Below are 72,089 nucleotides of genomic sequence, written 5' to 3' on the forward strand. Positions count from 1 at the left end.
TATAAGTTTTAGTTTTATAGGTACTTTTAAATTAAATTAATTTAGTATGCTGGTGATTATTTTATAAAACTTTTCGCTTAATGAGGATCCAGAATCAGCAAAACCAACTTTGCTGTCTTATCGCACAAGTATTATATAGCTATTGTGAATAAGTCAGTAGACTCAGTAGTCATGAAGCAATTCCATAAGCCGAGTTGGCTATGTTCTGCGGTTTTCAAGGCGGGCTACAAATCCCTGGCTTGTACAAGATAAATTATAAGGCTTAAGAGCTTGTTATTAAATTGTAATGCCTGGGACGTATGAGGTATTTTAGTTTTCTTTAGAATTTTGTGTAATTGTTAAACTAATCTCAGTAAAACTTCTTAAGGTTCACACGACTCTAGCCGCCGCCATTCAACCGAAGTTATTTACGCTCCCTTTTTCAACGACATTGTGAAATAACATGAATATCCAAGTAACATTATAGAGTTAGACCAACAAAAGTCTGCAGAGATTCTGACAGCACAAGCAGTGCCAGTGTTATTTATAGGTACGTCACAAATAAAGTTGGTCAAGCAGATCACTCAGTAGAAAAAGGAGGCAAATTTGAAAAATGTAGGCGCGGAAGGGATATAGGCTCATAGAAAATTTTAATTTAGCGCCTTTTTTACTGACAAGATTTGCTTGACCATCTATAGTTACAATTTCATAGAAGTTTGACGTTTAAAATAACACATGCCTGCACTGCGTAAAAAAAAAAAGTTAACATGTAAGTATATTTAGATTTTGTCCTCATCAGCAGTCACAATATAAAGTAAATGATTTAAGGTCTCCTTTTATCCACCATTTTAATGTAGGTGTCATTTTGACTTGTTTTTTATGAGAAAGAGACAAAACGTAAACTAACTAATTGATACTTTTAGGTTTATAAAATTTTATGAATACCTAAGTTTTATGAATAAGGGAGTAAACTGTTTATTTAATTACTATGATGTATTTATTAATTGTCTGCATATATACTTATTTCTCCAGAGTATTTATTTTTTATTTAGAATGTAAGTTTTGTTACTCGGATTTACTTTGCTTCCACAAGGTTTTATGGGAGTATTTATTCAGATGGCTAAATATAAATAGTTTTATCTAAATAGTTGACAATGTCTAGGTATATAAGGGGAGTTACGAGTACTTATATAATCTTAATTTATAAAATTTACTCCTAAATATATTCAAACGTACCTACATAAAACAACCCCGAACAACCAATAATATAGAAGCTTATTATTCAACTTCATCATAAAATAACAAGTAATCTTACCAACTAATAGTCACGATTAGTAATCCCTTATCTCAGAACGCCTACGGCTATTACCTTTAGCTTTAAAGCCTCTAGAAGCCCTACAAAGGGCCAAGGGCCGTCACTCGACCTAAAAAGGCCTTTAGTTTTGATTACTTCCGTCAGATAGGCTACACAATACATTAGACACTACGAATAGTAATTTTAGTCGAATACTGTTTTTGTTTAAAGGACCCCGGACCTAAAGTATGGAAAATGTGGTTTCAGTTAAATATCTTGAGATTTTGATATGTTATAGATTTCAGAGTCCTGAACAAAAGTCTCTAGGGGTGCTACCACTGTTTCCGAGTCCCTTTATAGTTTCGACTGATTTTGTACCAGATAACAAAGTATTTGTACTTTAACAAGGTTCAATTCCCAACTATTTATTTAAACAATTGACATTAGATTGAACCTATATTGCGATAAGCTGGCCATTTAAAGAAAGATAAAATGACAGCAATGTCAACTTCACACGTTTATTCAACTTTAAAGTACTAGTCGAAACTCTGAAAGGGACTCGTAGACAGTAGTATAGCACCCCTAGAGACTTTTGTTCAGGACTCTGAAATCTATAACATATCAAAATCTCAAGATATTTAACTATAACCACATTTTCCATACTTTAGGTCCGGTCCGGGGTCCTTTACCTTAGAGTGAGAATCCATTAGGTACTATTATTATAAATGCAAAAGTAACTCTGTATATCTGTCTCTTGCCTCTTCACGCTTAAACCGCTGAATCAATTTGTGTGAATTTTGGTATGGAGATAATTTAAGTCACGGGAAAGTACATAGGGTAGTTTTAATGTCGGAAATCATCCCTAAAGAGAGTGAAAAGGGGATTGGAATTGAGATAATTAATGAATTGCCCGATAATTGATGTAAGCATTTAAGCTTATGCTGTTGCATGATTGCTATTACACTTTATCCAGGCGCTATACTTACTCTAGCTGCTGTTACTGATTCCACGCCGACAAAGTCGCGGGCAAAAGCTAGTTGACTATAAAAATCTGACCATTCACTAGAATTTACTTTGGTCGTTCACCGTTCAGCAGTAGCGACGCCTTGTAGCGACATAGTCAAGTTGATAAGCCTGTAAGGAAGGCGCTCTTAACACATTCAATACCACTAAGTGCTACGGGTTACGCTCGTAGCGCGTAGCCACGGTTTCGTCGTATGTAGCGCGTAGTCGCTACGAACAGTGTACCCGACAGTCGGGTTCTTGGTGTTGAATGTGTTAATAGTGTGACTAGGTACGTAGACGTATTCACGTAGCACGTAACTCGGTCGGTCGCGAGCTTTCCACTCGAGCTTCGAGCTTTCCAATAGATTGTTGGTCGCAGACAGTACATAGTTCACTATTACTACTTGTTTGTAAAATTTAATGATGGATAAACTAATAAGTAGTTTGATAGTGAAATGAAGATTCAACAGTCGTATATTAGCAGGATAACTAACGTAATTTGCACTGCCTCGTATCAGGCGTAGAGTAAGTAATTACACCTTAGCGATTGCTGCAAAATAATAATTTACTTAAGGCCATGATTATTCCGATCATGCTTCTTTAATTAGGGTTTGTCTCAAAAATACATAAAAATAAAGTAAACAAACACTTCACTTGACGTGGCAAGTAGTTAATTAAGTACTTGTCATGCCAAATTAAGGTGGACGGCGTACATTGCTGCTCGGTAGGATTAAAAAAATTAATTACACCTAATTAATAACCCTATTTAACAAAATGATGACATTATACGATTTGTATGATCAGATACTATAACTGGATACATTATACGCCCGTATGGAATACACACACTGTATTGTTCAATACACTGAAAAAAATAATTAGCCGAACTCATTGAGTAATTGATATAATTAGGTACTCATATAACTCATATGTAAGTAGTCCGCAGGTATTTTGTTATGGTTAAGCAAACATTTCTTTCTAAGTATGGTATGGTAATTTACTGTGTTCTTTTTTAATAAGTACAACATTCATTTACATTTTTGTTATGGAATCTCATAGATTGTTAGGTTTTGCTTAAGTTGCCATATCTGCTATTAATTTCATTATTTTGAACCACAGTCTAATCATGCCAGATCCGCGGATGCGGTAAGTAGGACGTTTCGTCTCATGTAAGGGTGGATAAAGAAAAATATGAACGAGAGTTAAAAATATATATTTCGATAATCCGTAAACTTATACATAATACGATAGCGTTATGATCGTATACTAAGCAAATAAAAATTACTGTTATTACTATACATGTGGGGAGAATATACTTTTAGAAAATTATGGATTAGACAATTCTGAAAAACTAGATATATTCGTTTCTGGATTTTAGTTTTTGATATTAGGTATACTTCTTCATAAATTAATAAAATTAAAAACTTCTTTAAAACTTTTCGGTTACCTAATTAAGTATTCAATTCAATTCAGTATCACATTCATATCAAAGCCTCAAACCTCACTTTAAGTTGCCCCATCTGCTTATTATTTTATTCTCTGCCCAGTCTTGCCTTGCCGTGTTTCGCTGACGCAGTGAATGGGTCGCTTAGCCTCGAGTGTCGAGCGATATAAGCGACATTACCACAGCTGATTACCTACTTTCTTATCGTCACACTTTCGTTGGTTACTTAAGCAATGTGCAAGTTGCAGAACTCGACAAAACAATCTCAAATTTTCTGGAAACATTCATGAGAAAATTCTCATGCTAGGTTTCCACTTAGAAAGTTCGCGTTCAAATTAGGGATTATCACCCAATGCCCTTAACTGCTGGAGACTGTTTCATTAACATTTACGTAACTGATCGGCGTCTATTTCATATGTCAAATGAATCGAAAGTAACTGTAAGGTTTTGCAATAAATGTGCAGAAGAAATACCGAGATAATTTCTTTGAGTACTTTGCCATTTATTATTGCTATTTACGCAACATAAGAGCCACGCAAGAGCTCATAAGAGGAGAAGCCCTTGATTGCTGAGGTCGCCGTCATCGAAATCGATGTGGAGGACTATATATATATTTACGAAAATTATTTTCGGCACTTGCTACGTTGGATAGAGAAACTGAGGACATGCTGTCAAAGTATTTGAAACGCGATACTGAAATATTGATTGCTAACATGAATCTAGTATACAGGATGATTCATGAGACGTGAGCAGGACTAATCCTGCACACTCAGTAACTGATAATTGATCGATCACCGTCGTATTTAGGTGAAACAGCCAGATTATTTCCTATTTTTTAACTTTTTGGTGAGGGCAAATTTAATCCTCTACAATCATGGTCACCCTACAAGACCTAATTAATAAGCATAAAACCTCTTTAATTTTTGATTACGAAGAAAATAAACTGTCAAACTTGAGTGAGATACGAGTTTTCAAAAGTAACCAGACCGCGATGACAGTGGTGACATTCAATTTGACACAGAATATCGGTAGTTTAGTATTCTAATTTTAGGGTGACCACGCATGTCGTAACTAAATTAATAACTTTTTTTTTCAACACGACTAGAAAATTAACGTTAACCTCACTAATACTGATACGAAAGTGTTGCTTATAATCTACGAAATGTGCAGTATTAGTCCTGCTCACGTCTCCTGAATCACCCTGTATAATTGGATCAGGCATGAGAGGTGAGGGGAAATGACCGATCTTATGTATCTTTCAGCAGGAGTAGCAGCGAAAGCGCTATTATTGTTTGTCCTTGTCACAGTCTCACATTTTTTATTCCCCACGGTAAATTTAGTATGGATTATGGTGGGCAACAAATAAATGCGACCAATCATAGTGTCGCATTGCATATGTTTTGTCCCTCACAGTGGCACGCGTATAGCACATCTATAGGATCCTACCATCTAGGTATGATTGCTAATAAGTGACAGACTAAGCAAACGATAAATAGCTAAAATGAAGCTAATTACACGGTTTCACTCACGTGTTTTAGTCACTCGACTCGCGCGACATGTTTCGGAGAGCTAAGGTGCACTGTTAGTGCTTGAGAATGGAGATTCTCGAGCACTAACAGTGCATGAGTGAGTATCGGTAAATTAGCTTAATTTTAGCATGTCTCACAATAGTTGAGATTCGATTAATAGCTAATTTAATTTGATCTATTTAATTACACAAACGGGTCTACCGCGATATAATTTCATTGTTTTTACCTTAAATTCCGACGTTTCAACTGAGTTGCACCAGCTGTGGTCACGGAAAAACTGACGTCCCAGCAAATGTCAACGGAGATATAAATAAAACAACACTAAACTACCCGAAATTAGTTTATAAAAATGTTCAGGGCAGACAAAGAAATTGCAGCTACCCGTCGAACCCGTTATTACCCGTTAATTTGATTTGTGATTAATTTAGTAGCTCTTAAGTTAAATTTCACCTTATATTTCCGACATGATTGTAAAATTGTTATGGAATAAACTATCTCATAGAATAACGACATAACAATACTCCATTATAACAGAAGCTGAGCCTTCTCTTAGCATTTTCCCGCCACGTAGCAATCATTGGACTCGAGCGAGTCAATGGCACTCAGACTGTGAACTTATTGACAGACCAATTTGAACGTACTCTGACATCTGAATGATATGTGAATCATGTTGCATGTGTGTCTCACCCGCACCAATGCATATGCGTACAAGTACAAGCGAAATACACGATATGATTCAAATATCATTCTGTCAGTGTACGTTCGAATTGGCCTGTGAGTCATGTCACACCGTCACATACAATTTAAATCCAATCACAATCGTGATTGCAATGACTTTATGCTGTAATATATTTTTGAAACTACCCTCACATTCGCATTTTTTAAAAACGGTTGATGTGGTTAATACTATTAAAAGACTTAGTACGTTTTGGTTTTAAGTAAGTTACATTTACAGCGATATATTTCACTCAGTGTGACACAATAGGAGTACTTTTATGCAGTACATTAAAATCGCGCGTTGCTTTATTGAGCGCGCTACGGATGTTAAGGTGTAGTAGGTTCAGCTATATCTGCTATATCTGGCCAGATATAGCACTAAACAGACAGGCCTGTTCGGATTTCGAGATAATCACAAGATCTTGAGACGATTTAGAGATCTTCTAGATCTACATTAGATATCGACTAGATGTGACTTGGATATCTAAGTCATAACTTGTCGAAATCGTTCAAGAGGACCTCCAGAATCGCGGAAACGTCAGACATATTTATCTTACAAATATCTTTAAATTATCCGTATCGTAACTTGTTGAAGTCTAGTAGAAATCTAATTCATTTTCCGAATCGAGCCGAGAGACGAGTGGAAGAAGAGGGGGGAGGCCTTTGCCCAGCAGTGGGACACAGTGGGCTCTGAATAATAAGGTTCAGCTAGCACAGTTTTTAAAATATCATAGCGCTTTTTTAGATCACGGTCCAAAAATTTAATTAGCAATCTTGAGATTCTTGAGGTCTTTCTTTATTAACTTCATCGATCCGAAACCTGATTTCGTGACTTTCGTTCAATTGAAAAAAATCACCAACATAGGTCTTAAACGCACCTTAAAAAATTGCAACATTTTTTGCACCATAGCTAAAAATATGAAAATTGCTTCTAAAAATGTGCAATTTTTTTTTCTCGCCGTTTTTTTTTGTCTTACAAGAATAAATATCAAAAATATGATATCCGCGATCCTGGGCACATACAGCCGTCTCACTCACGCTTACGCTCTGTGAGAAAGAGAATAACCTGAACCCACGGAGCCTTAAAGTATGAATACGTTGTGGAGTGTTTTTTATTGCGAGGGAAGTATCGGAAAATGGAATTACCGCCCTTGTACGGGAATAAGTTTTGCCCATAAGCGGGGAAGTGCGACAAATAGCGGTGTTAAAGTCAGTGGCAGGGGTGCCGTAAAGTTTCAGTTCGATTCGGCCATTTATTTTCGATTTCCATCTTTTACGATAAATCCATAAGAAAATCTTCTTTGTATATTTGAGCGTTTCTTTCATTTTTTGCCAGTTTTATATATTATGACCTTTTTTGTCACTTTTGTGTTACTTCTACTCAGAATCACGAGCTCTTTCAACCCTAATGGGATAAAAAAATGTCCCAGAGTTTTTTTCCTATTGTGTTACCATTTCCCCATATAGGTACTTTGTATGGCGGTAAGAAAAGGGAAAGTTTAAAAAATGTATGGAAATTTTAGGACACTTTTTATAAGGATGAAAAGGCATCGCGATCCTGACTAGAAATAACACAAAAGTGACAAAAAAGGTCACAATATATAAAAATGGCAAAAAATAAAAGAAACGCTCATTTACTATAATTTTTTAACACTGACTGTCGTTTCTTAAATGTAATGTTATGTTCATTGTCGTAATCGTGTACCTATCTCAACAATAATAGTCTGTTAATGACATAGTTTACCGGGTATTCAAGTTCAAACAGATTTTCAATGTCTGTTTCAATCGTAATGTTACAACGCGCAGAAAAATTCAATCCCCGTTTTGTATCTGCAATGAAAGCAATAAATAATAATTAAAGAAAATAAATAATAACTAAACAATGAGCAATAACTTCTAAACTAGGTAATAAATCGATCTGAAATGCTTTCTTCATCTTTCTTGGATGTTACCACATCCAAGAAAGTTAATTCAGTAATTCGTTCATCAATTTTATCATTAATTTCATCATCTTAATTTTAGTTGTAATTGCCTTGTTAATTACCTATTTTCATGTTGTTTCTCTCACAGCAAAAATTGTGTTATATGTATGTGGGAACTGTTCTGGCTGGTGTTAAATTCATTCAGAAATTCGTTTCCCTTTACAATAAATAAAAATAAAGGGAAATCAACTTGTACAATGTATGTACAACTTGTCAATTGAAGAGCAATGTTAAGTTAACAATGTCAATATAAGTTCAAAGGTTCCTTCAGTTCCCGAATTCTCGCTTGATCAACCTTTAACCCTTTCAAGTAGAATCCCCGCCATTTTGAGATAACAAAATACATGCTCTTATTTTCCCTTTATGCAAAGTATGTTAAAAGCTATAAATATACTTTATAAGTATAAAATACAACGAGATCATCATTATCTACTAACAACAATACGTAACTGACCACCTTATTTCGTTGCATTAAGGTGTACATTATAATAACATACATCATAATCTCACACACACAAGGACCCCGGGGGTATGTCCTTAAACTACGTCCAAGACCACCGGTGGACGGGCAGCAGCGTCCCTCAAATTCGGTGTACTCGACTGCGATCGCCAACCCGTGTGCCAAGCGTGGCGTTATGGCATTCATAATATTTATAACGAGTTACCGGTTACCAGTACCGTCTTTACCATAAGGGCACACGGGGCCCGTGCCCAGGGCCCCCATCCTCAGGGGGCCCCAAAGGACAGACAGTAACAGTATATTTGATTACCCTATAATAAATAGAAGATCATAGTAGAAAAATGTAAGTTTCGTTCGCTTTCTTTACTTTCCAAAAGGGCCCCAAATTCTTATGTGCCCAAAGGCCTTAGCATAGTTAAAGACGGCCCTCTGATTACTGCATGGCTAGAGTCAATTAAAACCAAAATAAAATTTTGGTTTTACTTAATATGGATTTCCGCAAAGTAACGCCTGATTCTATTCACTATAGCTAGAGTTTTCGGAAAGAGAAGAGTCGTGGAATGTATGGGGCCCAATACATTTCACGACTCTTCTCTTTCCGAGCAGACTACAGTACAGATGTAGTGCATAGAGTCTGGCTAGCCAAAAATTGTTGACAGATATTTCGTTGTTGTATCACTAATTGTCTATGATTTAAAAAAAAGCTAAAAGTCAGTTGTCAATTTATGTCATTCATTCAAATTGTTTGCGGTTTATAAGGGGTTTACTTTAAATAATATTAATAATGTCTATACTGAGTGAGGTTCACAAACTATTATTTAAGCCCGTAAATAATTACGACAATGTGCGAAGTCGTCGTGTAGCGTTGTATAACGAAAAACTGCAATGTTTACAACTCCTAAAGAAATGTAAACAAATTAGGAGGTTGGTGCTCTATAAATATTTTGATACTTAGCATTTAGCATATTTGGCATAGTACTTATGTATTTTTTTTGGTGATGGATTAATATTACGGTATTATCGAGCTAGGTCTTATTTACACTACATTTAATTTTTCGCCTTGTTACAATGGTATATGGTGAGAAAGTGTTAAGATATGTGTTTATCGTTGACTGTACTTTACATAGTGGTAGAAATTATGTGAGCCGACTTTGAGTGCACGTCAACGTATATTTAACTTATATCCTTAGGTACCTTGCGTGTGCATAGAAAATCAAAAATATTTTCTAGTATCAAAACTATAATTCCTACTACACAAAGTGTGACCAGCCGAAGATTTTTTGAATTTCCCGCCAAACATTTGTGTAATATTTCAGTAGCCAGACTCTAATTGTTTTCCATTGTATCGTCTCGGAAACGTTCGCATTTGTCATGCTACTTCAGTCAATGTCAGTACTTTTTGTACCGAGACTGACTGAAATAGCAAGACACGTTCGTAAGTTTCCGTGAAAATACGATGGAAAACAATTATGCACTAAACCTGTACAGGTGTACAGTCTATTTCGAGTATTTATTAGTTCAATGTTCGCAGTATTGTTCTACCGCTTGAGATCTGGCCCCAATTTCACCACGGTGCCAGGTGCGACAATTGTAAAATCACTGTTGCTGACGTCACAGGCATCCATGGGCTACGGTTACTACTTACCATCGGGCGGGCCGTATTCCTGTTTGCCACCATCATTGTTTTATTTAAAAAAACTTTATTATATCGGAAAAAAACAGATATTTCTTTTGCGAAGTTTCTGACAATTGTCAAGATTTAGAAGAATTGTAGGTAATTCTTGACAGGTAATGAGTTATATGTCGGAATTTCGTGACAATTGTAGTGTTTTTGTGACAATTGTCATAAACTTAGCAAGAGAAATATCTGTTTTTTTCCGATATAATAAAGTTTTTTGTAATAAAACAATGATGGTGGCAAACAGGAATACGGCCCGCCCGATGGTAAGCGGTAACCGTAGCCCATGGATGCCTGTGACGTCAGCAACAGTGATGTTTTACAATTGTCGCACCTGTCACCGTGGTGAAATTGGAGCCAGGGTCGTATTTGTAACAACAGTAGGACCTATTACTGGTTGTTTGCGAAACTGTTGACATTATGCTCCAGGGAGCCAAGGATAACAATTTACTGCCGTTCCACGCTGCGTCGAGTGCACCACAATACCGGCTCGACCACGACATTGCGCGACTGGCGGCGGCGGCGGCGGCAACCATAGGTTGGAGCGAGACACAGCGTTCGTTCCCTCCTATGGTTGCCGCTGCCGCCGCCGCTGGTCGCACAAGCGTAACCTAGGTTTTAGAGGAGTAAAGATGTCATTTTCAATGGCAAGGGCGTCTATAAGGGCGTTTTCACATTTTCCGATCCGATATCGGATAATGTGATCCGATATTGGATATGTTGGAACCAAAGAATATAAGTTGGAACTAGTTTACAACAATATACCTATATGCATGGAGTTCCTATATGCACAAGTACAAACTCTGGCTGTTAAGAATAAGTTTTCTAAGACAGATGTCACATTAGTGTATAATGTCATTGGATTCTGATTGTTTGCCTGTGCGGGTACACAATTTATTTTTGAAAACCTAAAAAGTAAGTAAATATAGTATTTCCAAGAGGTATTACAAGAAGCAAAAAATATAAAAGCGCTTTTTTACATTTTTATACAATACATTTCTGTATGTTGTTCAAACGAAAGTGTTAATATAAAAATAAAAGGCCTTGGTGACATAGTTAACAAAACGTATGATCTGCAAAATACCTATATTCATTTAGCTTTGACACACAAATGTAAATGTTTGTTGAAATTATCAACAATATGCCGCAGTATAAAAACATTACAACTTATTTGAGTCACCGTGTAAATAATTAAGGTTCATAATTGGACCAGAGTTGCAGTATATGACTAAAGGACCACTGATTTAAGGTACGTAGGGTTAAGAAGGGAACAGTGGCTCGGTAAAAAAAAGCCGGGTACAGTGGCTCACTCAACCTAATTTCAACACGAGAGAGGCGATATTTGGGCGACTGAGCCACTGTTCGCGCTGAGCCACTGTTTCCGACTTGACCAGAAGTAGTACATAATTATTATCCTTCGTATTTTCACGGAAACGCACGAATGTGTCTTGCTATTTCAGTCAATCTCGGTACAAAAAGTACTGAGTTTGACTGAAGTGGCATGACAAATACGAACGTTTCCGAGACACTACGAAGGAAAACAATTATGCACTATATCTACACTACGAAGGAAAACAATTATGCACTATATCTGTATTTGTTTCTTTTCACTTTGTTGGTGACTCTTCCTATCACAGTATTTCCCGGTGTTTATGTACTTATTCCCAGAAATTTAATGGTCATTTCTTTGATGTATGCCATCCCGGATCAGTCTAACGGGATCCCGGATAAGAGGTTCTTTTCATAACAAAACAAAGCCACGACGGGAATATTGATAGCGTCGGTCAACGACATAGGCCATATGGACTTGTTATTCAATAGTAGTAGTAGTAGCTTTATTCATAAACAATACAAAAGATTGTGTTTGAAATACAAGAACATTTTGAAAATAATATAACAATAATCACATATTTGTTTAGGCTAAATGGGTACTAGAAACACATTTTAGAAACAACATGCATGTTTATTAAGTCAGAAGGTTTAGTTAGGTTAGGGTTTTACATTGTTATCTAAATTATTCTGAAAATATACTTCTGTTTAAAGTTTTGCTCGTTAGTTCCTTCGGTTATATATAAAATAGCTAGATTTTATACTAAAATTACAAGTTTACGTGATTTTTTTGTCTATCGAGCCATCTTTAACCTTTTAAAGTTTTGATTCCCTTACAAATATACTCCCTTATTCATAAAAATTTACGGGCCTAATTTAGTTAAATTATGTTTTATTCCTTTCATACAAATACATAAGTCAAAATGACAGATAAAGACAAACGATAAATAGCTAATTCAGGCTAGTAACGCGTTTATGAATAACGCCAATAATCTTTTCATGTTTTTATTTGTTTTCATGCCATTTGCTCTAGATTAAAATGTTTAAAAAATTCAATATATAAACTACAATGCGATACTTTAGCGATTCGACCACCTGTTGTATTGCCTTTTCTTAATTTTCTGTATTCTCTGTATTGTTTTCTGTATTCAGGTATGCAATAAAGGGTATTTGTATTGTATTGTACAATTTTATGTCAGCTCCCTCTTTTTAACTAAATCTTCGGTCCAATTTCTTCTGATTCTCAAAATTCATTTTGTCGAAGTCCATACGTAAGACGTCTTTGGCCTAACTTGGGCTTTCGTCCACGTTAAAGGATTCCCTTAAATGCTTAAGCGGCCGGGCATTCTGCGGGTTTTAATGGTATTTATTTTTTAGACCGTTTTTGCATTTATGTTTTGGTAAAGGAATTTCAGGATTAGAGAGGATGAGTATCGTACACCGAGACGCAAGAAATGGGTAGATTGAAATATTATGTTAATAAATTATATATTTAACGTATTTAACTGTATTAGTACGATATGAACAAGCGTCTACGCTAAGTTATTAATTGTAATAAACCAACATTGCATTGCTATTGTTATACATATTTTATCAATGAGATTGAAAGTGACAGTGTCCGTTTACCGCTACGCTGTGCTGTAGACGCCATTTGAATGTAAACTTAAGTCAGTAATACTGTGTTCGTTTTAAACAAATATTACAATATTTTCTTAATTAAATACTGAAAGCTGTAAGCCTCCAGCTACTTACAGGCTAACAAGTCTTAATTAATTCTGTTAAATCCAGACATCGTTTCATAAGTTTTTTATTGTATACACTTCTATTAAAGAAACAATAATATTTAAGCGTATACCTATACAAAATAAATAATAGATACCTACCTATAGAATTCATGTACTTGCAGGGTGGAGCGCCCTAAACAGACACGTGTGCTGGTAACTAGTATAGGAGTTCCATACTACGGTAATTCTGGGGCGCTCCAGGGGTTAAATCCAGACATCGTTTCATAAGTTTTTTATTGTATACGCTTCTATTAAAGAAACAATAATATTTAAGCGTATACCTATACAAAATAAATAATAGATACCTACCTATAGAATTCATGTACTTGCAGGTATGAAGGTAGGCAGATATGGTTTTCTCTTTCCCCCATATTTCGGCCTGTCTCGGGGTCCCTTGACGAGTGTATACAACCGGCATAAGAACGGGGGGCTTTGGTAACTCCCTTTTATATCATTTACTAGCTTTTGCCCGCGACTTCGTCTACGTGGAATTAATACCAGCAGTTATAGTAAGTACAGCGCCTGGATAAAATCTCATGGCAATAATTTCGAGCACAAAATATGCTTGATCGCTTACATCATCAGGCAATTCATTCATTTTCTCAATTCCGAGCCCCTTTTCACCCCCTTTAGAGATGACTTCTAACATAAAAACTATCCTACGTCCTTCCCCGGGACTCATACTATCTCTATGCCAAATTTAAACTAAATCCGTTCAGCGTTTTAAGCGTGAAGAGGTAACAAACAGACAGACAGACACACTTTCGCCTTTATAATATTAGTATGGAAGTATGGATTAGTATAGAATAGAATAGAATAGGATAGAATAGAATAGAATAGAATACCATTTATTTCAGTATAAGTACAAAGTTATACAATACATACACAGAAAGAAAGAAAAAAAAATTACATAACTAACTTGTACACTGTAACTACACTGAAAACGGTGAACACTCAGCATAATGCCGGGTCCTACTAAAGTAGTACCTGACGCTGAGTATGGATGGATGTAAAGTATGAAACGGGTCAGTAGTTCAATAAGTAGACATTAATCAAAATATATTAAAGCCGGCTATAATCTCCAGGCTCCGGAACACAGGTCTATATTAATTCGATAAAATTCGGTCGCAGATTAAAATATCGAGCCATTAATTCTTTTCGATCATAGCGGGTTAATGACCCGTGAAACTTGTAAACTCCAGCGGAGCGTGAATGTGCGGTGTGGGGGAGGAGCGACGGTCGCGGAAATCATTTTCAAATGAAAAATGAATAGAAACCAACTAAGCTTGGTTTTCTAAGGCACATTGCGAAAACTACTTTTAACTGAAAATACCAGTTAAAACTAGTTTTGACTGAAAATCCCAGTTTAAACTAGTTTTAACCAGGACGTTTCGGAAAACTAGTTTTAACTAGGGAAAAGGCGTTTTCACTTAAAATGGGGTTTTACGGAAACATACATATTATGAATTATATACATATAAGTGAATTTGTCGGAAACATACATATAAGTGAATTTGTGTCATATATTTTTCAAGTCGGTTATCCCACTCATTTTCTTTCTTTTCTTGTCGTAATAGTCCAAAAAACGCTGGGGAATTTTAGGAGTATATGGGAGAAACATTAATAAATGTAATTTCGAACAAATTAGCGAACCGTTGCAAGTGGTGACTAAATACCTACGTTTTTATATGCATGTTTTAGTTTCATTAACCTTTTGGACGCCAATGACCGATATATCCGCACCGCAGGTTCAACGCCAATGACTGATTAATCGGTTACAGACCACAGAGCAACATAGACCTACGTGCATATGCATAAAGTTCAATTTCAGTTTTGACACTTCGGTGACGTGCCGTCCGGGTGACTGCTTTTGTGTTTGACATGGCGTCGAAAAGGTTAAGACGTTATAGACATTTTGGACTACCATATTCAGATTACCATTAATTTGCGTTTTTATAAGTACGGCAGCTATTATTTGAAATACGCTAGCGCATGGTTACTTGTTCCAAACGTTTTATTTTACGCAGTAGCTTTACCAAACCAAAGTTTCATTACACGGCCGTTACAAGTCTTTGGGTCTGTAAAAGTCCTAAGATGTGGTTATTGGTTCTCGTTTAGACCTAGCGGCTAATGAATGCTCCATTTAATATTAAGTCATCTGAGAACTTAGACTTGTGTTGAACGATATTAAATAAATGTTCTCCTATGAAATTAATATGAGAAACGAAGACGGTGATGTCACAATTCATTCCTCTCCTTATTAGAATAGGTAGGTACTTATTATAACTAAAAGCCCAAAAATATGGTTTGATTTTGTTTCTAGTATGCAAGTATGCAATTTATTTATATTATCGCGATAGCATTGTGCAAAATTGCAAGCATAGTTTATTAAATTATTTATTAAATTTCTATCGCTGAGTATCTGTAACTGGCTTTGTATTATTACCTAAGACTGTATAAATGTTTTTGTAGCTGTTGGTACTCCTTAAATAAATAAATATTAGATTACATGAATAATAAGAGGTTGTGGTTTCGCTAAGAATGAATTCAATAAACAAAAGCCTATTTATTAACATTAAATTTTTCGTTTTCGTGTCGTTTCGTAATTTTTATGTGTAAATAGCTTGTTGTTTCTAAATATCCTGTGTATCTTCCTGTGTGCCAAAGTTTTTCGCGTTTATCCATCACGGGCAGCCCGATCTATTACACTAATCAATGTGTAAACAGGCCCCAATGTGAAGACCAGCCACACTTATCCGCATAGAACTTATGAGTTTACAAAAGCCTGTAAGTATACTAAGGTACCCGTTCTCATTAAATTGACAAGACATACAACTCATAGCCACAACGTCTATATTATTTAACCTTAATACCTACTGTTAACCTTTAAACTGTTTTGATAACATAATACAAATTTATATACAAAAGCTAATATTTCACGATACTGTTTATTTTGCTTCCGCCAAATTTGATGAAACTACCTCAGAATAAACAAACAGTTACTAGTTTAATATAACGTTAGTTAAGACCGTATAATAACACCCGCCGGCGACAGAAACTGCTAAACAAATTTTAATCCTTTACAAATATTAACCCTAACAGTAAAACAACATCCAGTATTTTAAGTCAACCTGCAAAACACGGAGGCCGCGGGAATAATGGACGGACTAATCCATAAGATAAAGGAAACGTCACTTTTTACTAACAGACAATAGACATAGGTACAATGTATTATCTCGCTGTCGCGTAGATAAGTGCGTTCATAATATTACTGTATTGACCGCGGACAGGACACATGCGATCGGCGAATCAGTTATTCAGAAATTGTGCTCAACCGGTGCTCAAATGTTACTTAATCTTGGACTAGTTAATGCTGTGACCACTTATTTTCTTGTTATGTTTCCTTGGATATTTGTTTGTCTTTTAGTTTTTACCAGGCTTCGGCATTGTTCGTCTAAATGAATTTATGTATTATGTTATTTTTTGGCTTATTATTAACCGGCCAACTAAAATAATCAACAGGAACTTTCATTGGGCATATAATAATATAATTTGGCTGTGCATTAATATTTTAGCGCCAAAAAAAATATATTAGCCTCAAATATAAGCATCATATTATTAAAAGAACTGGCAGCAAAATCAAGACACCCAAATAATTTATAGGGAACTTGAAGTGATAAGTTGGCGTCTAAAATAATAAGTTGGCAACTAATATTGAAAAGCGATTATAAAATTTGGTTGTCATCTAGTTGTTCAAATCTAAGTAATCATATTGAGCATATCGTTTCAGGTAGTATTTTAATAAGAAAGCAGTTAAATTTAATGAATATTGGTCACTATTTACACGAAACACGTCAAATTAATTTACCAATAGGTACGCAATGGTCAGTATACTTATAGTCGAAATTCCTAATCATGAAACACCTAATGGCCATTATACCAATAGATCTTTCAATTTTTAATTACTAATTTCAATAGTTACCACTGTGTTCTGCCAGAGTCAAAAGATAGGTGCGACGACGAGCGAAGCGAGGAGGATCGTGTTAGGTTGACCGTGTAGTGACCAAACAAAATATTTTAAAAGAACTTCATGTTTGAAAGCAGTTTTCTTTTTAAAATGTGCTTCATAAATGGTCTCCAATATAATAATTCTGTTGCCAAATAAATACTTGGTACCTCTCTTAAAATAATGAAAAGCTGTAACGGCATTAAAATACAACTCATATTGATATATTTTAAGGCTCAGTTTTTGTTGCCAATCTATTAATTTTAGGACCCATATCTATTTTTTTAAAGTACCCAAATTCGATTAATTACATATTTAATTACACAAACGGGTCTACCGCGATATAATTTCATTGTATTTACCTTTAATTCCGACGTTTCAGCTGAGTTGCACCAGCTGTGGTCACGGAAAGACTGACGTCCCAACAAATGTCAACAGAGATATTAATAAAACACCACTAAACTACCCGAAATTAGTTTATAAAAATGTTTGGGGTAGACAAAGAAATTGCAGCTACCCGTTAAAGTTTAATGTTTATTGTCCACGGCACGACACGCAACACTCACAGTATCCGTACACTGGTCCGAAGATATATCCGCTGGTTTCCACATTTGACTGGTCCCCAAGTAGACGATAATTTGTACCCTTCCTCTCGGTTGAAATTTTTAGGGTGTTTTTCAATTTCAATCGCCTCTCTCACGATCCGCGGATAATAGTGTCGCTCGTTGGAGAGGACTTTGGGTTTATGTAGCTCAATCCAGTGTTGCAAACCGATACGGGCAGGAAGGTGCAATTAAATTGAAACGTCTTGAGAAACTTCGGAAAAGACGTGCTTTTTTAGAAACATTCGATTAATTAGTTGACCGGTTAAATTCGTGCCTTATTTTTTGTGCTAGTAAATATTTCTTATTCTTTTTCTTATTCTTATTCTTATTCTTAAATGTATGAACGGGCTTGATTTGCCGCTCGTCGCCACGCCCGTCGCGTGCGTCCACTCTGCTGCCTATATGTGGCTAGCTACTGCACTGGCTAGTTGGCTAATTTGGCTACGCGCGCAATCGCCCAGCCCTGTGACGGCTGTCAACATTCTGTCATGTCAAAGAATTATCCTAACATTTTCTGTTAGGTCATTGTTACGTCCAGAATAATTCATTTTCCAACTATTGATTGATTTTATGTATGAATACTGGAAGAAGGGAAATAAAACTGTCAAGTTAGAAGTATAATTTTAATCGTCACATGGAGCTACACATGGATTTTTAATAGTAGGTCCTTTGCCAGTACATTGCTCTTAGCTCTCATGTTGTTGTTCTCACACAGCACTTATTAAGAACTCTTTCTTTCAAATTTCTCAATGACAATTTTGTCTTTTATTTTGACCGCTAATTTCTTGAAAAGCTGCATCCTCCATCATGACCAACGGTAACAATTTTTATTCAATTTGTTGTTGTTCTTACACAGCTCTTATTAAGAGCTCTTTCTTTCATTTTTCCTCTATTCTCTTTCTCGATGACATTCTTTCTTTTATTTTGACCGCTAATTTCTTGAAAAGCTCCATCCTCCATTATGACCAAGTAACAATTTTTCTTCAAAGTTTCAATGTTATTTGATGTAACATTATCCCCTGTAGTCGACTTATTGGGACGGCTCGCTCAAATTTAAAGTTCAAATTTTGGAACCATTTGGTTCTTTTTCGTTTGTGTGTTTAATCGTTAAATGGCCTTTTTTTTCTGGAAATTGAATATTATTTAAAAAAGTATTATACTTCAATGGAGGAAACGAGGGAAGGCCTGTGTCCAGCAGTGGGATAGTAAATAAGGCTAATAAAAAGGAACAGATAATAGAGTTAAAATAAACATAAGCCCATTTTTTAACGTTTTGCCATGGGTGAAGTTAAAATCCTGATAACATTATTTAAATCGTGTATTTAATGTATTTATCGTATACGGTCGGCTTTCGGATTTAGTCCCCAAAGTTCCTTACATTGTGTCGTGTCAAACACGCCGGACCCCGGACTCGGACGGGTGTATTTTATGCTAATTTATTACGTAAACAAATACATATTTTAGCTGTGATGGAAAGGAAATAGGTTTTAAGTGATCCGGTATTTACCCGTGTTTTATATAAATGTTAGTGTGGGTTTAAAGAAATACGAAGTAGTTAAATAATGTGAGCAAATAGTATCACTGTTAGCGATATATTGTTTTATATTGTTATTTTTTTTATTGTTTCTGTAATTGTTAGGACAATGAGAGTGCCACCAGGTGAATAAGAAATGCTTCGCACTGTGACGATTTCGAATTTAAGTTTTTTTTATGTAATGAACATATCTAATGCAGTTTTACACTCTTTACGTGTGAGATGTAACAGTGATTCGTCAACATCGATCAACTTCCTTAAAATAGTAGTTCCCTCTATAATAGGAAGGTTAATGAGATTCTCACCAAGTTAATGAGAATTTGATACACTCTGGCTGTTTTTAAGTTTATATTTTTTAGTAAATGTTTATAATTTTCTTGTAATAATACAGTTTATACTGAAGAATTAAAGGGATCGAAGCTCAAGCAGTGTTTCATCAACCATCGATCAACGTCGGAGTGTAAACACTGTAATCGGCCTTCTGCCTCCCGAGGCACGTGCGTATTGACGCTTTTGACGGACAGAATAGTGATATATACAGATAATAAATAAATATACTTACATGTTATAATGTACTCAAGTATAAATAACATACAAATAATTTATTCTTAGGCTCGTTAGAAAGGTGTTTACAACTTGCTCTTAACATAAATTTTGCTCTGTGTTTGATGGAGATCATTCGAAAGACGAACTACCTGAAGGGCAACATTAATCATCATTCTCTTTTGTCCTTGTCCCATTCACTTGAGGTCGGCGCAGCATGTCTTTCTCTTCCACGCCTCTCTGTCGCCCGTCATTTCATCATTCACTTGCGTTCGTTTTATATCATCTCTCACACAGTCTATCCACCTTTTCCTCGGTTTTCCTTTCCTTTCCTTGGCAACATTAATAAAGTATTTAATTACATGAGTAAATCGTTGGCAGTTAAGCACTGTACCCACGGTGTGCTCTTTATCTTCTGAAGGAAATTTATTTAAATCATGCCTCGGTAATGGTATGTTAGATTAGCGATTTCGTTCAAACGATGAATTCTATCTTGTACGGTTCAATTCTTGTAGTTAAAATGGGTACGAATGGGTAAACGATCTCATAAAACCGTTTTGCTGAAAAAAGCGTACCTAGCCAAAGTCCTACTTCATTCTGCGTAATAAACAAAACAAAAAATAATAAAAAATGATATTAGAGAGAGAGAGAGAGAGAGAGAGAGAGAGAGAGATAATGTTTTTATATAACACCACCATTTAACACTTTACATTAAGTTGACATTGACATTAAAAAACAGCGTGATGCTAAAAAGGGTCTCGACTCAGCATAGTGTTGCAGTAAATTTACTGCAACGCTGGTGTTCAGTCAGACCCTATAAAAAGAAAAAAAGAAACATTACCTATGTTTTAAGTAATAAAAAGAAAAAGAAACAAACATTAAGTAAGTATAAAGTAATGAAAACAAAAAAAATACATTAAGTATTAAGTAATAAAGAACTGAACAAGAACATTAAATAAATGAGTAAAAGTAAGAGAAAGAGTAGGTACTTGAAAGCGTGCATTTAAAAATGATAATTTTGGTAAACTTGCACTTGTCTGTTTCAATAAACATTTTCCTTCCTTCATCAGTCGAGAAAAACTAACAAAAGCATAATTAACTCCAGGCCATGATCTCAAATAACTTTGAAGGGTACTTCAAAAGTTATTCAAAATGATTTCCGATTCCCGAATAAGCCGTTACCGAGATGAACCAGCAGTAATGTTCTGATAACGGCTCAAGAAGAAAATGAAGTCGCTTTAAAAGTGTTAAGTGGACTTTTTAACGACTTACCGCTGTTCCAGTAACCAATCACTTCCTTTAAACATTGTGACGATTTGGGATTTTTGAGATGTTTTACGACCTTGATGTTTATATTTGAGGAAAATTATGTATTACATATACTCTATGAGCACTTTTATAGTAGGTACTTAGATTTAAAGTTATAGTAAAAAAAGAGGTGAGGATCTATTCTGTTTGTCGGTGTTTTATTTATATCTTTATAAACTACTCTCCTGCGTTTTATGACTTTTGACGGAGTGATCGCGAAGCATGTCTGTTTCAACTTGGATATAAATGCATTTATATGTCCAACTGTTTCCTTTACAGCTTACATAATTATATTACAAACTATTTTCGTGAAACTTTGTTAGAAATCAGAAATTTCATTTGCTTAAAACATGGTCAGTTCAAAGGTATCAGATATCAGTTTCGATAACCATATTTATGGTTTGTTTTGTGGATTCAGTTTCTAGATATATATTTATCAAAATAGCTGCAACATGGGTTCGGGGTAGCTCGAAGAACAACTAGTATTCATATTAACTGCTTTACATCTCCGCAATACAAACTGGTACATATTTTTTCGTTCCCAAATAGCTTAATAGACCTCATTATTCATAATACTCGTATCGGTTTAAACAATCTCATGGACGAAATTTAAAAAATATGCCTGCCGCCTGTATGAACGTATATAATGGAAAGTTCAGAATTTAAAACACAATCTTCGGGATTCCAATAAATTCCCGATAATTCATTACCCGCATATTTCTCTCAATTGTGTACTCAGGGTTCCGTGTACACCAAAAATAATTAAATTTGGAGTTCATAGAAAAGAGGAGTATGAAATAAACTGATTTTTTCGTAACGATGCAAAGAACAGCTTATTTTTTTTTATTTGGGCCTCTTTTCGTTCTGCAATTTTTGAGAAGCTTTCTTTCTAGGATAGAAATGACTTGAACTATGTTTTGTTGGAAGTGTCGTTCTTCTCAAAATCAGTATTTTTTTCCTGGTTTACCATTTATGGTGAATGTCAATTACTTAATACCCACTTAAGAAATCCTTTACGTTGCGTCACGTTTAGATTATGGAAAAAACTATAAAAGTTAAGCAACTATCACATCTGAAAGCATATTTAAAGTGCTCTTTGCTTCTATTTTACAATTCTCGAGCGTTACAAGAGACTGTTTGAGCCGCGCTAAGTGATACTTACATATTCTCACGGTTCTTATTAATTTATTATACCAAGCGACATAAGCGACATTAAAACGCGTTCGGTCAAATGAAAATTCGGCAAATGAAACATCGGACAAACATATTTCGAAGTTGCATATAACTGTAACGTATAGAAGTATTTCAAAATGTCAAACCCATTTCACCATGCTAGTTATTGGATTACAAAAAGTCCTGGTTAATTGCTTTTTGATTTAAATAAATAATACTTTTTGTCAAAACTTTAAGCGGTAACAATCGTTTTCATGCTTGTTAATCGTTAATGTTTCCTTATATGTCACGACAGAACCCTTCTTATAACAGACTCACTCTTAACCATTTCAAACTTTTTTAATAGTTCTGCTTTTTATTTGCAGTCTTTGTTTGCAATATAGCCTTGGTGAATTTCTTTGTGCGGTTTCAGGCGATTTATGAATATTCATTCGGAGAAAATTGAAGTTGTATTTAAATTGTAAATAAATAGGTACCTACCTAATTGCAGACAATTACACATGAACGTATTGCTGCTTTTATAATATTGAAAGTTCTAAAATACATTTAAATTGTTTTTTTTTTCATTTCCATGACTTTGAGGTAAAAATGCGAAATGTCGAAGAATTTTATTATGTTAATGAATAAGAAGAATTTATTACATTTAGCTTTTTTTGGCATATTTTAAACGTTTGAAAATAAGGTAGGTACTTATGATCTTTGTGTTTCTCATGCATGGGGGTCTCGCTTATAAAATCGATTACTAAAAACATTGCGGTGGTAACCCGGTATGATAACGCTAAAACACACGACAAAATAATTTATTTTGAATACATATTTCTTAAACTTGTGACAATTTCTCATCATTGCAATAGCACATTTTAAATTCCGAGTTCACAGCAAAAATGCCAGGAAAATGTCCTTCCGAACCGGTAGAGAAATTGGCTTCCGCGTCCTTGCCAAGAAATTACTCTAGAGTTGGCTCCTTCGGATGAAGCCTGGAGATAAAAGAAATTCAGAGAAATAAATGCATGTACCTGTCTGCTGTAGTGGCAAAGTGGTTTATTTTTTTGTCTGCCTATTAATACACAATTAGGGAATGCTCCCGGTACTGAGTTTGTATGGCGAGAACCGGGAATTCCCGGTTCCGGTACTGTATTTGTATAGAAAACCAGTACCGGGAGCTCTCCCTATACACAATAATTCGACGTCAATATATTCGACCGGTTCATTTAGTAATGTGCCGCTTATTTTCGCTCCACATGCATGGCAATAACCTTCGATCATTAAATAATACCGTGAAATAGCCGATCTATTCACCGTATTATTCTTTGATACAAAATAACAATCTGTTGTGTTGGACCCACATTGCTTCGGCTACCATGTCAGCCCGCCATGTACGCAATTTCCAGCACACTCGTTAACCTTACAAGATAACTTCACAATTTTTACGATAACATCGCCATCTGAAACCAATTTTATACGAAGACCTTTGTTCCCTGGACAACCTGTTCTTACATTTAGGACAGCGTGGGGGTAATAAAAGCCACTCTTGTGCAGCCTTAATCGCGTCCTCCTCCGTGGGAATTGTGACAATAACATCCCCATCTGAAACCAACCGTTTTTCTATGGGTGTGATAGTTTTCCATTTTTCGGCAGCAATGACCAAATTAATATTTTTAATCGACTCTGATTCTGTACTTTTAGAGCAGTGTGTTAAACTGCTATCGATTGTATATGGAATCTTGTTCAGGCGATATACTGAAAAAAGTCAAAACACGATCCCGAAAACCATTTCGGTTTATTTATTATCATGTGCGCGTGTTTTGGAGTAATATTCGACCCTGATTCTGCTATCATACTTGCGATTTTTTTATGAATGGGGTCCGATGGATGGAGAAAGTGCCCAATTGAATCGACAGTACGATAAGCAGGATCCAATAACAGTGTTTCTAATCCTATTTTATCGTACGCCTTTTTATATTTGATCCCATTTGACCAAATATACCATTATCTGTTATATTTTTCTTTAAACAACCCTCTTATCTCATTATAATACTCAAGAGTGAAAAATATATTTTATATATTGATACTGGTGAACTAAATAAATAACTCAATTTCCCTACTAAATCCGTAGATTTTTTGAAGCACAAAGATTGAAGAATAATTCAAACCCATCCAAAAACCCAAAAACGAGTAAAGTCGAATGTTTGTAATTTTGGATGGTCCATAATCTGTTTTTTTTTATTACAGCAATATATTATATTTACTGCCATTGCTTGCTTTAATAGCTACGATATTGAACAACATACTTGAGCTTAGTGCTTAAATTATATCTAAGGCTTGGCCTCAAGCTTAGGATATCTTAAAGTTTATTACGAAAATATGCAAATAGCCAGTGTTAATTCAGCCCGATATTCGTACATAATGAAAAGTTAATAAATAATGCTAAGCCGGGGCAACTTCGCCCCATGCCGGGAATCAGGATCTTCCGAAGTCAGAGTTAAGTTAAAATAAGTAAGTTTTAAGTTCGCGAAAGGCGCACTGTACTTTTGTGGTGCAAGTTATAAAATATTGTACTGATGTCTGGTACGTATTCTGCCGTGTCACGCCTAACTCCGTTAACTCGAGTTACATGAGTTACGGATAACCAGTCTAAATCGTCTTAAAAACCATTAAAGATATATCTTCTAAAAGAAAATTTTGAAAATCTTCATTATTTACTGAGAAAAGCATATGACTAACTCATCTAACTTCATTTTTTGCCGATGGCGTCAGGCACAACTCAGTTAACTTGAGTTGCATGACTGACACAACCAAAATATCACCATCGTTTCTTAAGTTGCTGGAGTTAGGCATGACTGGCCGAGCGCTTGGTTTATACGACAACAATATTGGTCAAGTAATACGTGTCACGTTTGATCACGCGTATGTCATGTAACTTGACTTACATGACTTCGTGTGACCTCTATAGTATGGAAGAGTTGATCATGCAGAACCATTTAATTGGAATAAAATGAAAACTATTCAATTATGCGAAAAAAAAAATTAAAGGGCCTATTCTGTGACCATATTTCCTACATGTAGATTAGAAAAAATAAAAAAAATACGATGAACCGTCAACGATAACAGCATTTGAATCTTTAAAACTTTAAACGTAATTATCTCGAAATTCAACTTTTAAAGTTACATGAGATGCGCGTGACACGGCAGTATTAATAAAAAAATAATTTATGAATTCGAGTAATTTAGGTAGGTTCAGTTTTTGATAGGTTTCGATTATTCCTCAACCCACCAACGGAGCGGCAGCCGAGGTTCACAGTTGTCATACAATTTATTATTACCTATTTAAGAAAATTGTGTCATTTCATTTTCATTTTATATATTCCTGATTTTTTTTCATCAAAGGTGGGCACTGGTTTATTGGTAGCCAAATGCCACCCTTGACTTTCTATCTTGGCAAGCCCTTTCTTATATATGCGTGGAGCGGGTTCTTTGCCTTCAGAAGCTTCTTTACAAGTTTTAACAATGGTTTCTTCTATAAAATTGGGAGCTACATCTGCGCAACAAGCATCGCAGTGTGGCTTGCGCTTTGAAATTTTTCCTTCCTAAAAGAAATCTCTCAAGGTTTTAAAAAAGTACAAAAAAACACAATCAAACCTACTATGGATACCCCTATCCATAGTAGGTTTGATTGTGTTTTTTTTTTCCTTTTGCCACACTTTTGTGCATTGCGTATATTTGCCGAAGGTGCTAAACAAGCTTGGCATGTTCTATCTATAAAAAAGTTACTATATTTTCCTAGACGAGATCTAGCGCTAGCGTCAGGTGAACTAAACTCTATTCGCATTCCTTCTTGGTAATAATCCGCCAGAAGGAAATCAATAAATTGTACAGGTACATCTAACAAACCTGGTTGGTGACTAAGCCTTTGTGGTTTCTAGACCCTCCATTTTGTTACGTTTTCTATAAATATTCCTGATTTTTTTTCATCAAAGGTGGGCACTGGTTTATTGTTAGCCAAATGCCACCCTTGACTTTCTATCTTGGCAAGCCCTTTCTTGCAGAGCTTGCGTGGAGCGGGTTCTTTGCCTTCAGAAGCTTCTTCACAACTTTGACTAATGGTTTCTTCTATCAAATTGTGAGCTACATCTGCGTGACAAACATCGCAGTGTGGCTTGCGCGTTGAACATTTTCCATCCTAAAAGAAATCACTCAAGTTATTAAAAAAGTAAAAAAAAAACTCAATCAAACCTGCTACAGATAGGGGTTTTATCATACTATGTATGTCTGGAGAAGGATATTATAGGCTATAAGTAACCAAATGCCACTTTTAATGCCCGTAAGTACACTCGTTTAACGTATTGTTCATTTAGTAATGTGTCGCTTATTTTCGCTCCACATTCACGGCAATAACCTTCGATCGTTAAATAATACCGTGAAATCGCCGATCTATTCACCATATTATTATTTGATACAAAATAACAATCTAAGTTGTGTTGGAACCACATTGCTTCGGCTACCATGTCAGCCCACCATTTATCTCCGCAATTTCCAGTACACTCGTTTACCTTACAAGATGACATCACAATTTTTGCGATAACATCGCCATCTGAAACCAATTTTATACGAAGGCCCTTGTTCCCTGGAAAACCTGTTCTTACATTTAGGACAGCGAGGGGGCTGCTTTGGCAATAAAAGCCAGTCCTGTGCAGCCCTACTCACGTCCTCCTCCGTGGGAATTGTGACGGTAACATCCCCATCTGAAACCAACCGTTTTTCTACGGGTGTGATAGTTTACCATTTTTCGACCGCAATGACCAAATTAATATTTTTAATCGACTCTGATTCTGTACTTTTAGAGCAGTGTGTTAAACTGCTACAGTTATCGATTGTATTGGAATCTTGTTCAGGCGATATACTGAAAAAATCAAAAGACGATCCCTAAAACCATTTCCGTTTATTTATTATGTGCACGTGTTTTGGAGTAATATTCGACCCCGATTCTATCATACTTGCAACTGTTTTATGAATGGGGTCCGATGGATGGAGAAAGTGCCCAATTGAATCGACAGTACGATAAGCAGGATCCAATAACAGTGTTTCTAATCCTATTTTGTCGTACACCTTTTTTTATTTGATCCCATTATTGAAAAATTTACCATTATCTGTCATTTTTTTTAAGCAACCCTTTTATTTATGTCATGATAATACTCAACAGTGAAAAATAAAAATAAATAAATTATGCAAGACGGGGTGTCGTTCCAAAACAATTTTGTAAATTATATAAAAAAAATATTTGCGTACGTACTGTTTCATTGTGATCTTCACTGTTAGAAATACTTTCTCTTGCTATTTCTTGATCAGCTGTAAACAGCAAAAGGTCAAAATACCATCAAGGTTGATACGTGGTTGTCGTCAGCCGTAGATCCAGATTTTTGCTTTTTAACCTGTAATTAGATGATTATTTCACTATTAACATATTAAGGTTAAATTATATTTCAAATAAACATAAAAAAACAATTACATTAAATAATTATAACTACTTGTACTTATAAAATAAAACTAATATAACTAAACCTAGCTAAAAAAAATTACTAAAAACTACCGTCCAACCCCGGCCTCTCGGCAAGGTGCCCATCAAGCAGGCAACATTCCCGCGCTGTATCGCGATAGCGAGTCTTTACGCCTGCCGGCGCGAGGGTCTCCTGTTGCCTCCCTTAATCGCCTCCCGAGATCCTTGTGGAGCCCACGTGCACCTTTGCCCACGGCCCGAGTGTCTTGACGCCAAAGGTTACGAACTCGTATAGTGGCGCCGAGACAGCTATATTTCTTGCCCTTAAATCGATCTCTGGCGTCCGTCGCCGCCCCGGCTTGTCTGCTGGTTGCTGAAATCTAAGACGCCGCCAGCGTGTCGGCGCTGGTGGCGTCCCACACCAGCGCACGCCCCATCCTCCAGGGGATCAACGACATCCCGTCGGGGCGCTTGCCATCGTCCCGCACGATTTGGGGCTCCAGAGCTGTGAGGAGGTTGGCGTTAAGATATTATTTGTTTTCATCATCATCATCATCATTATCAGGCTATAGTAGTCCACTGCTGGACATAGCCCTCCCTAAAGAGCGCCATAGCGCCCTGTCCTCAGCTTGCCGCTTGATTATTTGTTTTACAACGGGGCAAAGCTGTTGTTTTACCAAGGATTCCATAATTGAAAGATAGAAAAGGATTTAAAAATATCACCTATCATGTTGCTCGCTATGACGACGGAGTTCCTTGTAAATGTTATAGAAGAACCCTACTTAACTCTTGGTTCATAGCATGGTATAATAATATACTCCGCCTGGTACTCCATTCCGAGATTCGCGTATGACCTAACTGACACGCGCCTACGTCATCATGCTGTTTACAGGTTCTCAAACTTTGAAATGTGGGAGAATTTTAACCAACGGTGAAAATTATTTTAACGGCATTAATTTTAAGTTATTCATGTAGAAACATAGTAAAATAAAACAAATCTAATGTATTAAATTAAACTTTATTTATCTATACAAGACAAACGTTTAAAAAACTAATTCACAGTTACACATTAATTACCAAGCTTACGACGTGAAAAGTTTGGAAAACACTGCGACTGCTGATACTGAGCGAGAAGGAAATAACAATTAACACGCGTTCGACAAGGATGACGGTCAGGGCATGAAGTTATCTAGATCCGAATTGTCAAATGTGCACAGCGCTATCCTGTGTTGCCAGTAGTATAAACAGAATTACCCGAAAGTCCGAAATTTCTTTCGTGAATCGGAAGATATTGCTAACGAGTAATTAAAAATGACGTGTTATTGTAAAATTTAAGCTAAAATACATATAAATGAAAATTATAAAATTATAAAGAAATATTTTAACTTATTAACCATAGGTATAAATGTACCCATGTAACATGTTATGTTGAAATAAAGTGGCAATGTTATTGTGACGTAGGCCCGTGTCACTCTGGGAATGGAAGACCATGTTTTATTAGACCATGGTTCATAGCAGAATTGTGGACCTGACAGTTAAAACCATTCATAATATAAAAACAGTTCATATTCATATTCATTTAATCCATTTTTCTCATGCTCATCAGTACAATAGGTCTTACATTTTAGTCTTAGTAGGTGTATGACACCCTGCTAGGGCATACAATACAGGAAATAGGGCATACAATACAGGACATATATGTTACTTAATAACTAAATAAAATGTACAATTACACTAATTATAATAGTAAAATAAATGATTTAAAGTAATTATCATACTAGGTTTAAACTAAATTTAAACACTAGAGAATTACCTACTTGATGTCAATTAATATATATATATATATATATATATATATATAACAAAATAGTAACGGATATTTTTACAGCTGATAGTACTCGGTTCTCGGAGTACATTTAAGTATGAAACATCATTGGTTTTCGTTATGTTTTTTTTTGGAGAAAACTAGGAAACAAATTTGCTACGTTAAAACACCCTGTTAATAAGATATTAAATGAGACCTCTTTAGACATTCTAGAACCTCTTTAAACTTGACGTGACGTGACATGACAGACAGTGTTAAACATCTTGACAGTACATAATAGGGGTGATTATTTTTAAAAATAATTTATAATATTTTTTTTGTTCGGTAAATGAAAACAAAAAAAATATATACAAGGTTCCTTAATTACAGTTAAAAGTTAATTGTTTTAATGTAATGTATTATCTCTTAAAATATCCGTGACTAATTTGTTAGCACCTTATATATAATATAGATTATTAATAAATTGATTGATTTTTTCTATGGGAGTTTTCCTCGAATAATATTTGTAATATTTGTTACTTGCTATCACTAAGGTTTATTTCTCAAGAAAATGTTCAGGAAAGAATGTGGAACTGCTGCAATAATAGTCCTGTTGCCAATTATTGTATTGTATGACCTTGAAATTCTACTATTGCCGACTAACTATTTCCCTATAACTTCCTTTTTTGAAGCACAGTGTTTGAAGAATAATTTAAACACACCCAAAAACCCAAAAACAGCAATATATTTACAGCCCGTGCTTGCTTTAATAGCTACGATATTCAACAATATACCTTGAGCTTAGTGCTTAAATTATATCTAATGCTTGGCCTCAAGCTTAGGATATTTTAAAGTTTATTACGAAAATATGCAAATAGCCAGTGTTAATTCAGCCCGATATTCGTACATAATGAAAAGTTAATAAATAATGCTAAGCCGGGGCAACTTCGCCCCATGCCGGGAATCAGGCGGCTTAGCACGGTCGCGTTTTTATCCCTTGTCACCATGCCTGTCACGTTCTAACAAGTATGTAAGTGCAAAAGGGACGCGCATAGTGATAGTCGATAAAAATGGAACCGTGCTGAGCCCGCAGGATCTTCCGAAGTCAGAGTTAAGTTAAAATAAGTAAGTTTTAAGTTCGCGAAAGGCGCACTGTACTTTTGAGTGGTGCAAGTTATAAAAGATTGTACTGATGTCTGGTACCTATTAATAAAATATAATTTATGAATTCGAGTAATTTAGGTACAGTTCAGTTTTTGATAGGTTTCAATTATTCCTCAACCCACCAACGGAGCGGCAGCCGAGGTTCACAGTTGTCATAGAATTTATTATTATTTAAGAAAATTGTGTCATTTTATATATTCCTGATTTTTTTTCATCAAAGGTGGGCACTGGTTTATTGCTAGCCAAATGCCACCCTTGCCTTTCTATCTTGGCAAGCCTGTTCTTGAAGATGTGTGGAGCTGGTTCTTTGCCTGAGAAGCTTCTTCACAACTTTGACTAATGGTTTGTTCTATCAAATTGTGAGCTACATCTGCGCGACAGCATCGCAGTGTGGCTTGCGCCTTGAAATTGTTCCATCCTAAAAGAAAACACTCAAGGTATTAAAAAAGTAAAAAAAAACACACTCAAACCTACTATTGTATTTTTTTTTTCTTTTGCCACACTTTTGTGAATTGCGCATATTTGTTGAAGATGCTGGACAAGCTTGGCATGTCCCATCCATAAAAAAGTTACTGTATTTTCCTAGACGAGATCTAGCGCTAGCGTCAGCCGAACTGAACTCTATTCGCATTCCTTCTTGGTAACAATCAGCCAGAAGGAAATAATTAAATTGCACAGGTACCTCTACCAAACCTGGTGACTTAGCCTTTGTGTTTTTTACACCCTCCGTTTTGTTAAGTTTTCTATATATGCCTGATTTATTTTCATCAAATTGGGCACTGGTTTATTGGTAGCCAAATGCCACCCTTGACTTTCTATCTTGGCAAGCCCTTTCTTGTAAATGCGTGAAGCTGGTTCTTTGCCTCAGAAGCTTCTTCACAACTTTGACTAATGGTTTGTTCTATCAAATTGTGAGCTACATCTGCGCGACAGCATCGCAGTGTGGCTTTGAAATTTTTCCATCCTAAAAGAAATCACTCAAGGTATCAAAAAGTAAAAAAACACAATCAAACCTACTATGGATAGGGGTTTTATCCTACTATGTATGTCTGGAGCAGGATATTATAGGCTATAAGTAACCAAATGCCACTTTTAATGCCCGTAAGTACCTATATTCGTTTACCGTATTGTTTTTCTAAGGGTGTGATAGTTTTCCATTTTTCGGCAGCAATGACCAAATTAATATTTTTAATCAACTCTAATTCTGTACTTTTAGAGCAGTTTGTTTACTACAGTTATCGATGGTATTGAAATCTTGTTCAGGCGATATAATGAAAAAACTTCAAAACACGATCCCTAAAACCATTTCGGTTTATTTATTATCTTGTGCACGTGTTTTGGAGTAATATTCGACCCAATTTTACCAATCCTGGTAACTTAGCCTTTGTGGTTTTTAGACCCTCCATTCGTTACGTTTTCTGTATATTCCTGATTTTTTTTCGTCAAAGGTGGGCACTGGTTTATTGCTAGCCAAATGCCATCCTTGACTTTCTATCTTGGCAAGCCCTTTCTTGTATATGCGTGGAGCTGGTTCTTTGCCTTCAGAAGCTTCTTCACAACTTTGACTAATGGTTTGTTCTATCAAATTGTGAGCTACATCTGCGCGACACACATCGCAGTGTGGCTTGCGCTTTAACATTTTTCCATCCTAAAAGAAATCACTCAAGGTATTATTACTATATTAAAAAAGTAATCAAAAAACACAATCAAACCTACTATAGATAGGGGCTATATATTTCTGGAGCAGGATATAGGCTTATTAGTAACCAAATGCCACTCTTGGTTTTCTATATACCTACCTACGAAGAGCAGCTTCTTTCCCTTCCGATGCTTCCTCGCAACTTATAGTTCCTTCAATTAAATTGTGGTCGACATCGTGGCGACAAGCATCGCAGTGGTCCCTGTGTTTCAAAAATTTTCCATCCTAAAAGCAAACACTCAAGATAGTAAAAAAAGTAAAAATATTATCATTCCCCGACTCCCGAGGCGATCTATCATGGCGCATGCTTAGGTACCTAATATGTCTATTCACTCTCGAACTTAAAAAGATGCAAGAATACAGTCAAGTGGAATGATAGACCAGTGTATTATTCACTTATTCAGCCAGCTAATCGGCATGCAAATATTATACAATAAATTAAATTAAAATTAAAAAGCTTTTATTTCGGACAAGATATCCACATTACAACACAAACAATAGAGGTACAAAGATTAACACAATAAATTAAATATACATTCTTAAAGAAATTAAACAAGGTATATTAAATTAAAAATCCTTTTAATAATACGATTCTCACTTGTCATACTGAGCATGTGGCGCGTGAGATTTCGCCCAGTGTCCAAATAAAGAAAATAAAACTAATTTTAACAGTATTTTCCTACAACTTTGACTAGATTTAAAAAAATAAGTTACAGCCATAAACTACATTATAATACTAATTTTAATGAAGGAAGTGATTTCCACTCCTTAGCCTTACACTTTCTTCAAATGTGTTGAATAACTTGTACCAAACCCGTATTCCGCTCTCCACTTATGCCCTACAACCACATAGGCCAAAGTTACGGGAGTCGACAGCGGAATCTGTTTTCGGAACGAAGTCTAACTTAAATTAGAGAGCTTTGGTCCACACAACACTAAAATTGGCGTTCAGTGTACTTTCTACCCGCAGATCCCTATTTACCATTAGATGTAGCATAAAACGACGAGAAAAATATAAATACCTACCTATACGAATAGGGGATATTACTGCAATGTTCTGCCGCCAGAGTATCGACTCAGTAAATTCATAGACTAACTTATACATACTGTGCCTTAAACTGTTTTTTGACAAGTTTTCACAGACAATAAAATATGACATTGATGCATCAAGGCGGTTTGTTAACAAAGGCCTACCGGTAAACGAGAAAATCGATATTTAGTTATCTGCCTCTTTATCGCTCGAATATGCAAGAGTGATAGAGAGATTAGATAACGAAATTTCGATTTTCTTGTTTCGCGGTAGGCCATGTGGTTGACGTGACGTGTGATGTGTCAATGTGGTTTGTTTACTGTATGTGCCACAAAGGTGCCACCTACGCAGAGCTTTGCCTAATATTCCCTATTACATTATTTTTTTCATTATTTCTTTTTTTTTTCTTAGCGTTATAGTGCCCCACTGCTGGGCAAAGGCCTCTCCCCTTGATTTCCACAACTCCCGTTGTTGCGCTTTTTCCGGCCAGTTACTGATGAAGGCGTCTAAGTCGTCCCGCCATCTCCGTCTGGGTCTGCCACGTCCGCGCTTCTTTTGCGACATCCACTTGGTGGCTATACTAGCCCACCTATCCGGATGCATGCGGCAAACGTGACGTGCCACGTGAATTGGAATTATTTCTAAAATAAATAAGGTATATTATATTTTATACCAGAAAACTATTTATAACTTAATGCTTTTTGATATTTCTACGTGTGTACATGTCGTGTAGGTACACGTCGTAGAATCAACTGAAAAGGCAGCTTGCGATTTAGAACTACTTTGCTCATACCTAACCTATTTTCTAGCGCATGGTGGTGACGAGTTTAGTACCTTTTCAGATGAATTAATTCCCTAGCGTAAAATGTGATAAAAATTAATTGAGATGACAGGAGTTAAGTCCCGTGAAACAAGGTACTATACTATAATAGGCATAGTTTTATTTCTGGTCATAATGCGGGATCTAGTGGGATGAAATTTGTTTTTAGACTTTCAACCGGTTGTTTATCTCTAACGCCATTGATCTCGTTTGTTTCACTTTTGTGACGGATTGTCCTTCTCACTGGGACTGCGTTCAAGACATCTGGTACTCTGACTGTCATGTGACATTTTTTTAAACAAAATATGGCACAGAAAGCCAAAAATATTGATTGTGTTGTGAAGTGCCAAATTGATAGATAACAACATAAGAAACGTTCTGTATTCTTTCTACTTTAACGAAAAAAATATTTTAATTCTATTCTAAACAAATATATTGGTGACCCAAATTCGATGTCAATACATTTTTGAGAATATTTTTTTTGACTTACTTTCTTTTTACAAAATTTCTTAAATTAAACCTACAAACGAAACGTATAATGTATCATCAAAATATTATCCGTTAGCTTTGATACACAAACGCAAACATTTGTTAAAATATTGTATAGTAGTAAAAAATTTTTTTCAACGTATTTTTGGGCCATCCTATATTTAGTATAGGCCTAGCACGTGATTGGCACGACAGTATTTCGCGGCGAGATAGATTACGCGTCCGTCCGTCTTTTTCCGACTATGTTAAATAAAGAGGGACGGGTACCTAGTCTATCTCGTCGCGAGATACTGTCCCGCCAATGATGTGCTAGCCCGGCTGATGCTGATTGCTGACGTATGTAGGTAACTTTAAAAATTGCGGCAAAATTTTACTTAGGTCAAACTTCAGAATTACACAAGTATCACAATTACAATTAATTTCAGCATTCATCAAAGCTAATCTCGACCTTATTTCCTACTTTTTAAGCTTCAAATTCGCTCCCTCCAGTTAGGGTGAATAGACCTGAGTCCTGAGTCATCATAATTGACAGGGCTCTTACGTCACGTACTACCTCTTCTAATAGGAACGTTGTGCGGTCTCTGTACTATCATTATATTACAAAAGGGCGTATAAACTATTATTATTCTATAGCACATACGCCCTTTTTAAACTAAGCTGTTGTTCCATGCCTTCATCCTGAGATTGACGTTTGAAAAGCAACCGTAATGAAAGGTGGTAAGGTTTATCGTTGCGGGTTGTGGGTAGACTAGAAAAGTCAGCAGGTTGAAGTGGTTGAGGGGTTCAAGGAACTTGTTGAGGATTTAATCTGCTTCAACGGGCTTTGTTTTTCAAATATCGATTTTTAACAATCTAGGTTTTTTTATTACTTAGGGTAGGTAATTCGTCAATTACTGGCCACCGGCTATAACTGGCCACCGTAAACTGAAAAGGAATTATATTCACCTATAAACAGAATTAATTTTAGTATAAGGTTTCAATAACTAGCCACCCTTCAATAAGTAGCCACCTTATACTAAAATGAATTCTGTTTATAGGTGAATAGAATTCATTTTTAGTTTAAGGTGGCTAGTTACTAAATAGTGGCCAGTTATTGACGAATTACTACCCTATATCATAATGTCAGAGTAGGGTAAATGTAATCATTTCTGGTGATTCAGATAATAATAGCGCGTTCAGTTCAACCTAGGTAATTTATTTATTTAATCGTATGGTATAATTACAAAAATAGGCAATTAATTATATTAACATTATTCAGTAGTATTTTAAATGTATTCAGGGTGCTGCATTCAGATAGGTAAATTTAAAAAATAGTTTACGTAGCTAGGTACGTCTGTTTACAAAATCAACTAAAAGGCTGACTTTATCTATTTACCCATGTAATGGCTTCGTCAGCTTCGTCATTGTAAATAATGTAAATGTTATTATTTACAATCGTATCATACATAGGTAATTTATTTACCAAACCAATCATATATTTGCTAAACAACAATTTTTATAAACTGGTTGACCCCCGATTTCATACAAAATGTTCCTTTTCAGGTATCAACCAAACTAAAAAACAAATATTGTGTCTGTCAACATCCTTCCAATTTAAAAACAAATCATACCATTGTTAAAATATCGTATCAAATGCTATACCAGAGACAAATATCAGAAAAATTTGACATTATTCAGACTGTCAGTTGTTTCTTATTTTTTTTACGTTACTACGATGGGTTTTTTTTAAACTAATTAAGAAAACGAATAATATTATTTACCTAGCTTTATGTAGTTTTTGTAGTTGTATTATTTAAATTACATGAAATGTGTAGCTAAGTATAGAACTAAAGCAAAACAAATTAAAGTTGTTGGTTGTTTTCAGTTCATAAAAAAGCATTAACCCTTAATAGGGCAGAGATATAAATTTTGAAATAAAATAAGTTATGTAAGTTATTTAGATATTTATTGAGGCCACAATCAACATGATAGCAAAAAAAAATTTTTCAGGATATGAGTTTTCATGAAAAACCGGGTGGTAACTATATGACCGTTACCTTTTAATGGTTTTTAGGAAGTGGTAAGTATTTTACCGTTGCCCGTTCGTGCTGCATGAGGCAATACTGTCCTGACTGGTGAAACTGACTATTTGTCATTTAAATTAACGTTTTCTATCAGTTTCTTAAATCTTGTACATGTAAACGCTTCATAAATGTCTGGCTTTCTTTAAAATTGATCTGAAGACCAACACAAGTTGCAATATTGCAATAGGCAGTGGATTGAGTCCCATCAAAATTAGTACACAAAGGAACGCGCGTATTTCGGTTTTATTTGTTGGAACCCTATGCAAAGCTCTCTTTTGTATGGCGTAACTGTTTCTTTTTTCTATAATAAGTTTGCAGGCCGCGTTAAGAAAAAATTGTCAAAGAAACTGACAGGTCGTGTTTTGTGAGTAAATGCTATTGGTCTATCAAACTTGGTATGCGATGTGCTGGGAAATCTGAAGACCATTCTTGAGCTGGTTATATACGACGAAACCTTAGATCTATATCTTGAGGTATACTTTGATTTATGACCGGAGGCAATGTCTGCTTTGAACATGGAAGGGAACTAGACACGACATTTGTAATTTATTTTTGTACAACAATAACTAGTGGCTTTTCTTTACTGGGCTGAGGATCAGTTGTCTCAATAGAGTTATATGAAGCACTAGGGGTCAGCAAATTATTTAAAGATTACAGATCTTATGATTACTCAATTTCCATGGTTACGTAGTCAACTAATCCCAAAATATCTTCGGAGGACCAATTAAAGGGCCCCATCACATGTTTTCTTCCCATGATCACCAGTATCTAAAGCATTTCGTGAGGTATTTTCGCTTATTGTCATATCGTCTACCTCTATATAATCATATCTAGTATCAACACAATGCTCTTCGTTAGCCTCTGAACTCAAAATTTTTGATAGCCCTCGCAAAACATGGTTGTCATAATTATACTCATTAACGAAATTAAAAATGTACCCCATGTCATCATTTGAGTCTCTCTCAAGGCTGGAAAGATCATTTTCAATTATTTCTTGAATATCTTTGTCATTTAATTTCTATTTTCTAGACATATTAACTGAAAACAATAAAAATAAATAAAATGGATCCGTACTTTTATGACCGTAACGGGCACTGGTAAAATATTTACCACCAACTTGGACCTATCTTCCCAAACCGTGGAAATATGTATTTTAGGGTGGATAACACGCGATGAGCTAGATAAAATAACAAATTACTACATAAAAACAACAAAAACCACCTACCGGAATCTTGTTAGAACACTTTGATAACAAATATTCGGTAAACTCCATAAAAATCGTAACTTGACTTTCAAATTTTCTGCTTAGCATGTACAGAACCTAAGTTTGACACTTCACAGTGTTGCCAATATATTTTTTTTATGAATGACAGGTTATGTATGCGTTCATAAACCTATCAAACTACCAGATAAGTCAAATTGTGTTTAATCTGTGCCTGACAGAACGAAGTGGTAAATATATGACCGGTGCCCTATTAAGGGTTAAGAATGAAGCCACACATACTCTTCTCACAGAACTTTTCTTGAAACTAATTTAAACTCAACTGAGCCAAAAGTTTAAAAATATCTTTAAGTAAGTACGTAAGTAACTATGTTTAAGAAGAAGAAAAAAACCTTATCAACATTTGACAATGTCCTGTTGCCCCACACTCTTGGTAGCCGGATTCGTAAAAACACAGCCAAAGGGTATGTAAAAACTAGGTAATATTATTAAGAGAGAAGTATGTACGTCTAATATGTGTAATAATGTAACTAAAGTAATAGTAATGCAAAGAAAGAAAAAGTAAAGAAAGTGGTGATTAAGTATTTTTGTGGTTCGTTCTCTTCTATACTATGTTCTATTTCACATTCACTACTTATTTATCACTCTCCTATAACTTCACAAGGAAATGCGTATTTTTGTTGACTGTCATTTTTTATACCATTAGATTGTTTACATTGTTTCAGAAAGGTCATCCACATGCGTTAATACATCCTTAAAAAGGCCCCAGGGGCCCAGGTATATTTTTAGTCCCAAAACCTACGTACTGTTAATTCTAAACCTGACGGCACAATTTAGATTAACAGTCTTTATTCATCACTCGTCTAACTATACATATTCCCGGAATCCAATTACTTATGTCAATGCCGGAATCAAATACAAATAGTGGACCCTAATCAAACTTCATAATAATTGCCGGGAGGCAAGTAATACAAACAGAATAGTGCAGAAATTATACTAACTCCCGAGCAAACAGCTCAACACAGAGGAGTTGCTTACTTTTATATTAAGTAAGAAGATAAAGGAATACTGAGATGACAAAAGTGAGAGACTGGAGTCTGAACTAGGCGTAAACCTGTAATACAGATCTCCAGGCCCTCACCCCGGAAGACGAGGAGTAAGATTTACTCTTAAAAATAAGTTGCAATGTAGTAAAATTACATTAATGAGGTATCAAAATAACAAAACATCCAATATAGAGAAGTAGAAGAAAAATTAAACTAAAAGGAGTTTGGAATTGCATGCTAAATATATGTTAAACTAATTTTTATCAAGTCTGCGTGCGATGCTTTATATTTTTTTAAGTAAAGGAAGCATCCCTAATGTGTTAAATAAAAAACACGTAACTTCAGTTGTATGTTTATTTTCATAGTGACATATTTATTTATAAAAACAACCATGGTAACTAACTAGAATAATGTAAGGAGGTTAGCGTACGTTGAATCCTACCTAATTCCAACATAATGCGTGTAGGCAGAAAGAAAGCAGTACAAATATTTAGACGCTTCTGGTAGGTAAGTAAGCTTTGGTAACTCAATCCATAGTTTTGAATATATTTATGATTTATTGGTAAAAAGAATGGTTTATTGGTTCCAGGCCTTCACCGACTTTTTAGGCCCATACAGGTGTAATTCCTGGGCTAGTGCGGCCCACTGGGCTTCATATTTAGCCGCCCCGAGAGGCCCGCTGTATTCGCCATTGGCGAATAAGCGATGGCTCGCCATGTACTCACATAGCACTCGTTTCTGTTGCGCAGTGCATCGGCTGAAAAAAAAGCTCATTGCTAAATTTCATCACAACCCGGTTAACGAACTATACTCGAAATGTACGCTTAGTTACCTATTAAACTGAATTATGTGCACTTACTTTTCGGAGGCATGCTTGTATATTTATAGCCACTAGCAAATTTTCTGCCGATTCTTGATTATACATATGCTCTTTACATATACGAATCATCATGAACGAATGTCAATATTGACAAAGAAGTTGAACCGAAGTAAGAAACAATAATAGTAAACATAGCTGCAAGGGTTTTTACTCTGTGGTTAAAGCAGATTTCAGGCAATGAAAATAATGTGCGTCGTTACTTACTTTGATTACAAAGCATTCTTCGATCGTGACCGAGTATATTTCCGTTATGCCGAGACGAGTGTACGGTGTCCTCAAATATTTCGCCGAACATAAAAAATAAATTATTTCTTTACATTCTATTACATTGAAATGGATCATATTATGTATGTACTACGTCAAAGATTGCAAAACAGAAAAAAACAGCTTACATTCAAGGCTATTTGTCACTGAAGTTTGACGAATTACACGAGATTCAATGGTGTGGTGTGGCTCATATTATGATCTTCACATTTGATTTCTTTTAGGTATATCTTGCACATGTTAAGCCAAAACTTATTATTATCCTTTTGAAAAAACACGAAAAGTCTGCATTATTAACGACACTACAGTCATAAATGATCGTGTGCAATATCTATCTATCTATCTAATACCTTTAAACGAGCAATTCTTGTATATTTATTTATTTATATGTATATTTCGGGGATCTCGGAAACGCCTCTAACGATTTCGATGAAATTTGCTATATAGGGGTTTTCGGGGGCGAAAAATCGATCTAGCTAGGTTTTTATATGTTTTCCGAGCATAGCTCGGTCTCCTAGATATTAGTTACCTACATAATTATATGAAATGCGTCATTCGATTTTTGTTTATTTCTTTACTTCTCGTAAAGTCAGCCATGAGAAAGTCCGTGTGTGTGTACTTAACTACCTGGCTCCAATTTCACCACGGTGACAGGTGCGACAATTGTAAAACATCACTGTTGCTGACGTCACAGGCATCCATGGGCTACGGTTACCGCTTACCATCGGGCGGGCCGTATTCCTGTTTGCCACCATCATTGTTTTATTAAAAAAAAACTTTATTATACCGGAAAAAAACAGATATTTCTCTTGCTAAGTTTATGACAATTGTCACAAGAAACACTACAATTGTCACGAAATTCCGACATATAACTCATTACCTGTCAAGAATTACCTACAATTCTTCTAAATCTTGACAATTGTCAGAAACTTCGCAAAAGTAATATCTGTTTTTTTCCGATATAATAAAGTTTTTTTAAATAATACAATGATGGTGGCAAACAGGAATACGGCCCGCCCGATGGTAAGTGGTAACCGTGGCCCATGGATGCCTGTGACGTCAGCAACAGTGATTTTACAATTGTCGCACCTGTCACCGTGGTGAAATTGGGGCCTGCAATTTATAGACTGTGCCATTTGTGCCATTTTAGAATATATGTAAATTACGATATATAATTGAAATTATTTGTTTGTTTACTTACTCTTCGTAATGACAGCCAGCCATTTAACTTTTCAAAGTCCGCTGTCATATCGCACCCAGCGAATAGGTTATGTTTTATTTTCATATAAACGATTTCTTTTTCTAAACAGCAACATTACTAACTGTAGGTACATCGGTGGATCTTATTACAAAATGCATCAATCCACCGATGTGCAGTTAACAGTGTGCGCGATTGTACAATTCTGCCGTGCTTATAATACGAGCAGTAACTCATTTTGAAGTGTCTTTCAATTGGATACCTACTTTGTACTTGTACAATATGTTTTACAGTTGAAAGAGATTTCAAAATGAGTTACTGCTCTTAATGAGCACGGCAGAATTATTTATTTGATTTTGACAGACCACCGTATTTAAGGTTAATAAGGTCTACTGTCCTTAAAATTTTGTATGACATTACAAGTAAATATCAGCCATCATGAATTAAGTATTGTAGGCGAGTCTACTTTAGTCCGATAATGTAGCTTATTTCAAAGACTATGAACTCTAAGTACTAGAAATAAAGTAGAATTTGCGACATGATAAAGACGGTTAAATTTGAGGCGATGGAATAAAAGATTCACTTTAAAAAACGCCTTATAGAAACTCAATTAGAATCTATTTTTCAAAATCTTAAACCGTGGATAACTTTTAACTATCAATGCCATATGTGGATAAGTGGTGATAGGATGTCATTTAGCCAACTATTCATTAAAATACGCTTTAAGTAAACTTGTTTAGAATTGATTTTTCAAAAGCTCAAACTATGGATAAATCGTCGGCCTAAGTCGCAAACCTCGTAACTCCATTTCAAGGAAATTAGTAATTGCTACCTTGGACAACACCGGAGGAGTTACGAGTTACGAGGTTTGCGACTTAGGCCGACCAAATTTAACTGTCAATGACATATGTAATGACATATCATATCAAAACCTCAAAACATGTCACGCTATCATTAGTCACATATATGTTATCCTCGCGATTTTATACCGAATTATATCACTTATCAGATAGTCGTCATTTCACGCATTAAATGATTAATGATATGGTGACAAATCCATCATAGCCCTCCTGACTAATATAAAAGTGGTGTGATGCATGAATCTAACAAGTGTTACGGTGAACTGTGTGCTTGTATTAACCGCTTACGTTTAAATAATAATTATAATAATAATAGGATGTTGATTCGACGATTATTGTCCCGATAGTTGTTTCAGCGAACGGTCTAATAGCGAAGAGTCTTGAGTCTCGACCTTGAGAGACTCTCGCTATGTGGTTGGATCAAGGGCAAGCTGCCGGTGGTCAAGGCTGCAAAAGGCGGTGATCTTGGACACGGCGCGGATAGTCCGCCGGGTCCTCTCTCTCTGCAGCCCTGACCACCGGCACCCTAGGTTAGGTTTTTTATAATGTGTTTATATGTTTTTTTTATTGTTTTCTAAGTGTTTTTATATTTTACTTTTATATTCATATTATAAAACCGTAACCTAAGACTTAAGATAAATAAATATAATAATAATAACTGTATTTCAGACATTATATGTGTTTACTAAGTGCGTGTGTTATTGTCGATCCACGTAGGTTTAACATCCACACTTGTGACCACGACAACAAGCAACATGGCCTAATAATAACCAAAACAGTGATAATTCCGTTAACATGCCTCCCGAAGACAACGCCGAAACTCTAAACGCCATTGACGTATATATCTAAGGACTGGCTTTATGGGCACTAAAAATGGTACTAGTTCAGCGGTGTCACTCACGAATTCCAGCCAATTGTGCAGTCTAACGCAACTAGTTGCGACCAATAGCGCGCGTAATGCGAACTCGTCAACTAATCGCGAGCGTGATGCGAACTCATCAACCAATCGCGTTGTAGCGATGTCACACCGCTGTACTGGCCCCTGTCATGCCTCATTCTTATTGCCCGTAAAGCCAGTCCCTAGATATTTATGTCAATGCTAAACGCACTATTCCAAATTTCACATCGATAGCGTAAGCAATTCTCGAGATATTTAGCAATGTGACAGATAGACGGACGAACAGTGCCATGCTTTGTCTAATTGAATACAATAACTACAATAAGCCATGATCGAACGACGAATCACGCACGGCCGCTTTAATAGTCGCACGCCCGCCCTGCGCCCAGTTCTCAGTTTAACTAAATTAAAGTTATGGCAAGAAAAACATAACTTTTTAAACTTCTCTGCGCAAGTTCTTTCGACATCTTTTTCGCTTTAAAATGAGAATTTTTAACTTTGTTATGCTAATGTTGAAAGTTGGTTTTCTCAGTTGCATCTCAAACAGAAACTTTGTCGGTGTAATAGTAACTTTCTATTGTAAAAAAATCTTATAAGTATGTATCTCGTTGGTGGCCAATTAGCGTAAGTTACTAATATGTGGCTTTCCATCAGAGAAGGGTCCTTATGCTTCATATGCATCGTCATCATTCGCTTGGGGTCGGCGCAGCATGTCTTTTTCTTCCAATAGGTCTCTCGCCCGTCATCTCATCATTCACTTGCGTTCGTTTCATATCATCTCTCACACAGTCCATCCACATTTTCCTCGGTTTTCCTCTCTCGTTACTTCCCTCCACATTCATTAGTAATAATGAATAAAGCAGAAAGACTTTTTGAACATTCCTGTACCTACTATAGTATCTTAAGAAACTTGTTATTGAGTTTTCTCTAGGTCATCTAAAGCGAAATTAAATCAAAAATGTTACTTTGCTAATCCGTGATAAATAACGTGCTAGTCCATTAGTGCTAACCCGCTACGTTATACTTACTTGCTTATTTTTACGTCTAAAGCGTTCGAAGGAATGAAAGGCCAGGCACATTAAGCAATATTTTTGTTAAGTAGATAGGTATAAAATATACATATTTTGAGTCTTTGAACAGGGTCAGGGTCAAGATTTTATCTGGTACATTTATTGGTCAAATTATGCCTACGAGTGTGTAAGTACATAGTAAAAAAAACTAAATATCCATTATAAATTCAAGAAATGCAGTATAAATAAAGATTAATGCAGTAATACCTACTTTAATATTAAACTTGTTCTCTGAAACAATATTTCCAGAAAGGGAAATATTTTATCATGCTACAAAAGTTAATTCATAATTTAATAGGGTAGGTACATTTTCAGAACACGGTCGTCGTCAGTGCTTTTATTTTGTATTAAACAGTCGATATTAATACGTTATGATTGCTTTACTTTATTATAATAGTAAGAAATAATCAATAATTGCAATAAGTTGTAATTAAAGTTCGTTTCCCGCTTTTTAGAGTTTATAAATTCAGTTGAAACACACTGGCCATCATAATTCATATCGTAACAATTTCAAATTCAGAACCCGTATTCGCGACTAGTTTTTTCTTTTGCACGGCATTCGTCAACCGTCGCGGCCAGGTACACTTACCTAGAAAAAAGAAAAAAGTTGGTTCGTTTTTCAAAATGACTGACTGTGGATATATCTACGTCCGGAGCAGGGGTGTGTTCCAAATGTTCCAATCTCTTTAGGGAGTCAAGCTTAGGGCCGATACAGACGGACTGCAACCCGACTACAATTTAGGGAACTGTACGCCGACTGCTCGCCAACTGCAACGTCGGCGTGCAGTTCCCATAATAGTTGCAGTCCGTCTGTACCGGCCCTTTCACAAACCAGTATAGATAAAGAGATCGATTCGCATAAAATTGTATTATCGATGCCGTGAGTACTCTTGTAATGGAAAATCATCATCATCATTATTCTTAAGAGCCTAGCTCTTGTCGGTGGAGTAATCGCCATTCCGTTCTTCTCTCTGCTACTGTTTTGAGCTCACCTACGTCACTACGTTAATTTTCTCTTTGGCCTGGTCAATATATGCACGTCTCGGTCTTCCTCTGCCTCTCTGTTTTTGTATTATGCCTTCAATTATAGACTTTATGTATGTATCGTGACGTATCAGGTGCCCTAACATGTTTCCCCTTCTGTTTTCAATTGTTCTTAGCAGAGATCTCTTCTCACCTACCAAATTTAATACTTCCGTATTTGTTTTCCTCTCTTTCCAGCTTATACCTTCCATTCTTCTCCATGTCCACATTTCAAAAGCGCTCAATCTGTCTCTATCACGCTGGGTTAATGTCCACGTCTCGCTTCCTTATAACGCTATACTCCAGACGTAGGTTTTGATAAATCGCTTTCTGATGTTTCGGGATATCTTTGCTCTTTTATCTTTTTGTACTTAATGGAAAATTTAGTCATTTAGTCATTTATTCAATATTGCATTGTCATGTACATAATAAGGTGTTACAATTTAAAAGGCCAGTTCATGACACCCTGTAAGGGCACACAATAGTAGATACATGCTTATTTACAGTTTTATACGTTTTAATTTAACGATTTAAGTCTAGAAGGTAATATAATAATTATTTAAACTTATCAATTAATCAATAAAATGTCAGCTAGTCACATAAATTAATTCAGGATTGTAATGTCAAAAAATATATTGAAATAATAAATAGTTAATTAAATTATTTGGTCAACTTATTTTATAGTATATTTTACGAATGTCTTAATTCTAATATTATAGGTAATAAGTTTTATTAGTGGTACGAATAGGTCCAGTTATAATTTAAAAAATCCTAAATTAATTCAATGTCATACTTAACTAGCGTATTATCTTTGAGAAACGATTCTACTGTGTAATAACAATTTTCTATTAATAGGGTTTTCAGTTTATTGTTAAACATTTTATCATCTGGTTCGGCTTTGATAGCATTAGGGATATTATTAAAAATTTGTATACATTTGTACTATGGTCCTTTTTTATACATAGCTATACGAATAGTATACGAATTAACAAATGCCAATTTTTTAAATCTCGATGCAGCAGAGGTGTAGGGTTGGAGTCGGTGTAGCTTTATTTGACGTTCATAAGCGCATTGTAATATGCCTACTTGCATAATAAACTATCTTTATCTTATCTTTATCTTAATGTTTTACTATGTCACTGATGCTAGTAACGTTTTTGATCTTTCTAGGTATATTTTTTATTTTTAAAATTCCTGTTATATAGGGGGAATATTAGCTCAAATATATAATAACACAACAGCATTCAGGATCGTCTATTTTTTGACTGACAAATATTATTTGAATTGACGCAGGACCTAACTGTACTTCTAAATAATTCTGCGGCCGGAGGTCGCATACACTACAGTTATACAATTATTGTCCCTATTGAGATGACATATGCTGAATAAATACTGACGATGTCATGATGATGTAAATCATACATAAGACAAACGTATGCTTGTACCGGTGATTATAGGAACATAACGTTTGTAACTACAGTACTCACTAGTGCGCTCTTTGGTTATTTTTTGATATGAAATGAAATATGTTTATTGCGAGAACATAGAGTTTGATACAATCGCAGATCTTAAAATAAAAGTACTCCGTTCTACCCTATGATAGGCATGCAATACAAAGCAAGAGGCAGGCAAGCATGCAAACATTACAACTTAAAATATAAATATTTGGTAGTTTAGATTTAGTTTTTTTTAAGATGTCCGAATGGTACTAAGAATATTTTTGTAACATCCAAAAAAGAACTAAGTATAGTTTTGAAGTTTTATTTGTTAAATTTTATTTATGTTGCTTTGTACTAACACTAAATTTAAGTATACAAATACAAATACAAATAATTTATTGAGAAAAGTATAGTACAGTGGTTGTTCTTAAAGACTGAGAATTTATATAGAGACAAGTGGTTTACAAATGCCTGAACTAGGATTCCCTGTGAAGGCAGTGAAGGACAATATTAATCAATTTTTAATTATTCACTCATAAACTATATGTGTTACACAATATAACTGTAATCACCTTAACAAAGAAGTAGGTTCTTAAGTATTAAATATCACAGTGCAGTAGGTAATCATTTTACGACTATTAGTAGGTTCTCTGTATCATCGTACGTCATTTTTTGACGGGCGGGTCGTAGAGTGTTCTTACAACAAGCATAGCTAAGTAGGTATAAGTCTAGTATTGCATTTAACCTGTTGTACAAAAATGGGCCCAAAAGGACAAATAATCTAGATGAAAAAAAATTGTTTTTTTTTTTGTACTGTTTGAATACATGTAATTCTTACTATTTAGACGTGTCTTATTGGTGTTAAGTAAGATTGCTTGTTGGGCATTTTTAATCAAGTACAGCATATTATTTTCTGCATCAGCAGACTTATAAAAGTATGTACCTAACTTGTTAACTAACATAATAATGGGACTTGTCCTGAAATAAGTATTATTCATTCATTCATTCATAGGTAGAGCTAGACCGAGAAAAGTCTGTAGCGATTCAAACTTCTATGAAATTATGACGTATAAATAACACTTGCACTGCGTGGGCTATTAAAATCGCTGCAGACTTTTCTTGGTCTGACTCTACCGATAGTTGTTGAGGTAGTATGTAGTTACAACGAAGCACCTTTCTCGTTCGACTAAATGAATAGCGACGGGAACGCGACCAGTCGAACGGTGTGATTTATGTTTAGAACTCTCGTGTGCCGTAAAAGGAATCGTGATATGAATGGCATTATGAATTGATCTGCCTTTGAAATCTGCTTTATTGACTCGAGCTAAATATGGCACCAAAACATTACTCAAACTTGCAAACGTGTAAAGATTTTTTTGATTCTTTAATGGCAAGTAAGCGTAGGGATGGATGTATGGCTGCGCGTTGGGTGGACAGAATAACGTCAGAGACAAAAGCCACATTACATGCTAGCATACCCCAGGCCCAAAAGGCCAGAAAATAACGTGCTGCCTAGCATCGGCCCCATGACACCGAAGAAGCTAATATACCTGTCTCACATATAACATATACAAGGTTATTACATTATTTACAACACTCAGCCACGAGGATACAAAAAATAAGAGGAAAATTTTCTTTCAATCAATATAAAAAAATTATACTCTACAAGACTTAGTTTCACAAGCTCTAACTTTGTATCCACATCTTAGCTGTTTATCCAAATTATAACCTAAAAATATAGGTCTGCTACTACTACGTAATCCGAACTATGACAGTTCTAACATATCAGTAATAATATATTTTTACTTTGGTTTATAAACCTTTTAGATCACATTTCACTTGTTCAAGTGTTATTCGTAGAAAAAAATCCTACTCTATTTTGATCAGATTCCCCTGTATTAGATACTAAACAAACCAAGTAATAGCAAAGGTCGATGTCCTTAGTTGGATAACTTCTTTGTTTCTCCTAATAAGTGCTTCAGAGGAATTCATAAAGAGCGGATCATAGGTATACATACGCAGACCTTGGACATATTATTTCAGGGGGTCTTAACCGCGTAAGGCCCACGGTTCCACCCGTAGTACTAACTACTTCAATGTAATTTAACCAAATTTCAATTTGAACTGAGTTTCATTTTCTTTGTTTCATTCGATTTTAAAAGAAGAAATATCAACCATAATTTTCCTTAACTAATTAAAAATACAACTGGTAATATTTTTATATGGTGGGCCTTGTGAGGATTATGTTATAGTAATTAGGTTCACGTCTCTCCTGTGAACATGACAAAAAAAAGTTAAGGGCTATGAAGACCAAATTTCTGATTAAACTTCTCTCGTCGTCTATCATGTGATGCGTCACTCTCGCACTTACATAAATATTTAGATTTAGGTTCCGTACCCAAAGGGTAAAACGGGACCCTATTACTAAGACTCCACTGTCCGTCCGTCCGTCTGTCACCAGGCTGTATCTCACGAACCGTGATAGCTAGACAGTTGAAATTTTCACAGATGTATTTCTGTTGCCGCTATAACAACAAATACTAAAAACAGAATAAAATAAAGATTTAAGTGGGGCTCCCATACAACAAACGTGATTTTTGACCGAAGTTAAGCAACGTCGGGCGGGGTCAGTACTTGGATGGGTGACCGTTTTTATAGATAATGGTACGGAACCCTTCGTGTGCGAGTCCGACTCGCACTTGGCCGGTTTTTTTCCCATTATGCTTCTCTAAATGGTGAGAATAACTGTATCGTGAGCGAATGTCGTTCGTGAATACTGCTGAATAGCTATACAGTAATGGTCTTATTGAATTCCTATAGCAGTTCTGAGCGTATTTTCTAGCTTATAGCACGAAAGACGTGTTCAGAGTCCGTAGTCAACGTATTATTTCGCTGCGTTGAGGTTTTCTTAGCTCTATTGTTTTACTTGGAAAATTGTTAGTGAAAGTCTTTTGTTGCTTAAGAATAGGGTATTTTCCTACCAGTCAAATCAGTTACTTTTTTAGAACTGTCAAAACGATTTGTTAATATGGAATTTATATGAAACATTACATCGTGACGTCACGGTCAACTCACCTACTTTTTATATTTCTATCCGATTTATTAAATAGAACTTGTATCTGTGTTTTTTTAATAATTATCCGGTGCTTTATTTCATGCATGGTGTAAAATAATTTATTTTGAATACAGTATAATACCATATTTGCTACATAATACTCACATAATACAGTTTTATTTACTACGCGCACCATGTTTCGAAGCCACCATTTTGAAACACCGGAGCTGGTGTGCGTAGAGCCTAAGCTTTTAACCAAAGGAGAAAAAGTTTTGAAATTATTTCAAGCATAAAGTCCTTGACGAATTTCTACCTTCACAAAAACGCATAAGCGGGACGAGAATCCAAAAAGTTTGAGAAGACATCCTGAAGGTAAAATGCGTTTGAGTAGGGGCATCCCAGGAATCTAATCTGAGAATGGAATCCGCCTCTGTCACTACCGCAAAACATTTTACGCTGTACCATCCTACCAACTTAAATCTGCTGTTATTAAACTGCAATCTCGAAAATCCTAGACCTTAAATTAAAAGAGTTATGGTCGATGTTTGAATGTACCTACGGTACTTGGGTGACGGTAGATATTGAAGAAACGTCTGAGTTTCTTGTACCATATTATTTTCAGTGTTTTACACATAGGCAAAGGTTTATGTTTATAGGCCTGCCACGTCCCATATCACCCGGTATACGTGTCAAAATAAGACGGATATATTATTAGAAGCTTATGGAAATAATATAGGTATCAGGTCTGAGATGAGAATTTTATTGAAGTGAAAACTTCTTTAGCGGCGCTGTGCACTTTTTGTGTGATGGGGATAAAATGTTAAACTCGGAGAGGTCACGTGACCGTAAGATTCGTAAGACGTAAGACGGACACGTGACCTGATCGAAAAACTGTTACAATGTCATTGAGTTTTCACTTCTGCCGGCACTCCCGGAGTGCAACCCGTTGTTTTTTTTCACCTTATTGCGTTAACAGAAAAATCTAATTGGTATACTAAGGTAGAGATAACAGAGACTAGATTTTTTTTTTCGTATTCATTAGGTAGGTACTCTAGCCTCTTAAGAATCAGGAACTTTTGTTTTACAATTTAGATTATTATCTTAAATAATTTAAATTTAAATAATTATATTAATAAAAATAATGTAAAAGACTCCAGGATCCAAAAAGATAGACTCCAGTTGTTGTCGGTCTGGGGGCGCTACTGCGCTAAATTCTCTTTTGGCACTAACCTTTTTCGTATAAACTCGGAGCGTGACTAACTGGCCACCGAGACAAGACCCTATAACTTTCCCTGACATAACTGACAACAAATTGAATAGCACAACGAACGGTACGTATTTATTGAAAATACATCGTGAAATACTCAATCCGTTTTAATAAATTAAAATGATAATACCGCTTAATTGAACATCGGCACATCACACTCAAGAATACTTAATTGAAATAGAAATTTGGAAATAATTGTACTGACGAGGACAAATCTGGAGCAAACGGGCTAAGCATCTTTGTGTTGAAAATTTCTATTTGACTCATTTAAATTTCCAAATTCTTCCAATTTTAAAAGCTGGTAAGGTAGTGAGATGGCAATTGAGAGTACTCAGCGGCGGGTGTTGGGCGTGGGGCCCGAAGTCCAATGAGAGTTTAGGAGAGAGGTTAGGAGTTGTATTTAGTAATTCCGTTTTACAGTAGGCAGCAGAAGTTGCTAACCAGGCGAGGTGTTCAAAGTTCGAAATGATCTTGACGCGAAATAATAAGACCGTGTCTAGGTCATTTTGAACACCTCGGCCGCTTAGCAACTTCTGTTGCTGACTGAATGAAGATGTCGTCGCACGAAAGTTAATATTTTCACCACGTCGTTCGTTGTCGTTGCTTGTAAATACTTCCACCACCAACTTCGCACATAGCCAATTCTATCTATCTATGGATTGGTATTGTATTTTCTGAATGCGCCATAGGTATGGACGCACAGACAACCAGAGGGCCTCCCTGTCACACTTATGTACGAATTTACAAGTGCGACAGAGAGGCGACACGTCGAACGTGGTTCGCGGTAGGCCCTCAGATACACCTCTGCATATTCATGTCGCAGCGACAATCAAAAGCCTTTTTCCATTGTTTTCTGCTATCGTTTAGGTGTCGGGACTCAGGGCCGGAAAAATCGGGGGATTGTAACGTTTTTCTGTTAAGGTGCTAACAGACACAGAATAAATAATAGTACTAGATACAGAAGACTCACTCTCTAACCAAACGCATCTGTTACGACCAGGACAGATATGGCCGCTAGGTGGCGACAGCGCCACGCGCGGCTTATGGCTAGCCACCAAAATTGGTGTGGAACGGATGTACTTTTAGCTACCCGTAGTAAAGCGACGAAATCGCGGAGTGAGCCACGCCTGCCACAGATTACCAGTTCGCCGGACGATATCAGCCTGTCAGTTAAATGCAAAAGGTGACCGAACAACTGACAGGCTGATACTTATCGTCCGGCGAACTGGTAATATGTGGGCCCCTTTACATTCGTGGTGTGATTCCAATTCTAGTATTTCCTCCTGTTTCGTTAAAATGTACTTTTATAGTACCAGTTGGATTAGTAATACCTGAGTGCATCAGATGAGGAGTGTCTTTTGAAAAGGAATTATTTTTGTATAGAGTTTATTGAGAAATAATGCCCTGTTGAATATACCTACTCTCCTCGGATAGGTGTTAACGAAAATTGAAGGAGTGTTTGGATTACTACAAATTTATAAAGGATCAATATATTAGAAGAAACCAGTGTTTCTAAGCGTATTTATTAGTATAGTACGTAAGTACCTAAATATTTTTACAAAGACATTAAAATTATTCAATTAAATTTAAAAATCATATATTCAACGATTATTAAAATAAAAACATAAAGATATTAAGACTTAAAGATAATAAAAAAACTAGATTAAACGTAATTAAATGTAAAACGTAATAAAATAAATTTAATTTACTTTAAGTCATGTTATGCTTGTCACATAAAACGTATAATTTGATTTGTTACAAATATTTTTGCGATACCCTACCAGGGCCCGTGTGCCTGTATGTTACTGTGTAGTTTACTCGTATGTAAAATAAATAATGCATGTACATTGGATGCTAAATAAAGATCTCTATCTCTATCTAATACCAAAAATTAAACTAATGCGTACCTAAATAAAATTGACTTAAAATACTTACATAGAAGGACTTTCTCAGGACTTAAAAACGTAAAAAATGCGTAGTTTGGAGAAAACTACGCATTTTTTTACGTTTTTGCTCACAATTCAGCGTGTCCCTGCGTCGCGCTCACAAAAAACAAGACAAATTGCGCTATTCGTTGGCGATTGTGCCGATACTGCCGCCGCTGAACAATGGAACAAAACCTGGATAAATTAGACACGTCGCGATTATCGCGGGATTTACACAAATACTGTCAAGCGTTATTTACAGTGGCGGATTTACCCTAAGGCCCAGTAGGCCCAGGCCTAGGGCGGCAAATAATTAGGGGCGGTAAATTGTGACAAAAAAATTGAGGATGATAACAAAAAATAACTCAAAATGTAGTCAATATAATGGGTGCTGAGAAAGGGGCGGCTGGCTACAGGGCCCGGGGCCTAGGGCGGCAAAGACTGCAAATAGTGCAAAGTCCGCCATTGGTTATTTAGGGACTTTAAACACACAAATTTATAGACATTTTTCGCAGAAATAGATATGATTTATTTGATGTGATAACAATACAAAAATTAAATACCTGAAGACCCCTGGTTCTATTCTAATTGTAGCCCGTCATGCCCATAAGATTTTAGGAAATGAGCTGTTTAGAAATGTACGTAAATTGTTTTATGTTCTGGATTTCACGGGCCTATAAATCCCGGTCTTTTGATAGGCTTGCGTGGGGATACAGATCCAACACGTAGAGGCCCTTTGGAGAGCTTTAATGTCATGTAGAACGCCTGCTGGAACCCGTTCACAGGCGCAACAATAGACACCCATGAACCGGTCGCAGCAGGCATTGGGACTATTGTAGAAAAAGTGAACAGTATACCGGTCTGTGGATTGATGTTTGGGTGGACAATGAAACTGGGCTATTGTAAAGAGGTCCGGACACCTGCCATAACAATGTTAACACCGTCATCGAGGCAGGCGGTGACTCGCCGCTGACTAGATGATGAATTTCTTTGTACATAGTTTTACTTTACATTGTATGTAAAATGTAGGTATGTATTGGTGCAATAAATTATATTTACTTACTAACTTACTTATTCTTCAATGCTGGTGGTTTTTCTGACACATCGTAAGTACCAAACCAGATTCAATTCTGGCAGACCCGACTTCTCCCATTCCGCAGTGGCAAGAAGACGAGCTCGATCTGTCGCACTAAGTGCCGTATCTGGGAGACGGTTCCTAGTTAGACGACAGAGAGGCTCGTCCCACTGCCTATGCGAACATGGGTTGACAGGCGGGTCTATGTTAGGATATGTTAAATGCCATACCTACGTTCTGGGCCTCGGTATAGTGTGAAGCCTCCAGGACCCCAAGGGAAGGAACAAAATTTTCCCCGATAAGGTTTTGAGCACCGTGTACCATATTAGATTGGCCTTTGTAAATGATGAACGACGGTTTCTCATTAGTATATTAATTTATTCAAGAGTACCTACATGTTGAAGGAATCGACCATAGATCAAGAGAGAGAACACTCAGTGTTGCTATATGTAACACCAAGCCAAGAAAGCGGGTAGCGCCACGCTGGAAATTTTGCGGATGCCCAGGCCACCCAAACTAATAGGTAGGCTAGCCTGGGTCCATGTTCTTTCCCAAAAAACATGTTGAAAATGGTGGTGAGGGTTTCTAAAACTAAGTTGTCCAAATTTGACATCAAAGAAGGGTGTTTCCAAAGGTGTGATCCGCGGAGAATGTATGTGAAATTTGGGACAAATGGACAATGTTTTATTATACAATATGCCGAATGTATATTAATTTTGATCAGACGATGTGAGGATGCCTTAAAATTTTGAATTTTTGTGTCTATAAAATTTTCAAAAGATTGGTCCAAGATGGGACAACCAAGGTGTGAAGCGTTTCTTTTTTTAATAATTTTGATTCCAGGTGCTATTTAGTTGTTCCAACTGTGCTATTGTTGGTTCCTTGTTTGGGCAAGACTCTGTAACAAAGAGTTCGCATTTTGAGAAGTTAAGGGATAAGCCAATAATACTGTATTCCGTTTTTTATATTTCTAAATCACCGAGAACTGAAAACGCTTCACCACCAAGGGTCCCGTCATCTAGGTATCATAGGTTCAGTTTAGACTTTAGATTTTTAATTATGGGATGGATGGCGAGGCTGAAATTGATTGAATTAAATTATAATTCAAAATTGTAAAAAAAGTCAATATATTTATTTCAAGAACTGTGCATTCCAAGAGGAGCAGTCCTTACAGTGATTCCCACACTAGGCTCAGCCTGTAACGTAGAATAGAATAGAATAGTTTTTTATGCGTAAACACGCAGACAAAAGACATACATAGAAAAAACATAGTGAAAAATAAAGTGTCACGAAATGGCCCCATCTCAGCATGTTGCTGGCGACTTCCAGCGCTGATCTTCCGATGAGACCATCAAGTGAGAAATAATCACGGAAGGTAACAGACAAGAAAAAAGAAACATACAATAAGCCGAAAAATAAATTACACACAGTTGACACAGCTCATACAAAAAAGAGATACAACATTAGAACATGACAACGTGGGAATCTAAGAGAAATATCGAAATGTTGCAGCTCTTATTTTAACAGAATTCATAAGTACTTTGTGTTTTGTTTTCAATAAAACATAAACGAATGGCTATAATATACTTTGGTCTAGTTTTCATCATTTCCGATTTTCCACTGAATAGTTAAGTGTAAGATTTGGTAACGATATTGAAAGTCCCATCGCAAATGGTATTTAATTTTTCATGTAATCCTTACATTGCGAACTTATAAATATAAGGATTCTTTTTGACAGCATAGGTAATAAGTTTTCGGTACTTGAACGTCCTCCCAAAACTCGCTTGCGTGACCGATACCGCGAATCCCTCTTAAGAATTTGAGATTTCGTGTAGGGAATTAATCGGCATAGGTACCTAAACTTCAGCCAACTCATTAGTCTTAGGTATTCTTATTTCTTTTTCTTCTTCTCCTAAGCTTTTTTCCCATCATCTGGGGTCAGCTCTCCTTGTCTGTATTTTCCATTTTTCCATATCCTGCGCTGTTGCTGCGTCCATCTCGATCTCCTTCAGATCTCTCTTAGGTATTCTCATTTGTTCTTTATAAATGGCTAGTACGGGTCTATAATCTACTTGCACTTTTTCAATTATCGATTTTTTAAATCATAATAATATAATCAAATATCATATAAAATTAAACAAAAATACATAATGGTTTAAAAAATGTCATAATTTACATCTAACGAAAAAACACCTTAAATAAAAAAAACATGTTTTCTATCGATATCGATTATCGACTTTTTTTGTTCCATAACAGTTTTGAATGATTCATAACAGTTTTGATTTTTTTGTTCCAAATCGATGTCGTAAAGCCGCCGAAAAGTTTGTATGCATTATAAATGTATTTCCAATGTTTTCTAGAACATTTTCATAGTTTCCCTTTTGTTTTCAAGATGATGCAAATAACACGTCTACCCTGCTGCTTCTTTCCTCAACTCCACCCTGCAAAATAATCGCAGTAAAATTATAGTCTAACCTATTTAATTACACAAATTTTTACCTTTAATTCCGACGTTTCAGCTGAGTTGATATTTCGTGGAGTTTACTTTATCAATTCCCATACAGTTACATGAAAGTAGATTAGAATTATTACCGGTATGAATTTTTAAGTTAAAATGATTATTAGGTTGTGAGCTGATATATTTAGTAAAACATATGTAATTTGTTTTATTAACATTAAGAGTTAGAAGGTTTGTTTTTGGCCAAGAAGACACTTTACTGAGACCTGTCTCAGCCCTTTCAAACACAGACTCCCAGGATGGACCTTCAAAGACTATGACAGTGTCATCCGCGTAAGACAAAGTGTGCCCACACTGTATTCGGAGGTTTGTCAGTTCGTTAATATAGAGTAGAAACAGTGTGGGCCTAAGGACAGATCCCTGGGGGACGCCGAATGTTATGTCTGCCTCCTGGCAAATAAAGTCACCTATCTTGACTCTCTGGGTTCGCCCCTGTAAATAGTCACTTAGCAAATGTAGTGGAATACACCTATTCCGAGTACACCTATTCGGAAAAGGGCTTTTTCTTCCCTGCTAGGAGGGATCACCACGTGAAAAGGAAAAATAACAGCTGAAGAAAAAGTGTTTTTTGAGCCACCCTACTGTGTGTATGTAGATCTTTCCTCAAAGTAACTGGGTAAATTGCATGTTTTTAGCCTCGACCAATGTGCGAGTAAAATTTATATTGTGTGTTGAAATGGTACATACCCAGTTACCAGACACTTTCTCCATTGTCGTAAAGAGACTGCAGATGGTGTTTTGTTGGATGGCTTGACTACACTGCACTGTCGTGTGTTGAACCGCCATTACTCGCGTCTACGCTTAAAATATTAAGGTCCGCATCAGAGATATAGCAAACAGGTACAGGATAGTTTTTGATCTATTAACTTTGACGAATGGCTAAATAACATTTGACAAATCTAAATATTTTTCGTGAATTCCCCGTTTTATTGTGGGACGTAGGGTAGATGCGTGTATAATGATCCCTCTAGGTAAAATGATTCCCCATCGTATCTGAGTAACTACAGGTGCCATCTATCTAAATATGAAACCCGTGTATTTCTCCCTAAAACGAGATATTTAACATACAAGCAGCTATAGGTACCTAGATAAAAATATTTACCCGTAGTACTTCATGGTATTATATATAGTGCAGCAAGCATATATGAGGCTGCACGCTTTTTTCGGAGTATAGTGGAGGCACTTGTCCAACCCCAAGCATATCAAGGAACCCTTGAAGTATCCGTTGGTGCGTTACACTACGTTCGGGGCCTGGCAGTGCCAGCGCGTGTAGCGGTCCTGTGCCGAGTGCGAGGCGGTGTACAACACCGCCGGCGTCATGAGCCAGGGCTCTAAGGGGTAGCCGGAATCTCCTGTATAGTTGTAAATATCAAATGAATATTGTAATGCAATTCTTTTAAAGTCTAAAGTGTCAAGTTAAAAGCCCTATGCGCTACTTATGAAGGCGGCGTATTAAGCCTCTCACGACAGATTGGCGGAATATGTAGGTATTATGCACTCGACCTGGGAATTGCGCATTGACATTAAAAATCTTGCAGTCCGCGTCTGCCACCTAAGTACAATTTTTGATATAGATTTATTTTATCTGCTACGACAGTTTTATGTGTTAAAAAATTCCTCACCGACGACCGACTGCACATTGAGGGTGTGCAGTCCCTTTCTCTTGATGTATTGCACGCCATGTGGCCGTGGCGGTGGAAATATGGGCACGTGTGTGATCCACTGCCCCCAGTGCATCCGGGACTCCGAATTTCTCCCGGAATCCGGAGGATACATTTTGCCTCCTGCCTCGGTTACCGGGAAAATAATCCACCGATTCTTCAATCTACAAATAAATTTGGACGTTAGTAAACAGTTAAGTATTTACTCTGCTAAAATTCTCTTTGCCTTATTCCTTCATTAAGCAAAAGAAAAAATGCCATTCAAATTAAAAGGCTCTAGGGTAAACAGGCTTTGAGCCCGAGAAAGCGCAGCGTATGAGCAACCTAACAGCAAGTTATCTAGGCCCAAGGTTCACCACTACCCTTGCGACTTCGGTATATGCTTATGTAAGTGGAAACTCCGTGAACGGGAACCAGTTACTAAAGTTTTCTTTATCCACAAATTTGTTTTCAGCATGATCCTGCTGCCAACGCAGAGGTAGAGAGTTTCCTCTTATCCTTGCGGTTGATAATGCCTGTGTGGCTTCTTTATTATTGTGATCAGCCGACACTGTAGTTTGGTAGTTTTATACAAACTAACATTCCTGTTTTCCGGGTAATGCTTCATGTCATTGTCATCGGAAAAAAGTCGTCGTTCAGTGTCACATAATCTACTCTTTTCCCGGGTCATTAATGTTTCCCAATTATTCTTAGGTAGGTAATTGAGTTTCCGTCGCCCAGACGGTTCAGAATATCCCTAAAAATGACACATGATTTAATTTCCTTGTAAAGTAGGTGTCACTGATCGGTTAGCAAACTAGCATTGCCACCGTTGTTGCCACGTTGAATGCGTTGAGCGTGTTACTGGCCAGATTTCTGGTCATCTGTGGAGTCAATAAGGAGCGTCGCTAAACCCTTTTATACTCAAAAAGCCAAATGCTTAAAAAAAATTGTATTACAGAGTTGACATTTTCAAGGGTACATCACTTGCCGTCCTTTTACATGGCTATTAATAAAAAGGAAAAGTATTTGCGATTTTTTTAGTCAAGTTAAATAAATATTGTAGACCTTAGCGTATTATTTTTATTAAAATAACCTACTTTTGGTTATTATGCAGAGACATGGACCTGATAGAAATAACACTAGTTCTCGTGTAAAATAATATATTGCACGTTATTGACATTAGACAGCAGTAGCAGCTGTTCTTGCTGTTGTTGTCTGTACATGTTCGTACATGTTTTGTGATCGTCACGAATAAAAATCTTTTATCTTTTTTTTTATCAGTACAAAAACTTTACACAAATTCCATAAACTAAGTGGCACGGAATTTCAATTATACAATTCATCAAGCCAGCAATCCTAACGGACACATCAATTACCTCGAAGCTCCTATAAAAAGTTTGAAAATTGTTTCACCCGATAATGATGTATTACCAGATCAATTTCCACTGCAGCGGCCATTCATCTTACAAATGTGACATATCAACAAATATTCTACGGAGTCCATATATCTTGTGTATTGGACATTATTTATGATCTTTGCGACGTGGGAACCTATTTTAGACGTGGATTTAGGGCTTGGAGATTGTCTGGGGAATGAGTACTATGATAATATTAAAATATTTATGTAACACTACGAGTGTATAGACTTTCATTACCTCCTCCTTAGCCGTTTTAGGCCGCAGCGACTGAGTTCTGCCGCTGAGAGCGTCGCTGGTGCGCCCTCAGGTGACTGACATAACCAATTTTTGCAGCGAATATGCGACCACACTCGCTGCAGATCAGCACCCCTCCGAAATTCAGATTCAACTTCAACATTTATTCAGCAAATAGGCCACAAGGGCACTTTTACACGTCAACATTGAATTTACATACAAGCAAAAATAATAACAATACATCAACAATATTATAAAATACAACTAACTGCAACTACCAATTCAAACTCATGTATTACAATTACTTAGAAAATACATATTGGGCTAGGTCATCCACATAATGTTTTATTTATTTTTTTAGGTATTAGTTTTAATTTTAATTATAGGTTAATTTTTATTGTAAGTTTTTTATTAATTATGTTTATAGTTTTAATAAATTACTACACTTAGAGATGTATATGGTCTCTTAATGTCGAATTACCTAAAAAAAACTATAATAATAATATAAAAAAAATTCAGATATAAAAACACAACTCAGATTCAGATCGTTTAATACAGTGTAAACGTAAATGTCACACACACACACACTTAAAACTAGTTAAACCTAAATTATACACACGTCAATTAATTAAATGAACAAAAAAATAAAATAAAAAGCATTACGCAATATTAATAACGACAAAATGAATTCTTAAAATAATAATGTCCATAAAATTCATCAACACTATAAAAGGCTTTTTTTACTAACAATAATTGTAATCTATGGCCTAACTATCAGCTCGTCGCGCCTAGCGTCGAGTTCTGTGCGCCGCCACTGAATGCGCGCGGCTTTGTCGTGCCACCACTTGTCATTTACTTCCTCTGCCGAAGATCGAGTATAGATCTGCTTGGCAACTACGATTTAAACGCAACAGAGCCTGGTGCTTCCCAAGTATCTCAGTCAGTGTGTCGTGGTTGTCATCAAACCAGTCCTCACGTCTACATGATTTTACACCAAGTATCCTGTGAGGCGATGTCAACTAGTCTGTACGAAACTGAATTCCATTTATTCATGGGTTCACCAACTCACCACTGTCATAATTTAAAGACGCAGTCTTAACTTAGTAATGATTAGCCTACGGATTATAAAGTGATAAAGTAATATATAATAATAGTATGAAAATTGGTTGGACTGAAAATATTTCTAATTTATTTGTAAACATTTCTTGTTTAACAATCATCTGTCTCAGCGGCTTAATCTCGCAGAGCAGTATCTTGGGTGCTCGGGATGCGGTCTCAGTACGGGTCTCAGTAGGTTTGGATGTGCGTCTTCTGCGATGTAACTTTGGTGGGCGGATGGGCGGATGATCTGCGGTTCTCCCGTCGCGACGCTGACCTGAATTGTGACCAACGGGGTGTGATAGGATAGGCGATCCTTCGATAATTTGTAGGAAATGTGCAGACTGACCGTTAACCAGTAATGGTATTTAAATTGGGGAAAAAAGAGGTTTTTAAAGTCCTTGTATTTAATAGGAGCCCAACGATGTGGGGTAGAAATAAATTATTATTTGGCTGCGCATCACATGTCACATCACATGCAATATCATACATTAAAATATCCTAAACCATCCATTCCATCCAATCCATTAAAATATTTGTTTTTTTAGCTTATTTAAAACATTGTATCAAGTCAGCAAGTAATTACTTTAATATCTTTCTTTTCCTCCTTTGGTTATTCGCCTTCTTACCTCCCGTTAAATCCCATTTAAATCAACTTATCGTTTATTGCACCATCTCAAATTTTTTGTCGCACTCTCTTTCTTTCTAATTATATTTCGGATATTACCTCGAATTCTTTCCAAATTATCCATTAGAATCTCCTCGTCGATATCAGGGTCTACCGGATGCGAGTTTAATATTTTGTCTATCTTTTCTAATTGTTTCTTGTCGTGAACCCTTGATCAAATCTATCAACTTCCTTATGAGATCGCGTGCTTAGTCTTTTTGGGAGGGCTTTTAATATCCTATTCAAGTGTTCTACAGTGTTACCGTAAAGTTCCCTTGAATTGATCAAAGTATCCCATAGGTTCTCCATGCCGTCGATATCGGAATCGCAATCGGATATTTCATCTCCATCTGTCTCACTATCTCTCTCTAGCTCATCTTGGTCTGTGTTGTTATTTCTCTCTTTTCTTTGTTGCAACGTTTCTTCTATCTCCTCATCGGTTGGTAGATCAACTCCAAGTATTCCAATTGGTATTTTGCTTAGTGCTGGCGTGGTGTCCATATTTTCTGGTGACTCCACGACGGAAGCTGCAAACCAGTATTTAGTAAAGGAACATTATTACCTTCTGCATCAGGCAGCATATAACGTTTAACGCTTATAACATTTGGGTTAGGTAGGTATTTATTTTAAGAAGAGGTCTTAAAGATGTATCCAAACAAACACCTTCTCTATTGGCCACTAAAGTGGATGCGTGTCGCGTGGAATGAGGGGCAAACTTTCTCACGTCTACACTACTAGCAGCCATAACCTGAGGATAATGTAAAGTTTTAGAGAGTACCTAATGTAGCTTTAATGATTTTTTTTACGAAAAATATTGTATTATCAAACGCTCTCGGTGTTCGATTGCCAAGCGCATAAGAGCCGCAGCGTCGTCATAATTTTCGCCGTCACTCTCGTCGTATACGTTTCTACGTCTACTCTGCTGCTTCTTTCCTCAACTCCACCCTGCAAAATAATCGCAGTAAAATTATAGTCTTAAGCTATTTAATTACACAAACGGGTCTACCGCGATATAATTTCATTGTTTTTACCTTTAATTCCGACGTTTCAGCTGAGTTGATATTTCGTGGAGTTTACTTTATCAATTCCCATACAGTTACATGAAAGTAGATTAGAATTATTACCGGTATGAATTTTTAAGTTAAAATTATTATTAGGTTGTGAGCTAATATATTTAGTAAAACATATGTAATTTGTTTTATTAACATTAAGAGTTAGAAGGTTTGTTTTTAGCCAAGAAGACACTTTACTGAGACCTGTCTCAGCCCTTTCAAACACAGACTCCCAGGATTGACCTTCAAAGACTATGACAGTGTCATCCGCGTAAGACAAAGTGTGCCCACACTGTATTCGGAGGTTTGTCAGTTCGTTAATATAGAGTAAAAACAGTGTGGGCCTAAGGACAGATCCCTGGGACACGCCGAATGTTATGTCTGCCTCTTGGCAAATAAAGTCACCTATCTTGACTCTCTGGGTTCGCCCCTGTAAATAGTCACTAAGCAAATGTAGTGGAATATACCTATTCCGAATACACCTATTCGGAAAAGAGCTTTTTCTTCCCTGCTAGGAGGGATCACCATGTGAAAAGGAAAAATAACAGCTGAAGGAAAAGTGTTTTTTGAGCCACCCTACTGCGTCTATCTCTTTCCTCAGTCTTTCTTCAAAGTAACTGGGTAAATTGCATGTTTTTAGCCTCCACCAATGTGCGAGTAAAATTTATATTGTGTGTTGAAATGGTACATACCCAGTAACCAGACACTTTCTCCATTGTCGTAAAGAGACTGCAGATGCTGTTTTGCTGGATGGCTTGACTACACTGCACTGTCGTGTGTTGAACCGCCATTACTCGCGTCTACGCTTAAAATGTTAAGATCCGCATCAGAGATATAGCAAACAGGTACAGGATAGTTTTTGATCTATTAACTTTGACGAATGGCTAAATAACATTTGACAAATCTAAATATTTTTCGTGAATTCCCCGTTTTATTGTGGGACTTAGGGTAGATGCGTGTATAATGATCCCTCTAGGTAAAATGATTCCCCATCGTATCTGAGTAACTACAGGTGCCATCTATCTAAATATGAAACCCGTGTACTTCTCCCTAAAACGAGATATTTAACATACAAGCAGCTATAGGTACCTAGATAAAAATATTTACCCATAGTACTTCATGATATTATATATAGTGCAGCAAGCATATATGAGGCTGCACGCTTTTTTCGGAGTATAGTGGAGGCACTTGTCCAACCCCAAGCATATCAAGGAACCCTTGAAGTATCCGTTGGTGCGTTACACTACGTTCGGGGCCTGGCAGTGCCAGCGCGTGTAGCGGTCCTGTGCCGAGTGCGAGGCGGTGTGCAACACCGCCGGCGTCATGAGCCAGGGCTCTAAGGGGTAGCCGGAATCTCCTGTATAGTTGTAAATATCAAATTAATATTGTAATGCAATTCATGTAAAGTCTAAAGTGTCAAGTTAAAAGCCCTATGCGCTACTTATGAAGGCGGCGTATTAAGCCTCTCACGACAGATTGGCGGAATATGTAGGTATTATGCACTCGACCTGGGAATTGCGCATTGACATTCAAAATCTTGCAGTCCGCGTCTGCCACCTAAGTACAATTTTTGATATAGATTTATTTTATGTGCTACAACAGTTTTATGTGTTAAAAAATTCCTCACCGACGACCGACTGCACATTGAGGGTGTGCAGTCCCTTTCTCTTGATGTATTGCACGCCATGTGGCCGTGGCGGTGGAAATATGGGCACGTGTGTGATCCACTGCCCCCAGTGCATCCGGGACTCCGAATTTCTCCCGGAATCCGGAGGATACATTTTGCCTCCTGCCTCGGTTACCGGGAAAATAATCCACCGATTCTTCAATCTACAAATAAATTTGGACGTTAGTAAACAGTTAAGTATTTACTCTGCTAAAATTCTCTTTGCCTTATTCCTTCATTAAGCAAAAGAAAAAATGCCATTCAAATTAAAAGGCTCTAGGGTAAACAGGCTTTGAGCCCGACAAAGCGCAGCGTATGAGCAACCTAACAGCAAGTTCTCTAGGCCCAAGGTCCACCACTACCCTTGCGACTTCGGTATATGCTTATGTAAGTGGAAACTCCGTGAACGGGAACCAGTTACTAAAGTTTTCTTTATCCACAAATTTGTTTTCAGCATGATCCTCCTGCCAACGCAGAGGTAAAGAGTTTCCTCTTATCCTTGCGGTTGATAATGCCTGTGTGGCTTCTTTATTATTGTGATCAGCCGACACTGTAGTTTGGTAGTTTTATACAAACTAACATTCCTGTTTTCCGGGTAATGCTTCATGTCATTGTCATCGGAAAAAAGTCGTCGTTCAGTGTCACATAATCTACTCTTTTCCCGGGTCATTAATGATTCCCAATTATTCTTAGGTAGGTAATTGAGTTTCCGTCGCACAGACGGTTCAGAATATCCCTAAAAATGACACATGATTTAATTTCCTTGTAAAGTAGGTGTCACTGATCAGTTAGCATACTAGCATTGCCACCGTTGTTGCCACGTTGAATGCGTTGAGCGTGTTACTGGCCAGATTTCTGGTCATCTGTGGAGTCAGTAAGGAGCGTCGCTAAACCCTTTTATACTCAAAAAGCCAAATGCTTAAAAAATTTAGTATTACAGAGTTGACATTTTCAAGGGTACATCACTTGCCGTCCTTTTACATGGTTATTAATAAAAAGGAAACGTATTTGCGATTTTTTTAGTCAAGTTAAAAAAATATTGTAGACCTTAGCGTATTATTTTTATTAAAATAACCTACTTTTGGTTATTATGCAGAGACATGGACCTGATAGAAATAACACTAGTTCTCGTGTAGAAAAATATATTGCAAGTTATTGACATTAGACAGCAGTACAAAAACTTTACACAAATTCCATAAACTAAGTGGCACGGAATTTCAATTATACAATTCATCAAGCCAGCAATCCTAACGGACACATCAATTACCTCGAAGCTCCTATAAAAAGTTTGAAAATTGTTTCACCCGATAATGATGTATTACCAGATCAATTTCCACTGCAGCGGCCATTCATCTTACAAATGTGACATATCAACAAATATTCTACGGAGTCCATATATCTTGTGTATTGGACATTATTTATGATCTTTGCGACGTGGGAACCTATTTTAGACGTAGATTTAGGGCTTGGAGATTGTCTGGGGAATGAGTACTATGATAATATTAAAATATTTATGTAACACTACGAGTGTATAGACTTTCATTACCTTCTCCTAGCCGTTTTAGGCCGCAGCGACTGCGTTCTGCCGCTGAGAGCGTCGCTGGTGCGCCCTCAGGTGACTGACATAACCAATTTTTGCAGCGAATATGCGACCACACTCGCTGCAGATCAGCACCCCTCCGAAATTCAGATTCAACTTCAACATTTATTCAGCAAATAGGCCACAAGGGCACTTTTACACGTCAACATTGAATTTACATACAAGCAAAAATAATAACAATACATCAACAATATTATAAAATACAACTAACTGCAACTACCAATTCAAACTCATGTATTACAATTACTTAGAGAATACATATTGGGCTAGGTCACCCACATAATGTTTTATTACTTTTTTTAGGTATTAGTTTTAGTTTTGTAGGTAGTTTTAATTTTAGGTTAATTTTTATTGTAAGTTTTTTATTAATTATGTTTATAGTTTTAATAAATTACTACACTTAGAGATGTATATGGTCTCTTAATGTCGAATTACCTAAAAAAAAACTATAATAATAATATAAAAAAAATACAGATACAAAAACACAACTCAGATTCAGATCGTTTAATACAGTGTAAACGTAAATGTCACACACACACACACTTAAAACTAGTTAAACCTAAATATTATACACACGTCAATTAATTAAATGAACAAAAAAATAAAATAAAAAGCATTACGCAATATTAATAACGACAAAATGAATTCTTAAAATAATAATGTCCATAAAATTCATTAACACTATAAAAGGCTTTTTTTACTAACAATAATTGTAATCTATGGCCTAACTATCAGCTCGTCGCGCCTAGCGTCGAGTTCTGTGCGCCGCCACTGAATGCGCGCGGCTTTTTCGTGCCACCACTTGTCATTTACTTCCTCTGCCGAAGATCGAGTATAGATCTGCTTGGCAACTACGATTTAAACGCAACAGAGCCTGGTGCTTCCCAAGTATCTCAGTCAGTGTGTCGTGGTTGTCATCAAACCAGTCCTCACGTCTACATGATTTTACACCAAGTATCCTGTGAGGCGATGTCAACTAGTCTGTACGAAACTGAATTCCATTTATTCATGGGGTCACCAACTCACCACTGTCATAATTTAAAGACGCAGTCTTAACTTAGTAATGATTAGCCTACGGACTATAAAGTGATAAAGTAATCTATAATAATAGTATGAAAATTGGTTGGACTGAAAATATTTCTAATTTATTTGTAAACATTTCTTGTTTAACAATCATCTGTCTCAGCGGCTTAATCTCGCAGAGCAGTATCTTGGGTGCTCGGGATGCGGTCTCAGTACGGGTCTCAGTAGGTTTGGATGTGCGTCTTCTGCGATGTAACTTTGGTGGGCGGATGGGCGGATGATCTGCGGTTCTCCCGTCGCGACGCTGACCTGAATTGTGACCAACGAGGTGTGATAGGATAGGCGATCCTTCGATAATTTGTAGGAAATGTGCAGACTGACCGTTAAACAGTAATGGTATTTAAATTGGGGAAAAAAGAGGTTTTTAAAGTCCTTGTATTTAATAGGAGCCCAACGATGTGGGGTAGAAATAAATTATTATTTGGCACATGCAATATCATACATTAAAATATCCTAAACCATCCATTCTATCCAATCCATTAAAATATTTGTTTTTTTAGCTTATTTAAAACATTGTATCAAGTCAGCAAGTAATTACTTTAATATCTTTCTTTTCCTCCTTTGGTTATTCGCCTTCTTACCTCCCGTTAAATCCCATTTAAATCAACTTATCGTTTATTGCACCATCTCAAATTTTTTGTCGCACTCTCTTTCTTTCTAATTATATTTCGGATATTACCTCGAATTCTTTCTAAATTATCCATTAGAATCTCCTCGTCGATATCAGGGTCTACCGGATGCGAGTTTAATATTTTGTCTATCTTTTCTAATTGTTTCTTGTCGTGAACCCTTGATCAAATCTATCAACTTCCTTATGAGATCGCGTGCTTAGTCTTTTTGGGAGGGCTTTTAATATCCTATTCAAGTGTTCTACAGTGTTACCGTAAAGTTCACTTGAATTGATCAAAGTATCCCATAGGTTCTCCATGCCGTCGATATCGGAATCGCAATCGGATATTTCATCTCCATCTGTCTCACTATCTCTCTCTAGCTCATCTTGGTCTGTGTTGTTATTTCTCTCTTTTCTTTGTTGCAACGTTTCTTCTATCTCCTCATCGGTTGGTAGATCAACTCCAAGTATTCCAATTGGTATTTTGCTTAGTGCTGGTGTGGTGTCCATATTTTCTGGTGACTCCACGACGGAAGCTGCAAACCAGTAATTAGTAAAGGAACATTATTACCTTCTGCATCAGGCAGCATATAACGTTTAACGCTTATAACATTTGGGTTAGGTAGGTATTTATTTTAAGAATAGGTCTTAAAGATGTATCCAAACAGTGGCAAACTTTCTCACGTCTACACCACTAGCAGCCATAACCTGTTTTAGCTTCCAATTGTAGCGTAGCGATATTAACTTTTGAAATTCCTACTTTCTGTTTTTTTAATGTAATTTTAACCACATCAGAGAAGCCGATCAAATCTTTGCCACTTAACACTGTTAACAATATATGGCTTGAATCTAAGTGTGAAACTTCCTTAATCGTGGGCCACTAAAGGCGCCCATACGATTTTTTTATTTTTTTTCTTAATTGTTGCATGGACGCTATCACTGTCATGTATGCATTGCCCGCAATGAAATTGGTATGGCGGCACCCTGAAAACAGTGTGACCATGCGTCTCAAGCAATTTATCAATTTCAATTACTGAAAATCCTTTGTTTTCTCAAAACTAAAAAAAAATCGTTTAGTGCTTCTTCCGGACATGCTAGGCTATTATCATTCCACCATTCTTTTAAGATATCTTCTATAACCTGTGTTACCTTTGGAGGCTTATTTAAGCTTACACTGTAATATGAGTAATATGACGCATTATGACGATTGCTGATGGCCTTGACATGTTGGCCAAAAGTTTTGCATTTACCCACTCAGCGAAATTCTCTCTGTTCATATCGTCATGATAATCTGCTGAAGTACTTTTAGTTTTGTAAGTAAGTAAATAATTTGGAACAAATCTGGATCATAGGCCTTCCAGCCGCCCCTTTGGCTGGATTTCGACCTATTAAATTGAGCAGGTTCACAAAGACACCTAAAACTAATGAATCCTAAATTATACACGCGTAAATTAATTAAAAGAACAAAAAAAAATAAAATAAAAAGCATTACACAATATTAATAACGACAAAATGAATTCATAAAATAATAATGTCCATAAAATTCATTAACACTATAAAAGGCTTTTTTTTTTACAAAAAATAGGTAATGGTAATCTATGGCCTATTAGCTCGTCGGCAACGAGTTCTGTGCGCCGCCACTGAATGCGAGCGGCTTTTTCGTGCCACCACTTGTCATTTACTTCTTCTGCCAAGGATCGAGTATCTGCTTGGCAACTATTACGATTTAAACGCAACAGAGACCGTTATTAAATTGCGCTAGTTCAATGCCTTATTTTTGTCAGCCCCTTGGACAAATCCACACCCGTTTCTTGCGAAGGATGGGAAACTAAAAGGATAAAACAAATACAGGCCCTACACTCACCCCCGATCCCGACAATGCAGATCTTACCGCAAATTCTTCGATAATAACTTCCTTTTTGACATTGCAAAAATCGACCGCACCAAAATCTTTGACAATTTTTTCTTTCTTCTGTTGTTTTCTCATTCCTTTTTTTTCCCAAACGACATAGATAATATACACAAAAAAAACGGGCAAGTGCGAGTCGGACTCGCGCACGAAGGGTTCCGTACCATAATGCAAAAAAAACGAACAAAAAGCAAAAAAAAAAACGGTCACCCATCCAAGTACTGACCACTCCCGACGTTGCTTAACTTTGGTCAAAAATTACGTTTGTTGTATGGGAGCCCCATTTAAATCTTTATTTTATGCTGTTTTTAGTATTTGTTGTTATAGCGGCAACAGAAATACATCATCTGTGAAAATTTCAACTGTCTAGCTATCACGGTTCGTGAGATACAGCCTGGTGACAGACAGACGGACGGACGGACGGACGGACGGACAGCGAAGTCTTAGTAATAGGGTCCCGTTTTACCCTTTGGGTACGGAACCCTAAAAAGGTGAGAATGAATGAGGTGACATAGATACTTGAAAAAGATGGTATTCAATGATAAGATTTTACCTTCGATATAAACCACAGCGTTTGGCAACCCAATCAATGAATCTTAAAATCTAATGTGTCGGTTTCTTCTTTTGAATTTATAATCGGAAAGAAGAATAAAAACTCCAAAGAGTCTGCAACAATACTATTAACAAAATAATTTACAACTTTCCGAATATTGAATTAAAAACTAAACAAAATCCTTCCCTGGAACCAGCATAATACATGTGTATCTTTCATCTAGTGGACACCTATATTGTAAGAAACACTTCCTCAGAATCGTGTACGACACAAACATAGTCTCCATGCAAATCAATATGCGATAGTTTTGATGCCGAAGGATCAAATAGCTCCCGAGGGTACTGCGAGTTATATGCTCCCGAAACTTGGGCTGACCTATATTTCACTTTATTATAAGCAACGGAGACCTGGAGAAAACGGATTTTACGTACCTATGAGACTGGAGGTTGTGTACCGAAAAGTAGTCTTGAAAACTGTTCATCATCTCGTCGATATAAATCCCATGTGGATGATGTTTTAACAGTATCTAATGCAACAGTTATAATAATAAGGCCCTTTATATAATTCTTGGATCCCATACTCGGCTTCACGTAATTCTGTAAAGGCTCATTTTGAATTGTGTTACCTATACATTTTTTTTTTATGATATAGGAGGCAAACGAGCAGACGGGTCACCTGACGGTAAGCGATTACCGCCGCCCATGGACACCCGCAACACCAGAGGGGTTGCAAGCGCGTTGCCGGCCTTTAAGATGGGAGTACGCTCTTTTCTTGAAGGTTTGAAGGTCGTATCGGTCCGGAAATACCGCTGGCGACAGTTCATTCCACAGTTTGGCTGTGCGAGGCAGGAAGTTTCTGGAGAAACGCACAATTGACGACTGCCAACCATCCAAGTGATGGAGATGGTAATGTTGTCGCGTAGGGCGATGGCGAAAAGAAGCGGCAGGGATTAATCCGAACAATTCCTCGGAGCACTCCCCGTTATACATGCGATAGAAAATGCAGAGCGAGGCCACATCTCTACGCAGCGCCAAGGAGTCAAGCCGTATTTTATCGAATAATTGAATTTCTTGTATATTCAGTAATCGAGAATGTAGCGAAACTCGCATGCAACTCTCGCACCGGTTATCTGAGCCTCCTGAATCTGACACTTGAATTATTTAGGATTGCATACAAATTAAAAATGAAGAAATAAAGAAAGAAAATACATTTATTTACGTCAAAACAAAACCAGTTAAATTACAAATAAGACATAGATCAGATGGACGTTAAAAAGGACCCACTCAGCGTAATGCTACGCTACGGTAAGGGGCTGTCCATAAATTACGTCATCGATTTTTGACGAATTTTGACCCCCCCCCCCCCCCCTATAATCATCCAAAAATCATGCTTCAAATGACCCCATTTCCTCCTACTTCATGCTACCGTCATCCGATGTCCAGACCCCCCCCCCCCCCTAATTTGAAATGACGTAATTTATGAATAGCCCCTAAGCCACAGCGCTGATTTTAATAACTTGGTAAATTGTAATTAATACACGGGCATTTACGCATGACTGCAGTAAATTAATATGAAAACAGTTGCATAATATTGTATTATTAAACTGCTAATATTTAAAAAACATATCCTTAAAGTCGAATATCCATTCTAGGTTAAAAAATATTCGTGTGTAGGATAAAAACTAGTGATGTTTTGGTAAAGTACATAATACTAAACTTAACAATAGATATTTCTCATCTTCCCTAACATTATCTTATCTAGATCTATCGTTAGACCATCAAAATTTATTTTTAATTAGCGGTTCTGGCAAGCGATTCTTAGTCTAATTAAAGGCAATATTACCGGCAATATGGTTACATAAGGCCGTTATTGCTTCCCGCTGC

Source organism: Cydia splendana, chromosome 11 (genome assembly GCF_910591565.1).
Source record: "Cydia splendana chromosome 11, ilCydSple1.2, whole genome shotgun sequence".
NCBI classification, from domain to species: Eukaryota; Metazoa; Arthropoda; class Insecta; order Lepidoptera; family Tortricidae; genus Cydia; species Cydia splendana.